We start from the raw sequence: 72,089 nt of genomic DNA, 5'->3' as shown, positions 1-72,089 counted from the left end.
GAACAGCCAAATAAAAAAAATTAGATTTGGTAAGAAAATCAGATTTAGGCCACTTTTACCTGCTGTGTGAACATAGCCTTAGCCTCCATGTGGCAGAGTGGACGTTGCAGAATCACGTGACAACACAAGCAGTGGCAAGTTTTAAGGGGACAGTACATGAACACAGAGTGGGGAAAGTATTAACAGAATTTAAAAAAATAATCAAAATAACCGACATTTACAAGATTAAGTTGGTTAGAGGTTCTGAATGTCGGAAGTGTCCTATACCAAGTGTGTTGAGCTGTCCATTCCCATTGCGTTAAGGCCACCGTTCACTGGACGTGTTGTGTTCTTACCTCAACACATTCTATCCGCTACATGGTGCAACACGTCCAGTAACCAGTGGCCTTATGCAATGAGAAAGGGCAGCTCAACACACATAGCTGATGTAACAGAATTAGTGTAGTACATAAACAGACGCCCACATTGGCTGGCATCATGCTGAGTGATGGAGGAAAAAGAGGGACCACCAGGAGCAATGACAGTTATGCTCTCTTCGACTTGCAGAGGACTGTAAGCGTAAGGCCAACACTTAGGCCAGAACAGCTCACATAAGTACATGAATGCAGACACACTATGTCCCAGTTAACCATCATTCAATCTTACGGTACTTACCATATGTTTTCAATGTGTGGTTTTATGGTAAATATTGAAGAAAGATCCATAAGGCTGTGCTCCCACTCTGCACCACTCACATACTCTGCCATCCATATGTTTAGTTGTTGTAGGCATTAGAATGACAGTAGATCCCACTCTGATACGTCCTCCTTCACGTACAGTATCTTCTTGGCCCTTAATGTAGGTAGATTGTGATTTCTGACACTCTGACACTACAAAAGCATGACATAGCTAAAAAAACCGTAGTTTGCACTGTGCTAGGTGGTAGGCTACAAACTTCTATTACTTGTTAGTCTCGTAGCTCCAGTGCAAAACTAAAGAACTAAACTTCAGATACTAAACATGCCTTGGCTGATCAACTACACGTGGGGTCAGGGAGCTATTCCTTTCAAATAAATAAAAGAAAACACTTAGAGAAAAATCTTTAAGGGGCATCAAAAGAGGAAAGAATGTCTCGGCCAATCTTTCATACACTTTATGTAGTGTTAACTGCTGCTCTCTGTATAACATCAGCGCTCTCCATCACTCACTACGTCTCCTCCCCAACACAGTACCACTTAATCACACAACACTCCTCAGTTGGTACACAGATGTGCTTTTTTGCTCGACATGTGGACTTTGGGTAAACAGCGTCATAAATGCTGGTTTTAAATTGGCTTTTCGAGCCGGAGTGGGCTGAGAGGTAGCCAAAGCCTTTCAGGCAGCATGTCAGGAATGCCCCGGAGGTTCAGGTGGTTTCTGCGAAGAACTGAGCGCCACAGTGCTCTGCGGTCGTTTCCCACATTAGTCTCTCAGTGCCTGTGGCCTGGGGGACACACACTGCTCCGTGGTTGCTGCAGGCTGGGGTTGGAGCGCGGGAGGAGCTGGGGGGATGCTCATAAATCAAACCCTCCTCAAGGCTTGTCTGGGGGCTTGCTGATAGTATGCATGGTAAATCAGCGCTGTTCTGCAGAGCTTCACCCAAAACTCTCAATCTTTCCTGCTCTGAGCCATTAGAACTTCGCCACACACTGTCCTTCCATTGTTATTCCAAGGAGATGCCTGTTAAAATGTGTGCTGAAACATTTTTTGTGACCAACTGTCTCATATTTTTATACTAATTATATGCTGGAGAACTTGGAGAGCAATAAAATATATATATATATATATATATATATATATATATATATATATATATATATATATATATATATGGCACAAAACAGATTAAGCAAACGTTATAAATGAAAGAAAAGAAAAAAAAGTAAATAAGGTAGCCAATCAAATAAGTTATTTTGCTTAAGCAGAAAAAGAGGAGAGTAAAAGGAGGTCGAAAACAGCAAAAGAAAGAGAGAAAGGGAAAAAAGAGCAAAGCAGGCAAGCAAACAAAACAAAAACTAGTGAAGTAAATGTGAAGAGTAATGGAAATAGAAGCAAGCAAAAGTAAGGAAAAGCAAAACACCAAAGAGAGTTAAAGAACCAAAGATGAAAAAGTGAAAGGAAAAGAAGAGCAAAAGAAAAAGGAAAAAGAAAAAAAATGGTACAAAAGAGTGAAAGGAATAATGGAAGAAAATGCAAGAGCGAAAGAAAGAGTGAAAAGACCAATCAAAAGAGCAAATGAAAGTGAAAAAAGGCAGAAGAAAGAGAGAACAGAAGAAAGAACCCATAAAAAAAGCAAAAGAGCAAAAGAAAGACAGAAAAAAGAGAAAGAAAAAAAGGGCAGAAGAAAGAAAATGAAAAAAAAGCAAAAGGAACAAAAGAAAGTGAAAGAAACAGAGGAAAGAGCTGAAAAGTAAAGGATCTGGGTGCTTATGGGTGCCGGGCTGTTCTGCTGGCGTCTCCTGTCTCACCCTCAGTGCGCTCTCAGTGAATGGCGGAGTAAAGAGGCTCATTTAGACTGCATTAAAAATCATGATCTGGTACCTTTAGGGAAAAGTGCCAGTTATGATTTACAATAAGCAAACAGAGCCGAGAAGGCAAAACAAAGGTGACTTGTGAGGACTTGGGGCAATGACTAATCCTCTATGGACACTTTGGCTGGAATGTTTACTCTGGGCTTCTACAGGGAGTTCTGAATGGGCCGGACACTCAGAGGACTCTTGCAGGTTAAGATAAGCCTCGCATTTAACACTCCACATCACATGGCTTCACAGGATGTATAGAACTCTATATCTCTGCTAAGAAAACACGGCGGACTGCTGTATTTACAATACCGCTGATAAGTCTCGCTTTCAGAACGTGGACGCAGATGCTCCTTTTCAGTGATCACCTCATTACAGATACAGCAGCTACAGCTATTAGCTTAACATTTATGTATTTAGCAGATCCTCCTATCAAAAGTGACTCATATGTATGGCTCGAATGTAGCATTAGAAGTGCTGCTCAAAGACTGCCGGCTAGTTCTTACAGCTAAAGTAGTCACAATAAGGAATTATTTATATAACATGAAATATAATCCTGTCGATATTATGAATTAAAAAATAAAATAAAATCTGAAGTTAGCCAAATTAAAGGCACAGTCACTTTCACAAAATGGAATATTAAACAAATTCATTTGCTGTAAACATGCTTATTTAGCTCCTTCTGTGGCACTGCTGTAGTCTCCAGATTGAGATTTTCAAGGCTAAGACGAGTGAAACCCCCTTCTGATGATGCATCTTGAAGGTGGGAGGTACTTTTGAGAGGAAAAAAAAAAAAAAAAAAAGCAACTTCATTGGGGTGGATTTCTAAGGGTGAGTTGTTCTGAATTCCTTTTGCTGATAAATGCAGAAGGAAGACAGCTATCAAACATTCCTGCTAGGAAGCGGAATATCTTACTGCAGCCATTTAACTGTAGTAACTGCCCTGGAATAATCATTACAATGAAGAGGATGCATCGGAAATGACTCTACCCTAATTTAAAGCTGAGGTTAGCAAAGTAGCTACCACACGGTCTACATATCTTACCTGGTTTTGGCTTTTTTCTCTGACTGAAAGGGTAACAAAAGTGGTCTCTGGTGTCCAGTTTGTGCGGAATAAAAGGACAGAATCGCTGAGTGTGTTTACAGGCAGCCATTAAATATCTGATCATTCAACTGGTCATGTAAACTCAGCTTACTCAGATTTTTAGACTGGAATAAGAAATCTGATACAGAGTGCTGCATTTTATCTTAGTAATCCAATTTCTCAGTGCGTGTAAACTCTTACTCCGATTTCCCAGTCTGCACATGTGCAAAAACAGACCACAGTACCGGAAATATGCGTTGCTGCGAGACGCCAGGAAAACACTTTTGGAGCAACACTATATTGTCAAAACTAAGCATTTATATGTTCGTCATCTTCTACATGATGCATGTTCATATTTTTGCAGCATGAAGTTTGAGTTTTACGTTATGTTTACGTCACATCTTCTGTGAGTTTATTGGCCGGATGCAAACAGAAATTGATTACTGCCTCACTCACGGAGACCCAGAGTTCCCACATTATCTGATTACTCAAGTGCATATAAACGTGTTAATCGGATTACTGACAATCTGATTTTCTGCAGCTATTGGATTATTAAGTGCATGTGAACGCACTCACAGAGATTCATCGTGACTATATGATGTATTTGCCAAATGCATGTTTGGAATTGTAGTGAGAGAACATGACAAATTACCCAATAAACCTCAGTTTCAGGTTGGTCTATTACCTAGCTAAGGCTTTAAGTTCATTCTAAATTTTTACGTTACAAAATAAAATCAATACCACTTTTCTGATCATTATTTTGGGAGGACAACTAGGCAAAGCACAAAGTAACAAAGACAAGTCACAAAGGTGGTTACCATTCATGTGTGTTAATTGCACACCTTTAGAACTTTTTGTTGTGTGGGGGCACTACAACTCCACCCACACTCCCCCACTTTCCCACTTCCCACTCCCACTTTCCCACCAACACAACACCAGAAGATGTATTATGTTTGCATAACAGACACCCAATTTCACTCTTACCTCTGGAGACTCTTGCTCCCCAGGCATCCGTGTTGTGTTTGCTGCTAATGGACAGTGGTGCTATCTGTCAGAGCATCCGCGCTCACTCCCCAGAGAGAACAATGGGATTTGTTGTCAGTTACCTTACAGCACTACTGATTGAGGAGCGTGTACAAAGCTGCCTCCTGCCACTGGTTAGCAAGAGCTTCATGTTACAAATGGCTGTCTGGGGGTGAACCTGAACAATCACACAGATAACAATCTAAATAAGGGGTCTTTAAGTAATAGATCAACAAAAAAAATGTAGTCAAACAAAACGTTTGATGTCTGAACTGCTGTGAGGCCAAGCTTATACCTCACCAGTGAGCACTGTTTAAACCATGTCTAAATCTCACATTTGTTGAGCAGCACTGGGGATAATGTGGTACAAAGTAACGTTACATTAATGTAATGATTTTTCCTGTACTGAAGAAGCCAATATGAAACCGATAAAGATCTCCATACTGTAAAAGAGAGACTCAACTTCACCAACCAACACCGACACTATTTTCATTCAGCAACAGCTCTGCAAGCTCCACATTCTATTCTTAAAAGATTTTATTTCAAGGCAGCTGTTTATAGAACCATTTCTATGGGCCAGGTTCTCAGTTTTCAAACCAGTTTAACTGTGTCAAAGACAGCAATAGTGAAAAACAAGTATCTGATGTTTGCTGTGATGAGCTATTTCTAAGTAAATTGAAGTAACTATTTAAATTTAGCTTGTACTTTCCAGTTGCCACAGATCTTCTGTGTGTTTTAGAGAGTAACATAGAAGCAATGAGATTACTTCTTTAGAGTGTAATCAGTAAAGTGATCCCATTACAGTGTGAAAGAACAATAAGTATTTTAAGTATTTGTGATTGTTTTTTTTAGTAACTATCCTAACACTAAGGCAGCTCCTTTGGGCTGATATCTATGAATGGTTTCTGACGCTCTGGCCTATGGTCATCTATAAAAATGGACAAAAGTACTGTCAAAAAAGCTACTTTAGGCTCATAGCTCAAGTGCAAAAGTGAAGACTTAGGAACTAAGGAAACTAAACATGTCTTTGTTGAATGGGAAAACTTTATAAAGTGTATTATCCATTTTTGGCCAAACTGTCAATTTCTTTTTGGCTGACCACATAAATCTGTGAAATATTTAATGTTTATAAGTCTGGACAACTCTTACTTTCAGGGAGTATGCAGCAGATGTGCAGTGGAGCACCTCTTCAGCACATCGACATATCGCTGTTGTCAGAACAAAACTTCATATCTCCATTTTTGATGCTTTTTAGTTTTTGACATGTTTTAAAAACACCTGTTGCCCTTAACATTGTGTGTAATTTTCATGATGAATGCACCAACAGAAATGGCCCAAAATGACTTAGAAAAAAATCTGGTTCCATTGACTTATATCAAAAGCAAAGTATGCTTTTCCTTCTCCTGTAAAGGAACCATTTTGGAGATACGAGGTTTTGTTCCGACAACAGCGATATCCATCTTTGGTTTTACGCCATTTACTGGAAAAAAAAAAAATCAAAGTTTAAGACTCCAAGCATCAGAAGGTGAACTTTATCAGATGAGGAAATCCTGACCATAACTTACTACGCAGTGTCTGATAGACTTGAGAGTCAAGGCAGTGGCACCGTAATGAGTAAAGCCATTTATAAAAGGGAACAGAGACCCTGGTTCCCCCTTCACTAAATTGACCGTAGCACATCCTTCAATGGTTTCTGTTTATGGAGCAACAAAAGAAGGTATTTTGCTTCCATGGTCCTGGAATGCCAGAGGCCTTTCTTTACAGTATGCAGCCTATTCTTTATTGACCCTGATTTATTAGTCGAAATTATCGCAATAAATCGTGTTGTAATAGCTCCTCTTTTGTTGCCCATGTGTTGTTAGAGTATATTGTCTGTGGTGAAGAGCTTTAGAAACTGTTTTGCCCTGAGGTTGCAACCTGGAATATTACAAATTACCCTGTCAGCACTACTAGCCCATAAAAACCATTGCTGTCCCAACTTTGCATTTAGCAAACATCAGCGCTTTCCCAACTACTCTGTTGATGTTTCTATGATATTCAAATGCTTGACAAGGTTTTAAAGCCCAAGACAATCTGTGGCAACACGGTGATGTTTTTTCGTGCTGGGAAAAGTTGAACACGTTACAGGCTCTCCATTTCAGTGGAGTCCGTAAAAAAGCTGAGGTTCAGTCCTGAAAATTGCAGTTTACCCGTGGCATCAAAGCACTACACTTCATATTCCGCTCTGATCTGTCAACCAGAAAAATAACCAGAGGCAACATCAAAGGACAATTTTCTGTGCAGGGGCCAGTCTGGTAATGTCACTCACTTTATGCCTCAGGACTCATGGCAAAAGGCTCTTTCATACCTGTATGAAAATTGGTCTTATTAAGAGACTACTGAAATCGTTTGATGCAGAGAAAAATAGGCTGACAGGCACCAGTGTCCTCACCTCCTTGTATATGTGGTGGTTAAAAAGGTCTTCCATTATAAAGTGGTTCACAACATTTGCCCTAAAAGTCTTCCACTGTGAAGCCTTTGACCGGTCTATCAGAATGTGCATGAAAGGTCAGCATTTTGAAACAATCTGGAAACACCATCTGGATTTGGAAAGTAATGTTAGCAGATCCAGTGTTAATTAGAACAGGATGCAAGAACCACGCATGTGAGGCAATTAACTAACTCTGTCAAAAGGCAAAAGAGCATGGTGAACTTGATCATGACTTGAGCTAAGCAAAGAACCTCAAAGTTAATGGGATATTCCAGCTCACAACACGCATTTAATAGGCTTTGTAAAATTCTGAGGGGCAGCATTGTATCCCTCATCTGTTTGAAACAATTTAAGATTTTGTATGTATTTTTCATTTGTCCTCTCACAACAATACCCAGAAGGCCCAATGCAAATACATCATACAACCAATAGGAATCCCCCCACACTGATCAATGAAAATTCACAATGCACCGATTGAATACACTACAAAGACAAGATATTTAATGTTTGTTTTTTGCAAATATTCACTCATTTTGAATTTGATGCCTGCAACACGTTCCAAAGAAGTTGGGACAGGGGCATGCCATGGGCACTAACACACCCCCATACCATCAGATATGCTGGCTTTTGAACTTTGCACTGATAACAATCTGGACAGTCCTTTTCCTCTTTGGCCCGGAGGACACAACATCCACGATTTCCAAAAACAATTTGAAATGTGGACTCGTCAGACCACAGGACACTTTTCCACTTTGCGTCAGTCCATCTCAGATGAGCTCGGGCCCAGAGAAGCTGGCAGTGTTTCTGGGTGTTGTTGATATATGGCTTTCACTTTGCATGGCAGAGTTTTAACTTGCACTTGTAGATGAAGCCACGAACTGTGTTCACTGACAGTGGTTTTCTGAAGTGTTCCTGAGCCCATGTGGTAATATCCGTTACAGAAGGATGTCGGTTTTTAATGCAGTGCCGCCTGAGGGATCGAAGGTCACGGGCATTCAAATGTTGGTTTTCTGCTTTGCTGCTTACTTGCAGAGATTTCTCCAGATTCTTTGAATCTTTTGATGATATTATGGACTGTAGATGATGAAATCCCTAAATTCCTTGCAATTGCACGTTGAGAAACGTTACTCATAAACTGTTCATAAACTATTTGCTCAGTTGTTCACAAAGTGGTGAATCTCGCTCCATCCTCGCTTGTGATCGACTGAGCCTTTCAGGGATGCTCCCTTTATACCCAATCATGACACTCACCTGTTTCCAATTAACCTGTTCACCTGTGGAATGTTCCAAACAGGTGTTTTTTGAGCATTCCTCAACTTTCCCAGTCCTTTGTTGCCTCTGTCCCAACTTCTTAGGAACATATTACAGGCATCAAATTCAAAATGAGTGAATATTTGCAAAAAACAATAAAGTGTATCTGTTTGAACATTAAATATCTCATCTTTGAAGTGTATTCAATTGAATATAATATTCTAATAATACATATTGACATGATATTTTCCTATCAGTTACGTTAGCTATCTGTAGTCACCAGCCTGCCCTCAAGTATACACTCCACAGCACTTTTAGTTTGCCCAAAGTTCCTCACACCTTCAAGAAACATCAAAAGGGGGTTTTCCTTCTTTCTTTAAATGGGAAATTCATGGTCTAGAACCTGTGTGTCCAAACACAAGGCCCATGACACAGTCCTATTCAGCCTACAAAAGGATCTAGTTTTCTATTCTTATTAATCTTTTTTACCCTGAGATGCACTAGAGTCCCCAGCATGCACTGCAACAGTGCGTATTCTGACCCCCGTCCCCCAACAACAATCATTAGGCCAGCAGTTACACAAATAGAAAAGATGCCTGTTGTGTAGTTGAAGTAAATAGGCAGTTTTAACCTCTTCAATTCCTTGAGACCACCGGTGGTTCTAAAACGCAAGTCATCATATTCTACATAACTTACACATTTCTTAAGCTACATTCAAAAAGTGGGTGTTGTATGAGGCTGTAAGATTAAGATTAAGTTTAAGATTAAGTGATACTTTTTTGATCCCACAACCGGGGAAATTCCACCTCCGCATTTAACCCATCCGTGAAGTGAAACACCACATACACACTAGTGAACACACACTAGGGGGCAGTGAGCACACACTTGCCCGGAGCGGTGGGCAGCCCTATCCACGGCGCCCGGGGAGCAGTTGGGGGTTAGGTGTCTTGCTCAAGGACACCTCAGTCATGGACTGTCGGCCCTGGGGATCGAACCGGCAACCTTCTGGTCACAGGGCCAGATCCCTAACCTCCAGCCCACGATTGCCCCCAAACTGTCTTCTTTCCAGTCAAATAAATGGGTAATGCAATGTTAAACCCTTATAATAAAAGAAGCTTCTACTGAAAGTCGACCCATTTTTCCACAAACCTGGGTTATAAACTATAAACAGACGGTGTCTCCTCAGTGATCTGCTCTGTAAATGATTTTTATAAAATAATACAAAGTGCGTCGAAGATTTTTGCAGCAGTAAATTGTAAGCATATAGCAATATGGGGAGCTTTTACATAAAAAAAATAAAAATGTACCTTTATTTCATGCCGTTACTGAATAATTTTGTTGGAAAAACCAAAACATACCCTGTATAAGAGGTTAAACAAACTCCCTAAAACTATTATTATTTTTAATTATTTTTGAAGAAGTATTTAGTGCCTATTTTTGGCATATTTTAAATAAACAATGGCCTGTTCAGGTCACGGTGAAATGTTGTAAAAGTTAAATTGAAATAAAAACACAGCTGGCTCACGGATTTGATGAGATTTTTTTAATATAAACCTTTCAGTGGTTGAGTTGGACACCCCTGCTCTAGAATTTACTAGAGCACCTTTAAAGGAGGCCAGCAGGTGCTTACAACAGATGCAGCGACGAATAGAGTTTTCATTTTGTCCAGTGTGCCCCTTTAGTGCATTTTTCAATTCTGATAGATTTTTGTGATTTGGTGTGTTAAAATTGTCTTCTACAGAGCTCTTGTTGTTCCATATGAGGTCAGTCTTGAACCGCGGTCACAGTGAACACGAGTAAAATTTGCTTGGCAAAAAAACCAAAAATCATTTGAATGGGAAAAGACAGCTTAATACGAAAAAGGAATCTTCTTCAGAACCCCTGCCAATTCGAAAACCTTGAAGGCATGAGCCAATAGAAAAGGGCAAGTGTGGTATCTTGTGGTGTAGTTTTAGAGGGCACATAAAGTTTAAAGGAGAGCTAACTTTAACTAGTTAACTAGATTTTTTTTGCTGTGCAACCTCAAATGATGAGCGAAAGGACGTTCCTCCTTTCCATTATCTCAGGAGGAAGATACCACATTAGGCCAACCCACACCCACCTGGTTGTTGCTCCATCCAATGCTCCGTCCAGCATCACTGAAGCTTTACGTCGGCCTTATACCTAACGACTTCTCAAGCAGCCTTCCTAGAGTAGCATCTCACTCGCGTCATCTTGCTCATTCAGCGTGAGGGGGTCAGGATGGCGATGAATGAATGAATGAATGAATGTAAGGAAATATGCAGAGGACTTTAAGAATGGGATTACCGAAGAAGCCCACCCCCTTTTTTTATTGTTTGTTTTTTATGCTTTAGCCAATAACACCTAATCAACAACGTTGAATTACTGCATGTTTTGTTTCTGTATATATTTTTTACACTAAATAAAGGAACTGCACATTTTACAGGTTAATAAAAAAATTACTGGGTGATGATCTGCCTGGGAATACAGTCCTACAGTGACCTGGGCTGAGCACCAGATCATTAGATGCCCAGCCAAGGTATCGTTCCCATTTGTACCACTACAGAGTGAAGAAGGAAAAGGGTTTCTCTGCTTGTAAATTTTCAGCAGGTGCATGATGGGAAATAATCTCAAAGGTCTAGCTGCAGTCTTGTAAATAGTGATGCTGCAAATCTTTGCAAAATCATTCAGTCTGTGATGAAAAACTGTGAGAGGGTGTCAGACTTTAGTCTTTCAAGTCGTTTCAAAGTCTTCTAGTGTATGGCTAGCATTAGACTTTATTTGTAGTTCAGAGACCAGTCCTCAAATTAAACTTTTAAAGTCAGCCATTTATCAAAATAAGTCCCAATTCATAAGAGATCTCAGAAAAACAAAAAACACCACCGCTCATTTGAATAATACTAAATTAACTACATAAAAACAAACAAGCAAATAGGAGATGATCAGGAGGAGGATGAGAAGACCACAGTTTTACATTTCAGCTGTGCAACACACACATAAGATTACAGTCCCTTTCGTTTCAGGTCAGGCCAATTCCAAAAGCTTTGAACGTGGAATGTTAAATGTTGAATTCTGGGTCAGCATTTCACACAATTCACACTCTTTTGGTTAGACTGCAAAAGGCTTCCAGCTGAAACCAGTTCCAATAACACATTAATCGACAGGGCTTGCAGACTACAGGAACCTTCACAGATGTGGATGCGAGAAAGGACGCCTCTGTGGGAGCAGCTTTCACCCCTGGCTGAAACACGCCAAAGACGAATGATCACAAGGCCAAAAGGTGAAGGTGGATTCATATCTGAAAGGCGATCAGACTACAGACCTTCCGTAAACCAAAAACCGTTCCCACAGAGTTGTGACCAGCAACAGAACTTTCTCAAAACTCAGCAAAACAGCACCAGGCCAACATGCAGAGGGACGTCCTGTCAGTACTTTAGGAACAGCAACCAGCTGCCTGTACTGTTAAAAAGAGAGCAAATAGTCCTGTTGAAATGAGCTCAGTGCAGCTTTGCATAAAGTGACTTTACATTGAAGAAACGTAGATGTTCTTGATAGTATCTTCCAAATGTGGCACTACTGGTCTGGCACAACTAATAAAACCTCAGAAAAGTGAAACGATACACATGTAACATGAAAATATCAAGCTTTGTAACATTACATTTCTGCCATATCATCCTTGCCTACCTTCCAGAATTTCGAAAAATATGACACTCATATATACATATAGCATTGTGTTGGTGTATGTCCAAAACACACACATTTAATATGTGCGTCGTTCTAGCACTAATTATTAAATATAGTTAATACGGTCATCAAGCTGCATAAATTCCACAGCACTAATACTACATTTAGTAATTTATTTCACTGTACTAGCATTACACACATATGCTGAGACCAAAATGCATTGTACAACATCTATCACAGTACTACCACTACTCTACAGTTATGTACTTACTTTAGACGCCCTTGAGCTCCTGCTGCGTGACCACCAATGCTCTAGCTTTTCTGGAGTAAAATAACAAAAAGCCTGACAGTACAAGCATTTTGCTGGACAAATTGGTGTGTGTATTCTTCCCAGAATTCTCGTATTACCTGCTTGACCTAAGCCTATCCTAAGAAAGTCCTGCAGATGAACAGGCCATCTGGGCCCAGCAACCTGAGTCCTCTGCTCATAGTGGAGCACTTTAAGCCATTCTCTTGAGGTCATATAGCCATATGTAAACATCTGAACGCTTCTGGTCAAATTACTTGTTTTGTTGGTTTTCTAAGTGAAAATAAATTACATATCCTCTACAAGCAACACAAACATGATATCCAGAATTTTATTTTTAAAATAGACAATAATTATTTACTAACTAAATAATTATTGTCTATTGTCTAAGACCACCTTTGACTGAAATCGCAGCCTTCAAATGTTTCTTGTTTTACTATTCTTGATTAAAAATATTTCTTTTAAAAAATCCTTAGATTATTCATTTTTTCTGCTAATATTATACACTATATTGCCAAAAGGTATTCACTCACTTGCCATCACACGCACATGAAATTGAGAGAGATGCCATTCTTAATTCATTGGGTTTAATATGATGTCGGCCCACCCGTTGCAGCTATAACAGCTTCAACTCTTCTGGGAAGGCTTTCCACAAGGGTTAGGAGAGTGTTTATGGGAATTCTGACCATTTTTCCAGAAGCGATTTGTGAGGTCAGACACTGATTTTGGACAAGAAGGCCTGGCTCACAGTCTCCACTTTAATTCATCCCAAAGGTGTTTTATCGAGTTGAGGTCAGGACTATGTGCAGGCCAGTCAAGCTCTTCCATGTCTTTATGGACCTTGCTTTGTGCACTAGTCATGTTGGCACAGGGAGGAGCCATCCCCAAACTGTTCCCACAAAGTTGGGAGCATGAAATTGTCCAAAATCTCTTGGTGCTGAAGCATTAAGAGTTTTTTCATTCACTGGAACTAAAGGGCCGAGCCAAACTCCTGAAAAACAACCCAACACCATAATCCGTCCTCCACCAAACTACACCTGGCACAATACAGTCAGACAAGCACTGTTCTCCTGGCAACCTCCAAACCAAGACTCAGATGGAGAAGCGTAATTAATCACTCCAGAGAACACGTCTCCACTGCTCTAGAGTCCAGTGGCAGCACTTTATGCCACTGCATTCGACGCTCTGCATTGCGCTTGGTGATGTAAGGCTTGGATGCTGATCGGCCATGGAAACCCATTCTATGAAGCTCTCTACACTGTTCTTGAGCTAATCTGAAGGCCACATGAAGTTTGGAGGTCTGTAGCGATTGACTCTGCAGAAAGTTGGTGACCTCTGCGCGCTATGCACCTCAGCATCTGCTGACCCTGCTTTGTCATTTTACGTGGCCTACCACTTCGTGGTTGAGTTGCTGTCATTCCCAATCGCTTCCACTTTGTTATAATACCACTGACAGTTGACTGGAATATTTAGTAGTGAGGAAACTTCATGACTGGACTTGTTGCACAGGTGGCATCCTATCACGGTACCACGCTGGAACTCACTGAGCTCCTGAGAGTGAATAGTTTTGGCAATATAGTGTGTGTGTGTGTGATTCTATATATATATATATATATATATATGAGAGAGAGAGAGAGAGAGAGAGAGAGAGAGAGAGAGACACCGACCTTTGGCTCTTCTCCATTACGCAAGTTCTATACCAATTAAAGATTTTTCCTAGAACCGTACATCCAGGCTATTGTACATACACACCCATCACTGAAGACCATCTTTCTTCCAAGAAGAGGAACAGTTTGGACTCAGCCTGGGGAGGTTGCATAAGGTTGCTCTCATTAGAAACCTCATATCAGCAAAACGCTCATTTTAAATTCCAAGTAATTTTAAGCAGTTAGGAGATTTTCATTTGACAACAACCATAAACTATGGAGCATGACCCCTTTTACACCTCTGGCTTAAAGCCAGAGCGCACAGATGTACAAGGATTCTATACTGAAAGTTTTGTTTTCCCCTAAAAGGTTCCTGACCTTAACTTCATTACTTCACAATCACAGGCAAATCAACTTCAGATTGCCCATCTTCAGATACCGAGATATGGGGGCACCATGGTATGTACGAGTGAAGCGGACCACAGCTGGAACTCATGAACTAATGATCATACTCAGACTGGACAGATCCCCTGACCCTTACAGATAAGGTTCAAGCATCTGTTATGCAAGCAAAAAGCCCTGTAGCATCCATATAGTGCTGCAGTATGTTCTGCACATTGCCTTCCAGCCATGTACATGGAGTAAGTAAGATAAGCAGCCGCCCTGTCCAGAATAAGAATCCTATGGAATTCCATATAATACATGCAATACAAGAACTGCTGCTAACCACACAGAAAGCAGGTTTTTGACTAGAAATGGCATAATACCACTTGGCTTTTCTTATACTGAAGCCTTCAGTGTCAGCTGACATATTATTACCAATTCATTATTTCTTACCAGCTGAAGTCTCAATAAAAGCATTTCAACCAAATTAAAGCAACTGAAGCACTGTTCAAACTGAGCACCCTTTATTTTATTTAAAATCAAGCTTTTAATTTTTACACATCACATAAAAAAGCACTTGCATGGGAGACCCGCTTTCAGTTTTTCAAAGAAAAAGCATATTTTTCCACACTTCTAAAGCACAGTCTTTCAAGCGGGTTGTATTTTCTGCTAGCTAGCTGGAATGCTGGAACAAGAAAGGGTCCTAAACTTTTGCCACAAAGTTGGAAGCATATTATTTTCTACAATGTCTTTGTATGCTGTAGCATTAATGTTACCCTACAGCAGAACTAAGGGGCCCAAAACCTGAAATACAGCCCCAGCTCATTATCCCCCCTCCACCAAACTTCACTGATGGCACTGTGCATCCCGGTAGGTACTGTTTCCCTTGGCACCGAACAAACGCTGATTTGTGCTTTAAACTGCCAGAAGTGTGATTCATCACTGCAGAGTCCAGTGGTGGTCTGCTTTACACCACTCCAGCCGACACTTGGCATTGTGCATTAAGATCTGAGCCTTATGCACAGCAGTTTGACCAAGGAAACCCATTTTGTGAAGCTTCTGACACACAGTTCTTGTGATAGTGTTGCTGTTCCAGAGGCAGCTTGGAACTCTGTAGTGAGTGATGCAACATGGGCGATTTTTACGTGCCACATACTTTAGCATTCATCACCCCTTCTCTTTAAAGTTGTGTGGTCTACTGTTTCATAGCTGAACTGTTGGTGTTTCTATATACCTTTATTTCATAATAACAGTACTAACAGTTGTCTGGGGCAGATCTAGCAGGTCAGAAATTTCACAGACTTGTAGCAAAGGTGACATCCTACGACAGTGTCACTGAGCTCTCCAGTATGACACATTCTACCGTCAATGTTTTTCTAGGCTGTGTGATTCATCACTTAGCAGAGAGCATGGCTGTAACACCTAAACCCCAAACTTAGGAGGAGTGTCCACATACTTTTGTGCATATAGCATAGGTAGATAGATACAGATAACTAAATATATAATAAATATAAAATAAATCGACTACTTATAATACAGGAATAGTACAAGGTAACAGAACGAGTACAATACCCAAGTAGGTACGTATGTTAATATTATGGTACAACATGTCAATGATATTCATTTGCTTTATGTTTTGCTGTACTAGAAACAACTGTTATATATTATGCTAGACTTGTTCAGATACTCCTTTGTTCCTTTAGATAATCGTTTTCAGCTTTCATTGATACCAAGACTGAATCGGATTGGTGCCATCTCTATTTCTGCCCACTGCAGAGGAAGAAATAGGACACACAGAGCAGTAAATTTGACAAAATGTATGAATGCTCTGTTGTCTACACCTGCATTTTATGCCAATTCAGAGCTTAAGTTACAAAAAAAGTGATCAAAAGCAAATTGCTGGAAGTCACAGAAGAGAAAGGAAGTTACTGATTACTGCAGATACATAGGAAGTGACCCTGCTAATAAACAGAGAAAAGGAAACAAAGTTATCTATGACGACGAGCAAAATAAGACTGACAATCCCAGATGTAGACCAGGAGAAGCTCTTTTGTGCCATGGTAAGTTCTACAGCCTTTCATCATCTAAATTGACTGCATCTGCACGAGGCCGCTGCCAAGTGCCATTCAGCCAAGATGAACAAAAAAGAAAAGCACAGTGGATTCTGTATATACACAATGATGAATGTTTGGACAGTTGATGATCCCTATTTACTGAACAGTTAAAATTACTGTCAAAATACTTCAGACTATCTAATTTACTAAGCATTACTGTGTCAGAAGGTTGAGGATTAAAGTTACATCTGTTTCTCAGAAACTGAATGTTTTAAGTCTTTTTAGTGGAGACTGTGCTTTTTCAGCAGTTACCTATGGCAGTCTTGGGGGAGCAGGTCCTTAGTGGACAGATCATACAGGACTAACCATCTTTGACAACTGACACTGCACACAACTCCGCCTCGGTTACATACTACGGCCCAACCAGTGTTTCAGCAGGTAGTTAAAGTACTGACTTTTGACTTATTTCATAGTATAAATAGACATTTCTGAAGAATTCATTAGACAATAAAACCAAAAACATATGACGACAACTAGTAAATATGTGAAAACTACACTGGTAGAAATAAACAGCATAAATATGCAGGTACGTTTTTCATTCATCAAGGTACAAACAATGTAAATGTTCCCTCAAAAGGTACAACAGTGGTTTTAAGGTCCAACAGTGTACCTTACATTAGTTTTTCATAGTGGAAAAGTAGATATTTGTATCTTTTCATAACCAAATGTTTTAGATCAGAACAATAAAATAAAAAGCCTGGAGGCGAGATGGGGTGTCTGGAGTCAGTACAACTTAGAAAATATAATTTCAATGGATTATGGTACAATTATGTTCCCTGACTAAAGGTACTGAGATGTACCCCCAAGCGTACCACCACAGTGACAAGAGGGCTACTGCCCCAGTGACAGTGTTGAACCTTTTCTTTCGGAGTGTAAGAGCCACCCAAAACTAACAAAACTGAAAAGTTCTGATAAACTGCCTCACAAGGCTAAAATAATTATTAGTAATGCAGGATAATTTTTTTAGATTTTTTTAAAACTCTTTTGGAGCCTTTCTGTTGGTACGTTCATCATGAAATTGTGGCACATTGTAAATGCTGGCATTTTCACATTCTGTATAAAAGTACAGGACCACAAACATGGAGAGGTTTTGTTCTGACAGCAGTGATTTACTGAATGACAGAAGAGCAGAACACTTAGGTTAACATCAAATGGGACTCCCAAAAAGTGTGCAAGACCTGGTAGACCACCAAATCTGTCACCACCAGATAAACAGAACTTACACCTTTGAGAGAGGGGAGAAAATCAAATTCCACTCTGGTCATCCCAGAGTCCAGACCTTTACATCACTGATTGTGTTTGGGATTATTTGAAGCGTGAGAAGCAGAAAAAAAAGACAACTTCTAAAAATAATGGATAAATAACCCTGTGAATTTCCATGAAAATCAAGTCTCCTGAAAAGAATGGAAGCTGTAATAAAAGGCAAAGAGTGGACACACTAAATACTGAAAAATGTGAAATTATACTTTGTTGTGGAGGCTTCTGTGCAATTTTCTGTTCTATACATTCTAAGCCTTTTCACTGATACTGAAAAATGAATAACTTGTACTAAATGGCTGTTTTGACTAGAGAATAAATAAATGAATGGTGGTCTCATAGTAAGTCTGTAGGTCACTGAGCTTTGCCACTTCTATTAAGTATTTTGAAACGCTTCCTGTATGAAAAGTATTCCATACATAAAGTAGTTATTTTATAATTATGCTGTACTTTTGAGACTTAAAATACAGTAATAATTTGATTAAGAATCAAAGAACAATTCTTATAATGCTTTAGATGAAATATTTCTATGCAAATCCAGCTCCGACCAAAGCACGATATATAATGTTTTTGACTTACAGAAGACATTAAACCAAGCCACACTGGATGTAACCACACCAAAGGCATTACCCGCATCATGTTTGGCCAGATTTTTCAAATAAGCGATAGCAGACAATCTGTCAAAACGATGAAGTTGAAGTTCTGGGGGGTAGACTTATGCCTTAGAAGATCTCCCTGGAGATTATTACTCCTTATTCTCTTTACTTTCTTTGTGGCATGTATCGAGACAGGGGGTCATTATCAAAGAAACTTGCCCATCCATTACAGGCCTCCAGAAGGCAAGTCCTTAAAGCAGCCTGGGATGTATACCACATTTGTCTGGAGGCAGTGGATTCCGATTACACAAAAGGCATTCGGGGACTGTAAGGACAGTTTGGAGCTTGAGCTGTCCTGGAACAGAGCCTGAGCTTTCGGCTCAGTAATACAGACACAGCTCAACATACCAGATGCCATTTATAGGCTGCCCAGATCATTAATCAAACACTTTCAGCAAGAGAGATACTCCAACGTATCGTCTGAGCCACAACACTGCAGCCACAAAGAAGCACACTGTTCTACACATGACATCATCATGTGATAGTAATTATCCCCGATGTGTGATGCGGTCAGGACAAATTTGCTGCATAATGGCAATATGCGCCTGATCTGCAGATAACAGCTGTCTCAAACACGGCAAAGCTTCAGAGCTTAGAGGACAAATAATGGGTGTTTGCTGGTTGCTTCAGGAATGCATCATCCAAGAAGACGTGTTCTCTGATACGTCGTTGAATCAGATCAGAGAACACAATAACGTTTTTCAGAGGAGACTGTGACCTTTTCACCACTAAATACTTTTTTCTCGGTGCAGTTTGAGACCAGAAAGATCTCAGTTTAGCTGGTGTCAAAATCTAGTGAATACACTGTCAATGTACTTCTTTTCAAAGTAGTGCTCAGTTTTCACGGTTATTTTTCAAATAAGAGAAAAAAAATACCCATGAAAGTTTTGTAAGCTTAAAAAAATGCAATTTATTAAAACTGACTACATATAGCTCGTTGTTGAACGGCGACTCTTGCAGCTAGGCCTTCAAATTAAGCTATAAATTTATAAAAAAAAAAATTAAAAAAAAAAAGCCAAAAAACAAACGCCAGTCCCATCCAAATAATACTTTAGCTTTAGCTAGCTAACCCCTAAGCCACACCAATCACAGGCCAGGCCTACTACACTATATGGCCAAAAAAGTGTGGACACCCCTCCTAATTATTGAGTTCAGGTGTTTTAACCACACTCATTGTTAACAGGTGTAGAAAATCAATCTCTATAGACAAACACTGGCCAAAAACATACTTAAGAGCTCTGACTCTGAATCTGGCACTGTCGCATGTCACCTTTGCTACAAGTCAGTTTGTGAAATTTCTGTTCTGCTAGATCTGCACTAGTCAACTGTAAGTGCAATTATTGTGAAACAGAAAGATCCAGGAGGATCAACAGCTCAGCCATGAAGCAATGAGCAACTCCAAGTGGGGCATGGCATGTAAAAACACACCTGTCCTCTGTTGCATCACTCACTAAACAGTTCCAAAGTGTCTCTGGAAGCAACAGCTGCTTCATTATCAGGCAGTCTCACAGAGAAACCTGGATTTGGCTGATGCCAGGAGAACACTACATCCTGGAATGCATAGTGCCAACAGTAAAGTTTGGTGGAGGAGGGATAATTGGCTGGGTCTGATGCTCAGGGTTTGGTCTCTTAGTTCCAGTGAATGGTAAAATTTTAATGCTACAGCAAAGACATTTTAAACAATTATATTTCAGACTTTGTGGCAACAGTTTGGGAAAAGGTCTTTCCTGTTCCAGCATGACTGTGTCCCTGTGCACAAAGTGAGGTCCATAAAAATACGGTTTGACAAGTTTGGTGTGGCCTGAACACGATGACATGAAACCTATTGAACAATGACGAACTGAACCAGGTCTTCTCATGCAACGATCGACCAATGACCTAAAATCACAGTGAATGTCACTAAGAGTTTACTCAGGTGGACTTTGTGACCTTGACTCATGGGGCTTCTATGATATGATATTTATGAACATTTTAGATCACAGGAATAATACAACCTGAGATCATTTCTGTGGTTCATTTTATACTTTAGTCAATTTCTGTAGCATAAAGTCAGCTTTAGCCGAGCAAACAGTATAACCTGATAGTAGTTGGTAACTAGTGGACTAGCAGTTTCCTATGTATCAGCGCAAGGACACACCAAAATATGCAGGACAGGCCTTCTCCAGAAACATGACTGGCAACCACAACCACTGGCATATGTGTTCCTGCTTATAAATACGCACTTGATGAATTGCAGATTATGACACCCATGCAGCCGAGCATAAAATCATGAAACTGCAGAGCGGAACTGTAAATCTACTTGTTTTTGTACAACAAAAATGTTAAAAAACAGGGACATGAAAAGATCAGTCTTGAAGAATTAATCTTTGTGACTGCTGCGATCAAGTAAACGAATAAGGACAGAAAATTGTATCCGTGTTATTGAGCTTGAGCGGAAACAGCTTGGCCCACTAGTGCAAATCCCACCAGGGTAATGCGGGACATATTACTACACGCAGCATCCTACCACTGAGCTTATTAGACGGTCAATTGCTCCATTCTGCCTTTGCAAGCTCGTCCTCCAGAACAAATAATGCTCACTCTCGCGGAACATGCCACAAGAGAGGCGATGGGTTGGGCTCTTACACAAGCAGGCCACTCTGCTGCCAGAACGATGACGATCGCCTCACACTCCGGCACATCTGCTCACCTTTTCTGACCTCAACACAGAAAGTTAAGAACAGCACAATTCTCAAAACAAAAACAAACAAAACTCAATCAGGCTGAAGAGCTGAGGGCTGGGAATCTAATCACCACTGCAAAATACTGTCCTTGTCGCCAAGTGGATTAAAACACTGATGAAGTAGGTGAGTTTTATGTGGTGGGTTTGGAAGAATTCAACACCTTTTTTCCTAAAAGAATGTATCTAGATGATCTAAAATAGCAGATCTAGATTAAAGTCTGTAAAATATATTATACAGCATGAGGGTGAAAGGCTGTGGTTGTTTTTGCATATGGGCACAATTTGCTAGTTTGCTTTCAAGCTAAACCTCATCTCACATTCTGACGATTCATAAAAGCGCTACATATGGTCTGTTATGAAACAGAGAGAGTGAGCAAACTCAAACTCACTTTGCTACCAACACGAAGAGCAGAATCACAAGGCTCAACACAAACATCTTGGAAACACATTTAATGCTCGCCATTGTCCAATAATCTGTGCATTCAAACTGAACACAGAAAAAAATTCAAAAACTGTTAGATCTCCAATTTTCACTTTCGCCTCTCAATGGCAATATAAAACTATAAATGTGAAATAAATGAAACATCTAATCATTTAAACTAGGACTGCAACAACTCCAACATTATCAATAACCTCAATCAAAAAAAAAAAAAAAAAAAAAAAGAGGGAAAATCAATTCTTAGATGCATTGCGATGCGGACGTGGACGATTCTGAATCGATTCACAAATGCGAAAATTCAATTTTCTAAATATTGAATTTATAACGTAATGTTGACGGCACACAAAAGGCCGAACTTGGAAGTGCTGAAGTGCAGCTCCCGAACAGTCTGTGATGAGCACATAAACACAACTTCATGAATGGGAAATCTGACCAGCTCCCTCTGCATTAAAAGCTAGTTTAGGTCTGGAGTCGACAACCCAAACGTTAAGAAAAGCCATTTTGTCCTTTCAACAAAAATCAAACCACCATGGGAGCCACATTTTATGTCCAATAAGTAAAACGCAATAAAACACAGTTAATGTCTCAGTATGTCATGTTCAGTGTCGTGGTATAGGTTAAAAAAAACAAAGAAAAACGCAGACTTGCTTTGCTCTGCTTTAAGCTTTAGCTTTCCTTCTGTCTCTGTCGGAAAACATTTCCTCAAAAGTAGATCAGTTTCAGAAGTCACTTCTTATTCAACAGCTACTTGCTTGAATTCTCCCGGTCCATCTTAAATTCTGGCTGGGGCATCAAATGTAAATGCAGCACAATTTAAGATGGAACGGGACAATTCGAACAAGAAGCATTTCATCTTCGCATCTTTTCAGTGTTTGACAGTCTCATTGCAGATTTAACGTTCCAGCAAACCAACTGTGATGCTTATAAAGGCGTATAAGTCCACTCGCCTCCAAATATTCGTCTTTAAATCACTCTCTCTGCCTTTTCATTCCTACTAGCTTGGTGAGGCTGCGTTGCTATGTGACCTGCAGTCTTTGAGAACCAGGGCTTTTGCGCTATGTGGCACACATCCCATCCCAAAGATATTTCACTGACATAGCAATCTGCCCCCTCCTGCCTCTCTACAATGAGACCAAAGCTAAAGTTACAAAATCAAAAAATAAGCAAAGAAAACTGGTAGAACAGCTGTAACGTGCTGTGTGGACATCGTTACTGGATCTTATTTCACCATAACTGCGCATTTTATCGCAGATGACTGGCAGCCAGTGTATTATGTATTCAAAATAAGAGCAGTTAATGAGAACCTTCCAGTTCACCTGCCATACCATGTCTGTCTGATCTTCTTTCGGCTGCTCCCTTTAGGGGTCGCCACAGCGGATCATCTGCCTCCATCTTGCCCTATCCATTGCCTCCTCTACTTTCACACCAACCATCTCCATGTCCACCTTCACTACATCCATAAACCTTCTCTGAGGTCTACCTCTTCTCCTTCTACCCGGCAGCTCCATCTCATTACATTACATTACATTACATTTAGCAGACGCTTTATCCAAAGCGACTTACAAATAATGAAGTACATAGAACAAACATAGTCAGGCCTTAAAGGAGGACAAAGGGTAATAGCGGGGTAGAGAAGGGAAGGAGGGCAAGAAGAAGATGAGGTCCAACATTCTTTGCCCAATATATCCACTATTCCTCCTCAACACATGTCCAAACCATCTCAACCTGGCCTCTCTGGCTTTATCTCCAAACAGCTCCACCTTCACTGTCCCTCTGATCTGCTCATTTCTAATCTTGTCCATCCTTGTCACTCCCAACGAAAATCTCAGCATCTTCATCTCCGCCACCTCCAGCTCAGCCTCCTGTCTTTTAGACAGAGCCACAGTCTCCAAACCAGACATCATAGCAGGACGCACTACTGTCTTGTAAACCTTCCCTTTCACTCTTGCTGCTATCCTTCTGTCACACATCAGCCCTGACAGCCGTCTCCACCCACTCCATCCTGCCTGCACCCTCTTCTTCACCTCTTTTCTACACTGTCCATTGCTCTGGATGGTTGACCCAAGATATTAATAATAAAAGATATTTGAAGTAAATTCATTATGGATCATTACAAATATTTATATTTAAAAGTATTAAGTCCTCACACAGTGAGAAAATAGAAATCCTGTATAGAAAAAAAAAGATGCATCAATAATCGTTTTATAATCGCATCGCAGCCTCTGAATCTTAATCAAATTGAATAGTGAGGTGCCTAGAGAATCCAACCCCTAGTGGAGGCTACAACCTCAGTCACAAATATGGGAACGCTTATCCCCTAAAAAGACTATTTCTTTCAAGACGCGTAAAATTGAGCTCACTTTTAAAAGCAACTGGACCGTCAAGCATGAGGCCCTAAAACACATTCTTGTGAGGAAAAGGACAAAAATCAAAAACAGTAGTCAAAAGTAAAAAATAGCATGTCTGCTTTTCAGAGATCTATTTTGGCAAAATAAACACTGCGGGCTGAAAGAATGGGCTGCATTTTTGTTTAACTACATATCTAAACTGTACTTATTTGCTGATACACTAATGCACACAAACCTCTTTGCCCTCCAAATAGAGACGCTTTGAAAAATTTTGGTCTCCCTCACAAAAACTCCAGCACAAAAAAGCTGAAGTAAACAATCATTGTGGTCACTCTGCTTTCATGTGGCTAGATGTTTTTGACAATGCTCACCTCACACACGTGTTTACTGCTGTTTGACAAATGGTGAAAATGCTTTACGGCCACGTATGTCTGGCATGTCTGACGGTCGACCTGCTTCTCCTTTACGCACCATGTTGCCTCGGTGGCTCGGTCCTGCCGCTTTGCGCTGTACAACATCAGACAAATACGGCCGTTTCTAACACAACAAGCCACCCAACTCTTGGTACAAGCAGTGGTCATCTCACGCCTCGGCTACTGCAATGCCATACTGACGGGCCACCCGGCCTGTGTTGTAAAACCACTGAAGATGGTTCAGAACGCTGCAGCGCGTCTGGTCTTTAACCAACGAAAACGGGCGCATGTCACCCCACTGCTCATTGAGCTCCACTGGTTACCGGTTGCTGCTCGTATCAAATTTAAAACTCATACAATTGCCTACAAGGTGTTAACAGAGCAGGCTCCTTCCTACCTGCACTCGCTCCTAAAGGCTTACAGCACCGCCCGGCCGCTGCGATCCTCCAATGAACGTCGCTTAGCTTTGCCAAACATTCACACAAAGCAATCGAGACTGTTCTCATACTTGATTCCCCAATGGTGGAACAAGCTACCTTCCGCTGTCAGAGCAGGGGCGTCCCTCGCTATGTTTAAGAAACTCCTGAAGACAGAGCTCTTCAGGGAGCACTTACTCTAATCGCCTCTTGCAAATCTAACCACTACCAACCTCATCTCCTTCTTGCCCTCCTTCCCTTCTCTACCCCGCTATTACCCCTTGGCCTCCTTTAAGGCCTGACTATGTTTGTTCTATGTACCACATTATTTGTAAGTCGCTTTGGATAAAAGCGTCTGCTAAATTGTAATGTAATGTAATGTAATGCTTCTGTTTGCTCAGTAATATCACGTTGGATCACATGATGTTACTATGGTTGTTGTTTTATCATTAGAGGAGAAATTATTTGAATAGCATTATGAAGATCTTGTAAAACCAGCATCCTCTACAATAACACTTCAACTGCCATGTGAGATTTGCTCATGCACTGCTCCTTTATTGTTTCTGCAGGTTTCACACTGAGCATTTTTCACAAGTAGCATTTTGAGGGCAATGCAGAAGGGACCTTGTGGCATTGTTGGTCTTGATACAAGTGATTTAGAAGAGAGTAGGTGTTATGTTGGAAAGAGCACAGGGTAAAAGAAGGAATAATCCTTGTGATTTTAATTTGCTGCAAGAAACATCGTGCATGATGTGAAATATTTATGAATTGATGATGGAAATCATCGTTAGTTGCATACCTCATTTAAATGCAGCCTCACTCATCAAAAAAGCATAATAAGAGCTCGAGTAAAAGGTCCAAAAGGTCCATTAAATGTAGATGTATGTGGTCATCTTTACCATCTGCAAAACTGAAAAAAAGATAATCTAGTAAAAAAGACAGAAATTGTGAACGTCACAAAAATTCACCATCTGAGGCTGTTCAGTCTGAGGCCACTGAGCTAACGCCTTTTTGTCAGTTCATTCCTGATCTCCACTGGTACAACAGCTGAGACTGGACATCCTGAGACCTGGAGCCATTTTGTCCGATGTCTGAAACCTGATACTGCTAACAGGAACGTTGAGTTGGTCATTTTTACATTCAGAGAGGAGAAAATGTTTAAACTCAGTAGTTTACATTTACATTTACGGCATTTGGCTGACGCCCTTATCCAGAGTGACTTACAATTTGATCATTTTACACAAGTAGGCTAAGGCGGTGTTAGGAGTCTTGCCCAAGGACTCTTATTGGTATAGTGTAGGGTGCTGACCCAGGTGGGGGATTGAACCCCAGTCTACAGCGTAGAAGGCAGAGGTGTTAACCACTACACTAACCAACAACTACACTAAGTTTGCTAACCGTTTGCGACGCAGCAGGTTTACAAAGCAGAATAAACAGCCATTCAAACAGCTTTCATGTTAATATTAAATGTCTAGCTAACCATGTCATTAAGCCAACTGGTTACAAGCAAATAAGCAACATTATTCAAGGTGACCATTCTAGTTCATTTTCCTGTTTATAATAAGTCAACTGAAATAAAATAGTTGGCCTGATATCATCTGATTTGATCATGGGTGTGGGAGTTCTGATTGGCTGTTTTGTCAAACTTGTTGTTTGAGTTCAGACAGATGTGACCGAGTTCCAAATGACTTTCTAATGAGCTGCTGGAGACTTTACATTATGCAATGCAAGTGAAATTTATTTTTATCTAAGTATCAACTAAAGTTGCATCAAAGTTTTACCAGGTTGAACCAGCCTAAAACTCAAGTGATATCTCACTGTGGCTTAATGGCAAACCCAGATTTCTCAACACTGCAAGAAAAGCCATCAGTCTCCAGCTGGAAGTGTAACAGAGTGAATGATGAGGGGTGAAAGCGCTTTCTTTAAACGCTAGCACTTAAAGCAATTCCAATAACACTACTGCTGATTCGTCATCAAAGCACCCATAAATTAAATGTATTCTCAGCCGAAACATTGTCACTACATGAGAGCTCCATGTTTCAGCATTCTCTGATAAAGTACTCAGAAAAGCGCACACTGTTATCCTCTGAATGCTCAGATGAGAAGCCAGCCCAGAAAAATAAATGTCTTAAACACTCCAGTCAGGAGGGGGATGGCGTTGTTGCCCAATAAGCAGCTGATGCCAGGGCTGGAGTCGGGCAGTGTTTGGGTATACGACCCCATGCTGCTTTATATTGGCCAGCATGCTGCTAGGCTGTTCTTTTGACTTTGTGCTGCCTTCCAAAATGTCTGTAGACACTTTTACAACGCCTTTTCTGGCTGAGCCTTTAAACTCAGGAGGGCTTGCTATTAATTCCATTCAGACGAAAGGTGCAGAACACAAGGTCCACACACTGTCAGTGCGGAGAGAATGGCATACAAGGCTTAGAGGAGACATTTACTGGGTATAAGTAAGTCTCAGGGTTTAGAAAGGGCTCCTATCACTCTCCAGACTTTCTGCTTTCCTTACTTCTGTAAAGGCCTATATACTTTTTCCTTCTTCCATCATTCTTGCACCTGATCCATTACACTGTGAGGATCCATTCAGAAGTTGTTCTGCTGCTACCATTAAAACAAGACATGGACACTAAAAAAAAAAACCACCAGTTTGTAAAAGCATCTCTGTGGGACTCACACAGGAAAAAGCTGAACATTTGTTTTTTTACGACTCGCAGTAAAATACCCGTCCTGTCTCAGCCAGGCCGCTGTCCAACATCATACAGTCCAACATAGGAACAAACATCAGAGAGAGAGAGAGAGAGAGAGAGAGAGAGAGAGAGAGAGAGAGAGAGAGAGAGAAACAAACAAACAAACAAAACAAACAAGAGGAGAGGGAGCGAGAACAAAAGAAAGCAAAAAAGAGAGCAAGAGAGAAATAAAAAAAAGACAGAGGATGAGAGCGAGAGAGAGAGAGCAAAAGAAAGCAAAAAAAAAAAAGACATGGTAAGAGAGAAAGGAAAAACAGAGAGAGAATGAGAGAGAAAGCAGGATAGAAAAAGGAAATTCGATAGTAAAGACAGAAAGACAGAGAGAGAGAGAGAGAGAGAGAGAGAGAGAGAGAGAGAGAGAGAGAGAGAGAGAGAGAGAGAGAGAGAGAGAGAGAGAGAGAGAGCGCAAAAGTAAAAGAATACAGGAAAAGAAAGTAAAGTAAAAAGAAAGAAAAAGAGATGAGACAGAAAGCAGATGAAAAAAGATGAAAAAACTATGAATGACAAAAAAAAGGAAAAAGCAAGAGAGATTAGATGGAAAGAAAGAGTGGGGCAAAAAAGAGGCAATGAGAACACAGAAGGCGAAAGAAAGAGGACAAAAAAGAAATAAAGTAGAACAAGAGAGAAAGAAGGGGGGCAGAAAAAAGAAAAACGCAGGATTGAACAAAAGAAACGGGAGAGCAAGCGAGAGAGAGCACACGAGCGAGAGAGAGCAAGCGAGAGAGCACACGAGCGAGAGAGAGCAAGCGAGAGAGCACACGAGCGAGAGAGAGCAAGCGAGAGAGCACACGAGCGAGAGAGAGCAAGCGAGAGAGCGAGACACAAACACCCAGAGTTAACTGGTCCACCTGTTATTGTGATCATTAAACTAGCTGCGATTTTAAAGGCCAGTGTAAATACTGACCATCTGAAAAGAGCGTCTACTGTCCTCTCCCAGTGTCTCTGACTGTACTGTTTATGAGTCTCTTACTGAGTCAGTTTTGACGTGTGTGTTTATCAGCCGGTTTGGTAACGTGAATATCAGGAACAAGAAACTTAACAGCACTGAACAAGGCAGCAGCCAGCTGGCAGGACACCAGCACACTTTAAAGGGGCTGTCATGAGGATGTGTGTGCAGGACTAATCACTTATGTTTGAGATGTATATCTATTAAAACGGCTCACAGATGTTTATAAGTTTGCTTTTGTTTCACTTCAATACAAAAGCTCTAAATTCACTGGTATTTTGATTTCTAATAGAAGGGAGCCCAGCTGCTCTGCTTTGTAATAAATTAACTATAACTATAAATTAACTATATATAAATAATTTAGTTTTCTTTTAAAATCACCGTAAAAGGAGATTCCCAATACTTCTCTGACAAGTCTGCATAAAAATAACTAAAGACTAAATAACTGTATGGCTGCTTTGACTGGAAATAACAAAAAAAATGCTGGACTCTTGCACAGTACTGTATATCATGTTTGGGAGGCCTAAAGGGGTCAATCATTTCCAGCATGGATTGGAGGAACAGTGCTGTAATGTGGAACTTTACTGTGCTGGAGAACTATCTGAAGGTAGATTTATTTATATGCTGTAACCTCCTGCACTCTGTAAGCCAGAAGCACTTATGTTACCTGAGAAAACACTTCACATTAAGTAACAGCTGGGCACTATCCCCAATTCCAGATGTAGGTCAGAAACATCATCCAAATGTAGCAAATTCTATTTAACCTCTTCAGAAACCTACACAAACCTCCAGGGATTTGTGGTTTAGAACAAGAGAAGCCAGAGGGGGCTGAGAGAACTGGTGTGACCAAGCTTTGATCAAAATATGACCAAAAGAGAGTACATTTCACCTCCCCTTTAGCCTGAACAGCTATTAGTTATACCTTTAGCTAAAAACATGCTACTGTATCTGGAATAGACTGATGAAATTGAGGATTCCTGAATAGCTCTTGCTTTTGGATGCATGATCTCAGCAAAAGCCCATATTTGATATAACCTTAACATTATGGGGAAGTTTTTAAACTTTACAAAGAACAAAAAAAAAAAACAAACTAATTGAAAAGTTCTTTAGGGTACCGACATGGTTCTTCTAGAGCATCTAGAATTTGTATTCTTAATTTAAAGGGGCCCATATCCTTGCATTATACTTTTTTGCATGACATTCACATATGACATTTATGTGGGTTTATGCACCAAAACATAATTCATTTTTAAATGATGGTTTTCCAACCTCGGGATTAACCAGGCTGATCCACTCACCGAGCACCTCATTTGGAACACCTGTACACCTACATCTAAATCAGCCAATTGTGTGGCAGCGCAGAGCATAAAATCATGCAGATACAGGCCAGCAGCTTCAGGTAACATCAACCATCAGAATGGAGAAAAATGATCTCAGTGATTTTGACCGTGGCATGATTGCCGGTGATGGACTGGCGATCTGTCCAGGGTGTATCCTGCCTTCCGCCCGAAGACTGCTGGGATAGGCTCCAGCACACACATAGGCCACAGCCTATTTGAGTGGTTCAAACTGGTTTCACGAACATGGCAAATGATTTCAATATTCTTCAGTGGCCTTCTCAGGTCACAGAATCTGAATTTAGTAGAACCCCTTTGGGATGTAGTGGAACGGATGATTCGCAGGATGAATTCCGGTTCTAGCGCGCCGTAGAATGGCCGCACTGGTGAGAGCTCCAGTTCACTCTACAGTTTTTTGTGTTTAATTGTGCTATTTCTTTGCATTTTTGCACAAACCACTTTTGGGATCATTCAGTATGATCAACAAACTCTTCTGAACATCCGGTCATCGCTCAAGACGGACTTTTGCCCCTCCACGAGTCCCCTGCCTCTTTGTTTACCAACAACAGCAGGAGGAAGCGCAAAAGAGGCAGATGCGCCAGGATACTGTGCAGGACAAGGAGAAGGTGCTTCAACCCTCTGCTTTAGAGTATTCTGCTCGCAAATGTTCAGTCACTGGAGAACAAAATAGATGAGCTGAATGCTTCAGGTTTCAGTGCAACATCGAGAGCTGCTGCGTTTTAGCTCACAGAGACATGGCTCTCCGCAGCAACACCAAACAATGGAATCACACCGGCCGGCTTCACCATCTACCACCAGGACAGGACTCTGGACTCTGGTAAGGGCCGAGGCGGTGGGGTATGTGTTATGGTGAACTCTCGATCACAAGCTACATCAGTAAATGCACTAAAGACGTTCCAAAAATCAATGTCAGATCATATCCCAACCAGAAATCCTGGATTAACGCTGAGGTTTGAGCCAAACTAAGAGCTAGGGTCGAAGCCTGCAACTCTGGTGACTTAGCTAGCTACAAGAAGGCCAGATATACATCTTGGCTCTGATCTCAGACCTATGTGGAGTGGCATGCGCACCATCACTGACTACAAAGTAAGTGTGATGTGTGATAGGGGCTCTTCCTCCTCACTTGCAGATGAACTCAATGCTCATTATGGTCGTTTTGAGGCAACTAACACCTCACCTGCTGAGAGACTCCCAGTTGATGAGGAGAGCTGCGCTCTAGCCATTCCCCTGTCTGAGGTGTTAAGATCCTTCAGGGCAGTTAACCCACGCAAGGCATCCAGCCCGACGGCATCCACAGCCGGGTACTTAAAGCATGTGCCAACCAGCTAGCTGAGGTTTTCACTGATGTCTTTAACATCTCCTTAAGATTGTCAATGATTCCCAAGTGCTTTAAGGAAACCACAATTGTTCCAGATCCCAAGAAATTGTCTGTCACCAGCCTGAATGACTATCGCCCTGTTGCACTGGCATCTACAGTTATGAAGTACTTTGAGCGGCTGGTGAAAGCTCACATCTGCTCAACACTTCCAGCCAGCATGGACCCTCGCCAATTTGCATATTGTCCCAACAGATCCACAGACGACGTCATTGCACTAACAATACACACTGCCCTTACACACCTGGACAGAAAGAACACACATGTAAGAATGCTGTTCATAGATTACTACTCGGCATTCAACACAATCATCCCTGCCAAACTCATTCCTATGCTTACAGACTTGGGTTTGAACTCTCCTCTGTGCAACTGGATACTGGACTTCCTGACGAGCAGACCCCAGGTAGTGAAAGTTGGGAAGAGCTTCTCTTCCACACTGACTCTGAGCACAGGGGCTCCTCAGGGATGTGTGCTCAGCCCCCTCCTGTACTCCCTGTATACACGACTGTGTAGCCAAACACACATCTAACATCATCTTTGAGTTTGCTGATGACACCACCATCCTAGGCCTCATCACTGCTGGAGATGAAACAGCCTGCAGAGACGAGGTCAGCACTCTGTCATATTGGAGCCATGAAGACAATCGCTGTCTCAACATCAGCAAAACAAAGGAGATGATCGTGGACTACAGGAAGCTACAAAAGGGTGGTCACTCTCCCCTATCCATCAGTGGAGCTGAAGTGGAGAGAGTCAGCAGTGTGAAGTTCCTCGCCTCGTGAACACCTCACTGATGACCTCACCTGGACCCACCACACCAACATTATTGTGAGATCTGCCTGTCAGCATCTCGTCTTCCTGAGTAGGCTCAGGAAGTTTGGTCTGCATCCCCAGATTCTTACCAACATCTACAGACACACCACATCCTCATGGACTGAATTCACTGTCTGGTACAGCAGCTGCACTGCCTGTGAGCGCAAGGCTCTTAAAGGAGTGGTGAGGATGGCAGAATCCATCATAGGCAACAAACTACCAGCCTTACAGGACATCCATCAGTCCCACTGCCTGAGGAAAATCAAAAAGATCCAGTCAGACAGAAGCCACCCATCACACGGCCTGTTCTCTATTCTGCCATCAGGCAGGAGATTCCGCAGCATCCAGGCTAGAACAACCCAGTTAATGAACAGTTTCTACCCACAGGCTGTCAGGTCTCTGAGTAAGCTGTGGGTCCTTCCCCAACTACCATTTCACTCAGACACTGTGTCTGCATTATTATTATTATTATTATTATTATTATTATTATTATTATTATTATTATTATTATATCATCTCTGGTATGGACAATGACACCTTAACACTAAGTTGCTTTAAGGAACAATAACACTGACTCACTTAAGTGACTTTAAATGTGTATTGTCTCTATGTCTTTTGTATATTGTGTCTACATTTTGTGTATTATTTTATAATTTCTCTAGATTTTGTGTGTGTGTGTGTGTGTGTGTGTGTGTGTGTGTGTGTGTGTGTGTGTGTGTGTGTATATATATATATATATATATATATATATATATATATATATATACACACATACACACACACACACACACACACACACACACACACACACTTTTAATGTATATATTCTACTTTACTTATTTACTTTCTGTATAGTGATTGCCTGAGCCTCACCACAAATGCACAATGCATAAATTTCCTGACATGTTTTGCAAATGACAAATAAACAAATAAATTGAACGTGAAAGCATACTTGAAAAATCTGCAGAAACTACATAATGCTATCATGTCAACATGGAACATAAATGAATGTTTCCTAGGTCTTGTGGAATTCACGCCACAACGAATTGACACTGTATTGAGAGCCAAAGAAGGCAGTCCCCAGTGTTATATACCCAGTGTATAGTGTTTCTGAAAAAATAAAGGCTTGGTGAGTGTATATGTAAAGAGCTCAGTGCTGACTGGCTGCCCTGTATTGTGCTTCTTTAAAAAAGCAGTTCAGGCCAAAAAAGTCCTTATAACTTCAGCACAGTGGTGGACAAAGTACACAAATCATGTACTTGAGTTAAAGTAGAGATACCCAAGGTAAAATATTACTCCAGTAAAAGTAGAAGTCCTTACTCTAGACCTCCACTTGAGTAAAAGTACAAAAGTATTTGCCTTCAAATGTACTTAAGTATCAAAAGTAAAAGTACTAAAAGATTAATTATGGCTCTGATGTTCTGCTTTCATTTTTATAACAAGACTCGCTTCATGAACTCATTTCAGGTGAAAGTCCTCCAGGGTCTCTCTTGGTAAACCAGACTTTTAATAGAACGTCATTAATTAGTGACGCTGACATCTATTAAAATGATCATAAGCACAAAACACTGAAGGCAAACAGTTTCCATCAGGGAGAACTGAGTGGCTCTGAAATCACTTTTACACACAAGCAAAGTTTCAGTTTAAGATTACTTTGTAACTTAGTTACATAGTTCAATAAAAACCTGCTTTAAACTCAGGATCACAAATAAGTTTTCCTTTACTGTGTTGATCTGTAGGCCTCTGTTCATAAACATAAACTAACCCAAACTAATTTACTATAAAATGAAAGTGTTTGTATGAATACAGAAAAAAAAGAAACGTTCCAGTCACGACTGCATGTGTGTACATATTTCTATATTGTGGTCTATTAACAGGTTAGGTTAGTTCCATCATTGGTGTTCTGGCTTTGCACTTCTTTTGTTTTGACGTTACGTTTTTATACACACAAAAACCAAAAGGAACGACAGATTTCTCAAAATGTAGTGGAGGAAAAAGTCACCCAAAATGGAAATACTTAAGTAAAGTACAGACACAGAAAAAAGCTACTTAAGTACAGTAACTAATTACATTTACTTAGTTACTGTCCACCACTGCTTCAGCGTACTACTGCTGTAGGCTGAATAGGTGGACATATATGTAAAAGTATTGGTTTTGCCTGACATTACAAAAACAATTCAATAGGGGCTGTTTTTGGAGTTTAGTTCCCATACATATTCTGTGTAGACTGGAGAGTGAATGGCACATTTAGAAACTTTGTTTACATACCAACACAACCTTATTTATTCACAAAAAAAAAAAAAAAAAAAGTTTACCTATTATTTCAAACTTCCATTTTTTTTTTTTTTTTTTTTTTTTTAACAGCACTGATCTGAAAAAATAACAGCAAACGAATCACAACCTCCATGAAAATCCATGTGTGCTTGAAGGAAAACAAACAAACAAAACACGATAAGCAGCAAATAAAACAAATAAACAATCTGTCAGAATACATGATTCTATTCGTAGATCTAATTAAAACAAACCCAGTAAACAGTTTCTAATAGTTCTCCTGAACTCTGGATCCAGCACTTCTAGAACATTTAAGAGGCTTTTATTCATACTTTGACCTTATTAAACTGAAGGAGTCCTAAGAATCTGTCAAAACAAATAAAAGTTTACAAAAATCTAACATCTGTTTTCTCCTCAGCTCTTAATTACACTTAAGACTCAAATATCCCGGTACTTAATTGGTATGAAGTAGGGAACAGCCGCTAACGTTAGCACTTTGAAGTGTTTATTTCTGTGGCCTTGGGACAAACAGCGGAGGCCAGTAAAAGGCAGGATGGGTAGAGGAAGCTGAACGCAGCGTGAGGAAGGAAAGTCCGGCATTGTCGTTGTGTCCCCATCATCGCCTTGGTTATTAGCGCTGCTCCAGCTCAGCTGACGGCTCTAATTAAGCTAAGAGTGAAGAGGCCTGGCTGAGACGGCCTAATTTAGGTGCTAACGTTAACATGTTTGAGGGGGGAAAAAGCAATTATTGAATCAGATGGCAACCATAACACTCCCTGCCCACAAACGCCGCCTTCTGTATCAACTGTTGCCAGGTTGGACAACACTTAAGGCCATCTGGGTGCAATGCTCTATAATAGACAATATAGCCATTTAGTCTACATCATTTAGCACATATATGGTTTGCATTAGCTAACTGAATCTTCACAGTCTCACTGCTTTAACACTGAAAGAGATGAAAAAAAGACTAGGCTAGTATCTTCAGCAGGGTTATGCATTCCAGCTAATTTTGATATTCAAGTATCCGAAAAAGTTAAAAATCAATGGACGTCCAGTTAACTGCAGCAAAGGAGATCATTTTCTCCCCTGTGGTTGATGCACCATGTTTGGTCAGAAATCTCCACTGCTTCTCCACTGTTTCTCGACAACCTCAGCTAGATGGTCTGGTGAGTCTCGCTAATAAAGCCTCGCTACATCTGCCTTCTCAATCACATCCCTACCAGACTGAAGCAATTGTGTTTGTGTGGCACAGTGTAAAGTGCATACTCACAAAACAAGCACAACCACAACACATTAGAGTCTGGTTAAAACTAATTTTAAGCTAAATGTCAATGGAAATGTCAACTGCGGTGCTGCACGACACGCGTGGTGGCCTGATTATCCAACACAGGCTATAAAATCAGCTTAGACTGATGATTATGATGCTAAAAGCGATGACAGAACTCTGTATGGCACAGGAACTGACACAGCATGAAGGCTGCACCCTGAGCGGGCAGACTGACTAAATTACCCATAACTAACTTGGCTATTATTCTATTTTCAACTGACAGTTAAAGGCACCTTTGTGGATTAATTAATGAAAGGTGGTAAAAGAGACATCAAAAAAAAAAAAAAAAAAAAAAAAACTACTATTACTACCACTCCTACCACTATTGCCAAAACTGCACTATCACCACTACCATGACTACTACTACCACCACTACCATGACTACTACTACCACTACCACCACCACCACAACCATGACTACTACTACCACCACTACCACCACCACCACAACCATGACTACTACTACCACCACCACCACCATGACTACTACTACCACCACCACTACTACCACCACCACTACACTATCACCACTACCATGACTACTACTACCACCACCACTACCATGACTACTACTACCACCACTACCATGACTACTACCACTACCACCACTATTACCACCACCATTATTACTACCACAACTACTACTACCTACCACTACCACCACTATCAATACTACCACCACCACTAAAACTACCAGTACTACTATTCACCACTATCACCACCACCACCATCACCACTATCATCACCATCAATACTACAAAAAGCTGTGCAGTAGATGGCTTTAAAACAATAAGTGAGATTTGTTTTTTTACAGCATAGTGTTTTTATTTTAGAAAAAAACCTTACCACAGTGTAGTGGGGAAAAAACCTTTGAATTTCATATTGGCCAAAAAAGGGAGCACATGCATATTGATATAACATAATTACTGCAGGGATAAACTACTTTGAAAAACTGCCACATTGGGACAAAACATTTTTTTTTCTTAGCAGAATGGGCTGTTCTTGTTGTTATTACTTAATGGACAGATTTTTCTTCATTCTTGTCTTCTTCACATGTGTGTGATAAGTGAAGCCCAGACTGGAGTTCCAGATCACAGATTGGATGCTCACGCATACAAATTGGAAAAATAAATAAATAAATAGTACTTTTTTTTGGATGGCTGTTAAATCAATAATGTTGTCTCATCCCTAAGAACAGTACTACTTGAAAGGCTGTGAACCATTTATCATGTTGTGAATTTCTAAATGTATGTGACCTAAAATCTAAACCGATCTGCATTTAACTTGAGATAAGATATCCCAATTGAACAAATAACATGAACAACTATAGAGTTTTTAATTTATTTATTAAAAAAAAGTTATCTAACACAGTGTCTGTTGGCAAAAGTATGTGAACATCTGCTTTCAGGAACTGGTGTGACCCCCTTAAGCAGCACCGACTTCAACCAAATGGTTCCTGTAACTGCTGAACAGCACTGTTCATTGACTTGGAGGAATCTTGGTCTGTTCCTCTTTACAGAACAGCTTCATCTCTGATATGTTGGTGGGCTTTCTCACATGAAAGCAACATGATGGGTTCTGTGTCAACATTTCTATTACATCAAGTTCTGGACTTTGACTTGGACTTTCTTATTACAATCCAGAATTCATAGCTTAATCAAATGATGGCAAGCTGTCCTGGTGCAACAGCAGCAAAACAGCCCCAAACCATGATGATGCCACCACCATGTTTCAAATAATTTCTCATTCTCACTCATAAAGATCTATTTTTGCCTGATCCATCCATGACCAGCGGTAAAAACAATTGAGGTCCTCTTTATCTATTATGACAAATCTGATCATTTTTTTAACAGAAATTCACAAGTCAAGTTCAGAAACTTTCAAGCATCTCTAATTAATTATGACATTCCATAATTGATGCTGAATCACCAACTTCAGACGGCTGCACCACAATGCATATTCATACCCCTATACAAAACCACTAACTACAATTCATTCTTCTATTTCGGATGGTGAAAAAAAAAGCTTTCAACTGCCTGAGCTTTACAGAAAGCAGGATCAACTCTAGAAACATGATCTGCTGCCAGATGGAAACTTCCACACTAATCTGAAACTGTGTAACACTTGTTCACCATTTCAGCACCAGGTGTTGAAATAACAGCCCATAACTTCCATGTATACCGACACAACATTCGCACGCCAATCAGGTGGGGGGCCAGCAACAGCGCCACAGCAAAAACGTACTGTAATCAAACAGAAATTCTCAATAAAACCCGACCCCTCACATTCAAACAACTCCACACGCATGTACGTTCAAACACAGCTTTGTATACTTGGCCAAGATTTATTTTTGTCGTCTCGTAGTAAAGTCAGAGCAGTTGAGAGAGATGAAATGATAGTTGACGTTCTTTCAGTCACATTTGGTCACACAGCCCCTTCTCAAAAAAACCCTCTGAGTTAGCTGAAATTTACACCTGTGTATACAGAGTTTTATTTTGGTGGACCTTGTTAAATTCAAGAGCACCTCCAAGTTTTCCACTAATCATAAATTCATCACGGCACCCCAGAACACACGCACGGCACGCACACACACACACACACACACACACACACACACACACACACAAGCAGGTACAACGATGGGTAAAATTCTACCTCAGCATTTTCACTTTGCTCACACACGCTTCTGTTTGTATCTGGTCAGCAGGATGTGGGGTCATACGTGTGAGACGTGTATTTTTATTATATGCCATAGAAAAATAGATACTTACTGCAATAAGTGTTAAGTCTAATCTTAAACCTGACCCTCTTCTTCTCTCTTTCAGTTTGACATGAAACCAAAAAACAGTTTACAGAAGATCGTTTTGCTGGACCTGACACTGAGTTATGTTTTCCTGTATTTTTCATATTTTCTTACATAAATCGATACAATTCTTTTCACAAATGTTCAAAGAAACACCTTTCAGGATTTCTATTCATATGAATAAGCCTTATGTTTTATATATGCATTATACACCAATTAGTCAAACTAATTAGGACCTGTTGCCTAATATGCTGTTAGTCCTCCGCATGCCACCAAAGCAGCTCTGACCCACCAAGGCATGGACTCTACAAGACCTCTAAAGGTGCCGTGTGGTATCTGGCACCAAGATGTTAGCAGCAGATCTTTAAGTCCTGTAAGTCGCGAGATGGAGCCTCAATTGATTGGACTTGATCCAGCACATCTCACAGGAGAATTTGGAGGCCAGGGCAACACCTTGAACGCATTGTCATGTTCCTCAAACCATTCCTGAACAGTGTGTGCAGTGTGGCAGAGACAACCATCCCGCTGGAAGAGATCACAGCTACCAGTTAATACAATCACCATGAACTGGTGTACCTGGTCCACGAACATGTTCATATAGATGACGCGTTTCAAATCGACATCCACACAAACGTTTCCCAGCAGAACATCACTCAGGGCATCACACTCCCTCCACCGGCTTGCCTTCTTCCTACAATGCATCCTGGTGCCATCATTTCCCCAGATAAATAAATAATGCGCACATACCCGATCATCCATATTATGGGAGAAAAAAAAAAAAAGACAGCCATCTTTCAAGATCCATTTCTGATGCTCTTTTGTCCACTGTAAGTGTTTTTGACAGTGGACAGGAGTCTACATAGCCCCATACGCAGCAGGGTGTGATGCACTGTGCATCACATTACATTTTGCCACAGTAGCCTCTCTCTTGGTTCTCAAAACCCAGTCATCAGTTTGTAGTTGGTCCCTTCGCGGACCATTGTTGGTAGGCACTAGCTACTGCTGACCGGGAGCACCACATGCCTCCCAATCTCAGAGATGCTCTGACTCCATTGTCTGGCCAAAACGACCTGACTCTGATCAGATTCACTCAGGTCTTTATGCCTGCCCATTTCTCCACATCCAGCATCTGAGATATTTACTGTTATTCACTTCATCTGTGAATGATCATATTGGTTAGGCTCGTCTCTACAAAAATCAGAGATTATTCTTAATTTTATTTAATTTACAATCAAAAACAGCCATTCAGTACAATTTATTCATTTTTCAGCATAACAAAAAAGTGGTAAATATATATTTACAGAAATTTATACAAAGCCTCAAAAACTAGAGCTTCTTTTCAGGAGATTTGGTTATAGTTTTTAAACAAAATCTGAAGGGATATTTTTCTCACTTCGGAAGATGCTGAGGTCTGGACTCTGGGGTTGTCAGTCCATTGTTCTGAGAACTCAAGGAGCTTCTTTGTTTGATAGACAAAAAAGAACATTTGCATATTTCCTTTTCTCAGTTAGGGCTTCTTGACAGCTACACCTTCTTTCAGACCCATAGTGGGGTCATCTCACAGAGGAAGGACGGTCGTGGATTATTCCAGATCTGAACCAAGAGTAGAGCTTGATGGCCTCCTCTTTCTCAAAGATGAAAGCTTTAAGAACCGTTTGTCTGATGGGGACAGTTTTGGTGTCTACCATGCTGGTGGAAGTCACATTTTCTTTAAATATTTCAAATCATTTTTTTTCCAGAAATATTTCTGAGGAGTTTTCAAAGGAGTTGAAAAAATAAAAATATTTTGAGAAAATCAATTTACATAGTTAATAGCTGTTTTGACTGGAAACAAAATAAATAAAAAGGGTCTCTGTCTTTTGCACAGCAGAATCCATGAATCTAATAAGAATCTATGCCTATTCCTAAACATAACCTTAATCCCAGGAACCAAAACGTTTCTCTCTTTCTCTCTCCATCTTTCTCACAGACACATACAGGTATTTCACATGTGAAAATAAACCTTGGCTCCATGACCTCACTCTCTGCACCAGCGCGCTCTGGACGAAGCTATGGCCAATCGTCCAGCCACACTCTGCGTCACCATCCAGATGTGAGCTTCTGTCACAAGGCCTCCATTAATCTGACCCTGCCTGTCAGCCCTCAGCCCCCATCAGTTTTTACTTTGACGCCCAAGCACAGCATTTTACAGGCCCGCTCTGCTGATACGAGCACTTAGCCTGCAACACTATATTTTGTTTAGGAAATGAGTCATAAATTAGGGGAGCTCCCAGCTGAGGGGGAACAGCACAGACAGAGAGAGCTCTGTGGATGTTCTTCACAGTGGAGAGAGAAGGGAGCAGGGGGAACACTCAAGAAAGTCTGGGGGAAAACCATCACACCATTCCTGAATAGGCCACCTTGCTGGCCGCAGGAATCTCAGAATACAAAAGACGCTAGCACTACAAAAAAACCACATAAGCAGGTCTAACTGAAATTACTTCAAGAGCCCATCCCTAATGAACTTTCATCTGCGATTAGTAACCTTGATCAAAGATGTGCACTGAACCCTTCTCCGGAACTGCTTAAGCAGCGTTTTGATTTGCAAGCAGAATTTGATCTCACTTCAACTAAAGAGGCAGGGCGCTTATTACTACGCAGTCGTGGCTCATATTACGAACATGGTGACAAGGCAAGTCGTTTACTGGCACATCAGTTACGATGGCAGGCCACTTCCCGTTTGATACCTAGTAGTAAAAACATTCATGATATTCTTACTACAGATCCTTTGGAAATTAATGCTCCTTTCAAACCGTTTTACTCTTCATTATATAAATCTGAATTCCCTGCAGATGACACCAAAATGAACGAATTTCTTCTGAACCTTTCGAACAATGTCATTGATACTGACACTGCTAGGCAACTAGACTCCCCACTCTCCCTTGAAGAAGTTTCAACTGCAATTAAAGCTATACAATCTAATAAAGCCCCAGGCCCTGATGGGTTTCCGATTGAATTTTTCAAAACATTTATTGGTAAATTGGCTCTACTACTTTTATCCGTATTCAATGAATCCTTAGAAAGTGGTTCACTGTCACCGACCCTGACACAAGCCACTATTGCTCTCCTTCTCAAGAAGATCCAACCTCCTGTGGGTCCTACAGACCATTATCTTTGCTCAATGCTGATGTAAAGGTAGGGTAGCTAAGGTAATTGCATCCGTTTAGAAAATGTGCTTCCTCATTTTATATCTGAAGAGCAAAATGGGTTTATAAAAGGGACGTCAACTGTAACACCCGCACACTTTTTAATATAATTTACTCAAAAAAAAATCGGCTGAACTTCCTGAACTTGTAATTTCCTTAGATGCTGAAAAGGCATTCGATAGAGTAGAGTGGGAATACTTGTTTGCGGTTTTGAGAAAAGGCAGATTTGGTGATAAATTTGTTTCTTGGATTCGCCTCCTTTATTCATCCCCTAAAGCCAGTGTCCACACTAATGATGTTTATTCTGATTATTTTGCCCTTGGACGTGGAAGTCGCCAAGGTCGCCCTCTGTCACCTTTGCTTTTTGCCATTGCTATGGAGCCTCTGTCTATTACATTAAGATCTTCCTCCTTAGTCAAAGGAATCACCCGTAATGGACTTGAATATAAATTATCGTTGTATGCGGATGATTTGTTATTACATATAACAGATCCCACACTTTCAATCCCTGCTGTTTTAAGTATTTTGGAGATCTTCAGCACCTTTTCAGGTTACAAATTAAATTTGGGGAAAAGTGAGTGTTTTCGCGTTAATATTGCAGCTTGTCATCTTCAACAGTCAGATTTACCTTTTCAGTATAGACCATCGGGGTTTAAATACCTAGGTATCAATGTGACTCGTTCTTTATCTAGCCTTGCATCTGCTAATTTCACTCCCCTCATCTTAAAAATTACTTCCGATACTCAAAGATGGGGTAATGTCCCCCTTTCATTAACTGGCAAGATCAATGTTGTTAAAATGAATATTTTACCAAAATTTCTATTTTTATTTCAGACAATACCTCTTTTTCTGCCAAAACATTTTTTGACTCACTGGATAAGATAATTTGTTCTTTTGTTTGGGGTGGGAAATCACCTAGGGTTCGTAAAACTTTACTGCAGAGATGCAGACTTTGCATCTTTGCATTTGCAGAGATGGAGGACTTGCATTACCTAACTTTCTAACTTACTATTGGGCCGCTCACATCCATAAACTTTGTTACTGGTTAAAATCTCCTGGATCCTCTTGGTGTAAATTGGAGCTATCATGCTGTAAGGGATCTTCTATATTTGCTCTACTTTATTCTTCTTTACCTACGGTACCCTCTCTGTACACTGATAATCAAGTGGTTCTTAATACCCTCAAGATCTGGTATCAGTTTAGACGGCACTTTAAATTTGTAGCTGCTTCTTCTTGTTTTTGATAGTTTCGCCAATTTGTCATCTCGATACGGCCTCCCTGTTACTCATTTGTTTCGCTATTTTCAAATTCGCAATTTTGTGGCTAAGTGTTTTCTTAATTTCCCCTCTTTACCTCTAGAACAGCAGTGGGAAACCATGCTTTCATTTGTTCCCCATCACAGAGGAATTATTTCAAAGCTGTATGACTATCTTGGCTTTTAGTAGCCACTCAACTGGTAAATTTAAAGGCATATGGGAGAGTGAATTGGGAATACAAATTCATGTGGAATCCTGGGAACAGGCCATAGAAAGGATTCGATCTACCACCTCTTGTGCCCGTCTCGGACTTATTCAATTTAAGGTCTTATACAGGGTGCATTTCTCTAAGGCTAGACTATCTGAACTGTATCTGGAAATGGAAGACAAATGTGATAAATGCCATGGTTCTCCTTGTCATCTTAGCCACATGTTTTTTCTTTGTCCGGATCTGAACGGCTTCTGGGAGGGTTATTTTACGACTATGTCCACTGTTCTTGGGATGAATCTCCAACCTTGCCCTCTGATCTCTATATTTGGAATTCCTGACCCCTCATTAGCACTTAACTCTACACAGAAGGATATTATAGCTTTCACATCCTTACTAGCAAGACGCACCTTATTGTTGCATTGGAAGTCTGTTAAATATCCAGTTGGCTCAAGGACATTTTTTTTTTTTTTTTTAAACTTGAGAAAATTAAATATATACGTTGAGAGGATGTATGGTTAAATTTTTCCATAAATGGCAACCCTTTATTTCCTATTTCACTAATATGGAGAATTTTTTTTTTTTTTTTTTTTTTTTTTTTTTTTAAAGAGCCCCTCCCATCACAATTTGTATGCTTTTCTTTAGTTTGATGTACTATATATGTTTTTTCAAAGCATCCTGTTCACTTCCCTGCCCATATTTTGAAAACTAAGCTGCTGGTTTGAAATTATGGTTGTGATGTCACAACTATGAACACATTTATATTTAAATCACAGGCCTACTGCCATTTAGCTCCACCTATTCCTGTTAAAGTGATGTGGAGTGTTGTTGCTGCAGAAAGTCTACAGAGTTAATGGAGTAGAAGTTAAAATAATTAAAGGTCGTGCTGTTTGTATATATGTGCAGCACTAAAGGGTTCATTACAAGCTTCCTTTAGTAATCAGCTATACTAACATTAGCACAAAATATAAGAAGCAAACTTCAGACACCAGACAAGTCTTGGCTGAGCGACTATATTTGTGTAAGGAGAAATGTACATTTGACTGCCAGACTAGAACTTGAAAAAGGCATTCCAGCCTACAACTAGAATTTATAATGGTACGACATTACTGTAGTATTCTGTAGCACAGTGTTGTAACCCACAGCCCTATAGGGTTAACAGAATTCATGACTAAGTGATACTTTTTTTTTTTTAAATCCCACAACCGGGGAAATTCCACCTCCGCACTTAACCCATCCGTGAAGTGAAACGCCACATACACACTAATGAATATACACACACTAGAGGTCAGTGAGCACACTTGCCTGGACTGGTGGGCAGCCCTATCCACAGCGGCCGGGGAGCAATTGCGGGTTAGGTGTCTTACTGAAGGACACCTCATTCATGGACTGTCGGTGCTGGGGATCAAACCGGCAACCTTCTGGTTGCAGGGCCAGTTCCCTAACCTCCAGCCCATGACTGCCCCCCTAATATGCCCACTATATCAGTGTTTTCTCACTATTGTTACCGAGCATGCAATATGCAAATACATCATAGATTACATTGGGAATGCCTGTGGAAACCAATTCTGACTGTTAGCCTAACCACAGATCCTTAGGCTAATAAGTACCACCAAGATAACATTAGTGAAGCCACACACAATGCATCAATGGTAACACTTTTCCATTGAGGCCAGAATGTACCTTTCATCCCTTTATTCCCTTTAAAGCTCAAAGGTGCAGAGTCTAACACTGCAAAACTGGTGGAACCGACGTTTCAAGAAAAAGGCAAAAAAAAAAAAAAGTTTCCGCTGATTAGTAAAAAGGGTGAAAACTGACAGACTAGAAGACAGACACAAATAAAGTATAATTTATGTCAGGCCAAGCACACCATGGGGTGCAGTTAGACAGAGGGACAAACCTTAAAGTAAGATCCAACTTCCACACATCCACTCCTCCAGCAGTTCCTGAGGAACTCTCAGCCAGGGGCTTTGTTTGAGAGCTTTGGAAGACAGTTGGAAAGACAGTTAAGAGGGAATGTGGAATGTCCAATGACGGGCTTTCCTCAGCACAGGTCTGTGAGGAAGCTCCCACAGAGTAATAACAGCCTCCAACACGAGCTTGCACTACACATACACAGAGTCTATTTAGAGCTAGAGCTTTAACAAGAAACCAGTCCACATAACATGCAAGACAGAAGGAGTTTTATACATCCCCAACGTTTATAGAGGAAACAACTCCAGCGTGGTTCTATGGGTGTGTTTTTAAAGAGCATCTGGTGGGGATGCTCGGATATGAAAATACTGGGCCATTCATTTCTGGGTGGATCATTCTTAGCACTGTAGTAACACTGACGTGGTGACGATGCGTTAATCTGTGTCATGCTGGTACGAGTGGATCAGATACAGCAATGGTGCTGGAGTTTTTAAAACACTGTCCACTCTATTAGTCACACCTTGTTGGTTCACCTTGTAGATGTAAAGCTAGAGATGATAGTTCATCTGCTGCTGCACAGTTTGTGTTGGTCTTTCTCTAGTCCCTTATCAGTGGTCACAGGATGCTGTCCACAGGGCACTGTTGGTTGGAGGACTATTCTCAGTCCTGCAGTGACTAACCACCACCACCACATCAGTATGATCCACCACCCAAAACACCTCTGTGGTGGTCCTGACCACTGAAGAACAGGGCAAAAGGGATCTAACAAAGTAGGCAGAGAAACAGATGGACTACAGTCTGTAACTGTAGAACTACAAAGTGCACCTATATAGTAAGTGGAGGTGATAAAATGGACAATGAGCGCAGAAACAAGGAGGTAGTTTTAATGTTATAGCTGATTGGTGTATATTGAACAGCAGTGGCAATCCTACCGGGACGGAGAAACAAAACTTGCAATCTTCTTCCAGTGAATAAAACATTGGCTGCTAGTACACTACACACTCATAGCCATCTGCTATTAAACCCCACCACCCCCCACCATCATGCACTCCACCCTCAGCACAAACAGTTCCCATGGAAGATTTGCAGGTAAAGCCTGCTGGCAGAAGTGGGTAGCTGGATCAGATCAGCACACGGCTACATTTACTGCATTCCTTTGTCTCCTGCGCGCTATAAACATGAGGGTTTATTTTGAAAATGTGCATGGGTGCGTGATCAAAAGCATCCTCTGGGACAGTATATGAAGGTGATGGGAAGATGCATGTGTATTTATCAGATTTACAACAGTAATTCAGCTGTTAAAACGCCATGTAATGTTTGTTGCAACTGGCATGAGTTCAGCTTTCCTCTGCACTGAATTTTATTACATTTCACTTTCAGAGCACCTAAAACAAAGAGCACATAAAACAAAGCTTACACAGATCTTTACTGGAAGATGAAAACAGATACCACGAAAATACAGGCAAGGACAAATTATGGCAAAGATAAAACATGCTAAAATAAACTGACCAAGAGCAATATAAACGATAAGAAAACCCTGAAATATTCAAACACTAAGTGCTAGAGAGATCAATCACATTTTTTTAAAGTTAAAATTATGTAAACTGTCTGCGCAATTCAATGGATGGGGGGTAAACAAAGTCAGAGTGGTTTGGTGTGAAATTGTTAACTGTAGAGAAACTTACAGACTCCGATGATTTTCTTTACAGTGGTGGTGATGGGAAGCAGGGGTCAATTTTGTCCACAGCATAAATATAGCTACTTTATTTGCTATCCAAATATGCTATCCACATTTTTATATATAATGTTGATTGTAAAATCACGGTAAATCTGACAAAAACAGGTTTCCTGTAGGGACTTTTTTTTTGCCTTAACACCCCCTGCATATACTTGTTCCCCATAAATGGATTTTAAGGACACATTTTACCCCAAAACCTTTTTAAAACTATCATAAAACATCAGATGGCAAATTCATAGCCATTTCATGTAAAACCTCTGTAAAGGAGCTTTAAGAGTCATTTAACCCCTTAGACGTCTGGCTCTTATCACCACCACTGTGAACAATTCTGACCCCCCCCACACACCCCCGAGAAGACCACCATATCCATTTTTCCATGCTTAAGGCTTTAACACTGAATGTAGTGTGTCAGACCACCAGTTCAAAAGCTCTGCATTATTAAGTCCCTATTTAAAACGTTGCTGAAAATGCCATATACTATAGGTTATAATTACAATTGCAGCTCTTATGATTTGAAAATTGAACTCTTAATTTGTGGTTTTAACTGTTTAGTCCTAAGAGAAATTTGGATGCCCTGTTTTTAAATATTAATTTGTCCAACTGCCCAATACTGTACTACATTGTTTCATCTAGGAATCTTTATTTTTAAGACTGCAGACACTTCATCAGAAGTGGTGGTAATGTAGTGCTTTCTTTCTGGTCGGGGCATTCTCCGTCTCTGCGTGACATGACGCTTGAATGGGTGTTGAAATAGTCCGAACCGAAGCCCCAGGAATGGCTCCAGGCTGTAATGCTGCCTGCTCTTTCCAGCACTCTGAGAATGCCAGCGCTTTGATGGCTCCCAGCAGCTCTTTGCCCCTGGCTAAAACACACCGTTAGCAACCCGCTATTGTTTGGTGTTTGTTATGGCACGGCCATTCCACAAGCGCTGCGCTTTGTAGGCTCCTCCAAATGGATCCTCGCAATCCGTCCACTCTCTGGATGAGATGGTGGAAGAGTTGCTAACTACAGAGACAGATGGTTCCATCAAAACACAGAGGGGGAGGGGCCAGCCCGTATACACGCAGTGCTGAAAGCAAGTTACAACATTCAAGCGAACGACCAGTTTATGACACCTATTAAGCAAATAATTTAAGCATGCAGTTTTCACAATGCTAACTGGTGGACAAGAAGCTTCCATTACTTGTTAGCTATGTTAGCCCCACAGCTCCAATGCAAATCAAAAATTTCAGATACCAAACATGTCTTGGTTGATGTTACATTTTGGGTAAGAGGACATCTGTAATAGAAGGGGAAGACAAATTTAAGGGGCCATATCAGGGAAAATGACATTTTTCTAACTTATTTCAGATAAAAGCTGTATCGTAAACATTGCTAAAAGTTTCAAAATGTCATTTTCTAGCTCATTCAGCCCACATGTGGAAACTAAGCTCCAAAAACAGCCATGTGTAAAGTCCACTCTCCACAACACAAGCAGAAAAATAAATAAAAGAAAATTTATGAAAGTGTTATTTAATGCATTCTGCAACAAAATCATTCATATATCTGCCTATTCAGTCTACAGCAGTTCAGCCCACCCATACACACTGAAACTAAGCTTCATAAACCGTCCATTTTAAATTTATGATTTTTGGGAGCTCACCAAAAAAGATATTAAAATATGCCTCGTAGCACATGTTATAAACCTCAAAAGGAAAAAAATACATAAACACATAACAGAAAAACACTGTAGACAAGCTCCAAAGAATTTCTGGCCCAAACAATTCAAAAACTTGTAAATTGTGTATTTGTTTGTTGTGCTGGTATCTGATAGCAATGTGTTCTCTGAGCTTAGTACCAGGTCCAGCAGGACAGGCTCCTTCAGTTGAGCAGGATACCTGCCGAGCCGTTTCTGCTAGAGTGGTCCTCCTTGGGCTCAGTCAAGGCTGTAGCTCTGTAGCTTGGCTATGCCTTAGCACAACTTGCCTGCATTTGCCCTCACTGCTGCTTTCCACAATAAAAAATAAATTATATAAAGGGGGGGTGGTCCAGGGGTTTACAATTGGTGCGTTAGATAAATAAAATAACTATATAAAAGCAATTAACTAAAACTGAGCTTTTGGCAAAATGATCATTCTAATGTTTTACACTCTTAGCATCAAAGCAGCATTTGAACAAGAGGGCTACAATCATGAATTCTATAGCAACATACAGGCAAGCAGCTCAGCTTCAGCCTATTAATGCTGCCTACTGGATACAATTTGAACTGCAGTAACTAACATGCTTAAAATTGTGGCTAATGATTAAACAGAAATATTATGTTTAAGGGTGACTATTCAAGCACTTGTTTGAAAATACCAATGAGTATACAAAGCCTGTAAAATCAGGTCAGCTCTAACAAATTTTCAAATGATTAGTTAGAGTGTGACATCTGTCCAGGCTTAAAGACACAGACCTGTGCTGGCTCTACCTAACAAGCAACATAAGACATAAGTAGCTGCTTTGGGCCAGACAGCCATCAAGGGAGCCCTAACAACTTCTGGGTTATTACTGTAACACTGTTGTCTACGATGTTTGAGTGAGGGGGTAAAATATGTTACATCTGGAGTCAAAAAACTGAAGACGAAGAGAAAAATCTTAGACAGATGGTATGTTTTGGGTTTTTTGTGGTGTTAACATTACACCATTTGTAATAGCTTGCGGTTGAACAGCAAGAAGTAAGGGGTATAGGGGGTCAACGTAGCAGGTTCAACTTAGGTTTTTTGGAGCTGAAACTCGGTCAGAAATCTGACACAGAGACGGTTAACTTATTTTACAACCGCCGTTAACAACTTTGTTAAACCAGATTTAGATATTCGTAAAACATGAGGGGTCATGATCCAAGAAAGAAACAGAGACCGTACTACCAAAATATGCAACGGGTAAGACAATTAAAACAGTAAAAAAGTGATGGTGTCACCACTGCCACCAGGGTTAAATCCAATCAAGCTTAGTGTTAGCATACTGCATTGTGAAACAGATCCCTGGATCTAGAATGCTGAGAGATTTCTGTATTGTAACCTGCAATTTATTAGAACCCCAAACAAAGCAACCAATCGCAATACACGAATGAGCCATTAGTACATCAGCTAGCAAGATCCTGCATAGGGACCTCAAGAGGCTGGAGCTGGCCCTAATACAGACACAAAACAGATTTTGTTAGAAATGTCAGGACAAGTACACCACAGGGTGTGCATTGTCTGTTCAACACTTTCACACCAAGCAAATTTCAATACATCTGGAAACTTTGTCTTAATGACCATTTCCCAGCAATCCAATGGCTAAGGCCACGTTTAACACATTTTAAAAGACTTTTCCAACTGAAAGCAATTCAAGTCCACCTGTCCCACTAGAACCATTATGGGAAGTAGCAACTGCTCCAACGAGTGCTAAATGGCCAATAAACGTTATGTTAGCATGTGTTCAAATGGAGACATTTAAAAGAGGAAATGAGCGCTGATTAGGAATGGCTCTCATAACAGTTGGCATCCCTTACCCTCGTCAGTAGGATGGCACTGCCATTGACAGCTCTGCTGGCACCAAGACGACAGGCTTTTATAGACTTGAGAGAAACGCTATAGTAAGAAGTAGTCTCTCACTCAGGCCAGGAATGGCCTGCATACCCAAACTGTCCAATAAACATTAACAAAAAGTGTTAAACAGCAAAACTGGCCTCAGATCAATCTAAAAAGGGAACGTTCTACCAACACCTAGAGAGATGTCTGGGCCTGGCACCACAAAACTGAGCCAAACACTCTCCAACTCTTGGCTTTCCTCCACTGGACCAAAGGCAAGACCCACTGCAGCTCACTTCATACACTGACGAAGTAACCCCCAACACAATACTTTCTCTTTAGTCTCCAAATGCTTTTTTAATTCCTCCACAAGTTTTACAGCGCTTTCTAACATAGTCCTGAAGAGTAATATGAACACTGTTCATAGATGCTAAAACAGCACTTCTTGAAAAGGCAAAGATATTTCCACTTGTAATATTTGTTTGGTTGTATGTACCAAAAACAGTTATTATTCACTGAACAAGATCATTTTCCAACCTCTCTTTATCCTTAAAATGAAAAAGGCTGTTCTTGTTATTGTGCCTTTAAGACCGATATATGTAAACGACTTCTGTTCTGATTGGCTGCCCTGTATTGCATTTTATTCAAAAAACATTTCAGGCTGAAACAGTCCTTATAAGTTTGGTGTGAATTGGCTGAGCTAAACTGCTTTAGGGTGAAGGTGGACGCGATGTAAATGCGATGAATTCAGGCTGTTTCTTCAGCTGAGTTTCCCTAGATGAACTATGTAAAGACTGGGGGGGGTGAACAAGTGAAGAATGTTCAGTTTTCCATTAAATGGGCCCTTTAAAACACGTCAACTCTCAGAACTACATAACTGGCGTAATTCTGTAGTACGTACTTGAAAATATTAGTTAATAAATGAGCCATCCGTTTAACCTCTTAGTGTCCAGATCTGATGTTTCATTTGCCTTGGTCCATATGTTCTCTTGCCTAAGCACAAATCTGTAGCAATGAATTACACAAATCATAGCTTAAAGATTCTCTCACTTGTATATTTATCCTTTTGGTTACATGGCACTACTGACTGCTCTGACCTAGAGAAACTTAAAAAGTCAGAACCATTGACAGTGATGGTGACAGGAACAAGATGTCAGGAGAATCAAATGCCTTGAAATATTGACCACATGAAATGGTTAAGAATAAGCTGCATGATATCCATGCAGACATAGCTTTATGATATTTTGAGAAAGTTTTGGCCTAAAAAGTACTTTCTAAAACACAATAATGGTGGAGAGGTTAATGTAAGGCATTGCAAGGCAACATGTTAAATATTTATCACTCTTTTACCTCCAACATGTTCACTTGTGGATTTGGGTAGTAAATAAAACGGCTCTATTTGTGTTGTATGCATGGCAACCGTTAGAAATCTGACCATTTCACATCAAACCACTTTGAATGACTTCGTTTACATCTCAATGATTCAATTACACAGAAATTCTGAAATGAGTGAAATTCCCCTTTAACAAAACAGATCAATAATTAAATCTGAATTTAAACCAATTACAAAAAGTTCGGCTGATTGACACGAATGGGTTAACAGGTTAAAGCATTTCTGTTTCTGATTAATCACCACTAAAATACATCCTGCTATTAAAAAAAAGGAGTTTATGTACATATTAGCTGCTCCAGCTCCACACTGCTCAGGCAGACATTAGGAATTATGAGGGACACGTGGCTAAATGTTTAGATTATAACTAAACACAGTGGCATAAATCTTCACCACATGCTTGGTTTGACGCACTGTAATTAAAAATAAAACCCCTCAGACTTAACCCAAACAAACCGGTCTGTTACTTTTTTCGAAAACATCAATTTTCCTTCATGATCTCAAAGGTAGGGTGAAACGGCAACGTGTGGCACAAGGAAATTTCAGTTCAGACTCTTCATTCACATTTAGACAGGCCCTCCCAAAGGGCCTATATCTAGTAGCAACATTTTATTTTTGGCAATCCTCAAGAGACCAACTTCCACCAGCTGCTTGTGGCGACTGGAGTTTATGGCCTTTTAAATTCATTTCATCAAAAAGCCACACAGTAGATTTAGCGAAGGTGAATAAGGAGGTCAGTCATATTGATGGGGTGTCAAAGGCCTTCATTTGTCAGCGCTGGTCTAGGAGCACAAATTCACCATCCAGACTTCAGATCACACATTGTTGTCTGCGAGAGGCAGACAAACACATGGCCTGAAAATCCCAATGGTGTCGCACTGCAGTACAACGTTGCTTTACAGTGAACAGAATGAGGTAGTTAAGGATTTACAAGGACGGGTTATATTTAGTCAAATAGGAAACTGTGGCGTGAGCACATTAACAAAGACTAGGATTGGGTGGGGTGTTAAACCTAGCTTCCTGTGGTGGAGCACTTATACTGATAATTACGTCACTGAGCCAAACAGGAGGCGGCTTAAAAACAGCTGTCCTCCATGTAAATCTGAACCGGCCTTCTCCTCTTTCATGTGCATTCAACACAGCGCTCATAATTAGTCAGCATTAGCATTTTACAGCCACTGATTTGAAGAGGAGGGCACGGTGATTGTAAGCAGGTAGGAAAGAGAGGAAGTGAGAGGAAATTAACTGTATTAACAGACTTAATCTTTGGTTGTATATGGGTTACAGTAGAGAACCGAAAAAAAAGTAAATAACACAAATAAACAAACCCATAAACTATCAAGCTAACTATCTACCTAACTACCCAGCTAGCTAACAAACCTGTACAAGCACTAATCATTTCTTCATGTACAAGTCATTTCTATTAGTTTAACCGGTGAACTTCCCCTTTCTGTGAAGAATAAGACCTATCCACCAGTATCTGCCAATTTAATGGTGGGATGAAAATGTAGCATTCAGTCTTAGCTTAGCAGTACACTACTGTAGTTAGGCCTTCAGTTAGTTGTCTGCTGCATTTATATGATATATAAAACAGTAGTGGTAAAAGACAATGAAATGTAAAAAAACCCACAATTACAGTAATTACATAAATATAATTTTGCATAATGGTTGTAAATGGAGTAAAAACAAAGACTTGGTTAATGAACTAGCTAACTAATAACATGGCAACAGGGGTTTTTAATCATTCAGTCTTAGTTTAGCACTAAAAAAAATGACAGCCAACAACATAATGTGGAGATCATTTATCATTTTATCGTGGGGAACCTGCGGGAATCTTGACTGCATAATTTCTGGTGGTGGGGGACTGCGTTCGTACTCTTGGGGCAGTCGTGGGCTGTTGGCCCTGTGACCGGAAGGTTGCTGGTTCGATCCCCAGTGCATGACTGAGGCGTCCTTGAGCAAGACACCTAACCCCCAATTGCTCCCCGGGCGCCGTGGATAGGGCTGCCGGCCGCTCTGCGCAAGTGTGCTCACTGCCTCCTAGTGTGTGTGTGTGTGTTCACTAGTGTGTATGTGGTGTTTCACTTCACGGTTGGGTTAAATACGGAGGTGGAATTTCCCCGGTTGTGGGATTAAAAAAGTATTACTTACTTAAAAAAAACAATTGCTGTAATATGACCGGCAATAACACATGACCAGTAATAAAGTCATTAAGCTGTAAATGGTACTACATCTGTGCTGTAAAATGATCTGAATGCAGTGCTGCCAAGTTAAAGTCTCAGTGTGTTTAGTGTGCTACCAAAGTGGAAACAAGCAAAGTATAAAATATAATGGAGGTGTTTGCCAAGCGCCATTCAAAAACACAGTAGGAAAGAAACTGCTGTACAAGACCCTGGCCAGCTCCATCAAAACACATAAAACTTAATAAATAAAATTAATAAATAAAAAATGTAAACTTATTTTTTTTAGGCTGCACACAGGAGCAGTAATTACCAAGATTAATATGCCAGGCATTTCTAACATTTATGCTTACTGTGTTGAGCCGGTTGATTGTCCCACATTCAGATTTAGACACCAGTCACTGTATTTCTCTAATGCTCTGTATAACTCTACAGACTAATTTTTTGCAGCAGCTGGTAACAATTAGGATGAAATGACTCTTAGCAAACACCTTTAACTGGTATTTTGATTAGTTAATATAAAAAAATATATATATTTCACAGGTAATATTTTGCAAGTGCATTTCTATTAGTGTTTCTTTCAATCTTTAAGATTTGAATATTGTGGATTAAAGTGAATCTGAGCAGTCACACTGGGTGGGCCAGTGACGAAACTGGGTGGGCCTAGGCCTACTGGACACAAACATAATGCATTATATTTCCCCCACAATGGCCATTTGCTTTTTATTTATTTATTTATTTATTTATTTATTGATTGATTGATTGATTGATTGATTGATTGTTTGTCTTAAACCTGCAGGAAGGGTAGGGACTCTCTCTTTAAAGGAAAAGCTTCAGTTGAAAAGCCATCAATTGACTAAATACACATAATTCAATTCTACTTCAAGTTCAACTACTGCAGAATTTATTTATAAAGGAAAAATGCTTTTACATGTGTCATTAAGCCATGATATGTAATAAAGCCGAATAACGTGCGTCAGCGCAGAGCCTGTAAAACCATAATTCCATAACTTCCCAAATATTTGGACATTTGACGGCTTGCCATTTCACCCACCCATGGATGATGTCACACCGTGGAGGTGTCCTTCCTGTTTCTTGGCCTGTCTGATTTTAAACCAACAGGAGCAGTGACTTTTCCAGGCGTGATGAACGAGCAGTCATCCTGGAACAATCCATCATGTGCTAATCTTGCGGAGTAATTACCGAAAATTGAGACGCCACAGTCTAAACAGTGGAGATCAGGGCAGATGAGTCAGTGCTTGAGTGAGGAAAGTGTTGTGGAACTATTTAACTGGCTGTTGCCATATAGGGAGACGTTTCAGCTGTGACTTCCTCTGCTAAACTTTCTTGGTCTGGATTTTAAAAATAGTCTTCATGTTGATCCTCTTCTCTCCCTCTCTGGAGGAGGTTTCAGACAAATAAGACACATTCCAGCCATTTGGAGCGAAGAGTACTATCTGCTAACCCAAAAGTCGCAGACAGCAGCCAGACCCACAGGCAGCTAACCTGGCCAGCTGAATTCGTTCCACACCCCCGTCTGCATCCTCTTCACATGCACTCTTCGCTCTCGCTTGCTTCACAATCTCAAATGATCTGCGTTCTGCCCCTGCAAGACACTTCACTTACCCACCACCACAACCTGGCAAAAAACGCTGAAATTCTACAGGACTAACTAATGAGCGATGGCTTCTAAAGCCTGGCCGATGAGAATTCATGTCACTGAACAAATTTAAATGAAAATTCCACAAATTTACAAAATTTCCATTTTAAGTCATTACAATGTATACAGAGTCATTCAGTGCGTTATGATGTAAAATGCTCCGTTACAGAGAAACTTACTGAGTCAGAATTGTTCCAAGTGATGGTGTAAGGAACCAGACACCTGAAGAATTTAGTACCTCTAAAAGCTATAATCACAAGACGTTACTGGATGAAAAGATTGAAAAAACTTGTAAACATTTTGACCAAATATGGCATTTTTAAAACCCACTCATGGCAGAGAGGTACATGCAGGGCTGTAAGGCAAAATAGTTTCCTTATTGTTTCTGATTTATCACCACTTTACCATTATCAGCATTACACATACAGCTATGACATTTTTAGGCTGACTGTTCATTTAGCACAAGCATAAATTTGCATATTGGTTAAGGCTGTAATGATTGTCTTAATCTGCAGTTCAGTTTAGTTCTATTTTTTTGTCATCATTACATTTTTTTTTTCTTTGGGGTGTGAATAAGAAAAAAAATAAATAAAGACAACAACAGTGTGGAACACTAAGGAACAATGAAGAACATGGTATAAAGCTTGCCCTCAATTTAAACAGAATAAGACTTTGTGGTCTCAATTGTGAAACTAAAAATTAAATAAGTTTTGACCCATTAGTAATATAAGGAGAGCTCAACAGGCCGCACCAGCAGCGGTGGAGGTCGGTTGAGGGGATGCCGGGGTGGCAGATTGAGGTTCCATCTCAGTTTCAGAATCACTATACTCATAATTATGGTTATATTAGACACTGCAATTCCCATGCATCACCGTGTCTGATCCACTCAGACCAGCGCAACACAACTAACACACCACCACCACCACATCAGTGTCACTGCAGTGCTGAGAATGATCCACCACCCAAATAGCAGCAGCTCTGTGAGGGTCCATGGGGATGCTGACCACTGAAGAACAGGGTAAAAGGGAGCTAACAAAGTATCAGAGAAACAGATGGACTACAGTCTGTAACTGTAGAACTACAAAGTGCGCCTATACAGTAAGTGGAGCTGATAAAAATGGACAATGAACATAGTAATAAGGATATATTCTTTGTATATTCTTATTATATGCTTTTCACGCTATTACTTTCATAAACTACTACAGCTAAAAAACAACATTGTGATGATTAATAAACAATATACCATGCAGCTCTACTTTCTGTGCTTCTTTCCTTTTTACAGCCTCTCTCTCTCTCAGTCTGATACAAGAAAACAAAGGCGTTTTTCCATCTGCATGAAGTCTTCCTCCAGAGAGAGAAGCATTGCGGTTAACCTTCACTTGTTTTACCGGGCTGCTGAAGCTCATATGCTGTTACACAGTGATGAAGCCCTACTTGCCTGACCGCGTGATGGACCAAATGAGGAGTCATGAGTCATAATATTTTGTAAAGCCAGAAGAAAAAGTTCTTAAAGGGAAATTCCATAATTTAAGAAATTCTGCTTAATTAAGCAGATAAAATGTAAGCACAGTGGTTTGATTTGAAATGCTCCACTTTGGCGTAACCAAGCCAGAACTGTTCACAGTGGTGCTGACAGGAACCAGACTTCTGAAGAGTTTAATGCATCTAAAAGCTACTTTAGGAAAAAGAGTTTTATATGAAATGGTTATGAATACACTGCCTGATGCCTGAGACGATATTTTTTAAAAGTTTTGAGAAGTTTTTGGCCTAAAATACATTTTTAAAATTAAGGCAGATGGGTACATGCAGGGACAAAAGAAAAGAAAGCTTATTTCCAGATTAAAGCTTTTAACCATCCTTACATATAAAAGAAATATATAAGAAATGTGTAGGTCACTAGTCGTTTGGAAGAACTGTCCAATAGGAATGTCTCTGGCTAAACAGATATTTTGCATTGTGAAATACCCCCTTGGTTCCTGTCATCACCGCTGTAAATCCGAGTCAGTAAGTTTCTCTACAGTGAACCATCTCACACCAATCCACTCTGAAAGACTTCACATCTGAATCATTTAGTTTTTTGATAAACTGGTGGAATTTCCCTTTCAGTTCGCAGAATCCTCCCAAAAACAAAACAGATGAACGACCAAATAGTAATGGTTGGTATTCAATGTCCATGTTCAATTGAAACAAATAATTTGACAAATTTTCTTTTTCAAAGCACTGTTTAAAGCCCATATTGAAACTCTTTTAGCCCAAAGGTGTGTTAAACACTTGAAAGGTGCGAGTGCTGACATCACAACAAGGGGATAAAATGGGTGGCTTTTGTGCTACCTTGGTAATAACGCCAATCACTAACATCACTGGGTCAAGTTTCCCTAAACATACAGCTGGTTAGTCTATAATATATCAACTTAACAGACAAAGTACATATGCTCATTTGCAGTTAAAACATTTTGAAAAGGACACAACCCAGCTTTTAATGAGCAAATCTCACCTTCGACATGCTTGCAGCACTTCTGGGTTCTGTTTATTGAGAGCTGAACTCTGGCTGTTCTGAGTGACGGCATGTCAGTGTTAATGAGCTCAGTCAGTGCCGACCGACAGTTAGCCCTGCCCACTTTTACTCACTCCCTGCAGGCTGGACACAAGGCTTTACATATGAAACACAGCCTGTCACTCAGAGCCGGCCTCTTTACCCCCCTCCGTTAGTTTAACCCCATGTTAATGCAGCCCCTCAGTGCCCCTAAAAAAGCCCCTGCTGCAAAGCACTTTTAACAACCCGCCTTGTCTAAGCGTTACCTTTGCTCCAACTGCAACTGCAGGAGAAGTTTTCACAAATCGACTTTTAGGGGTGCACTTTTGTCCTTAAAGGGCCACTCAAGTTTAAATCTACAGTGTTGTGTTATTGTCACTGCAATACCCAGTGTGCATTACGCAATCAAATACAGCCATTGCGAATGTCTGTGGTGTCAACCAATCCTGACTGCTAGTCTAGCCACTGAGCTACAGGCTGCTTGACACAAAACTAGCATTAGTATAACTTCTACTTATGCCTTCAAAACAACCCCAACAAAACTGCCAAACAAAATCATTGCCATCATCCAATTCTAACTGCTGGCTCACCCACTGAGGTACAGGCTAATAAATATCTTTATTCAGCACAAAATGGATCCTAAAGACGTTTTTTACCTTTTTAGCTAGATAAAAGAAGCCAGACTGAGGTGAGGTATCTCAATAGCCTGCCACCATGCTAACTTTTGCTTTTAGGTTATTTGCTTTTTAGGACGAGTTATTTCTGCAGCTTAAGCTATTCATTCTCTCTATTGTAGTGATAACTTGGTGAGAGTAACTACACACATTAGCTATATTTGGCTTCCTAGTAGTAATATTCACTATCTGGTTTCCTTCTGCATTCACCAGCCAATTCACTTTAGAGACGACGGCATCGCTGATAAGAGTAAACAATATTTACCTTCCCGTTCACAAAGACATAAACTGACCAGCTTTGTTCAGTAATATTAATCCTACATATGGCTTACCAAAACTAAAAGTAGGCCAACATGAAGAAAAGCATACATTGAGGCTCTAAAAGCATCAGTTCTGGTCCTGGAGGGCTGCGGTCAAGCTGACGACTGTCCAGCTTTAACACACCTAGTGGTCACACTTTATTCGGATTGTCCTCTATAGATGATCTATAGATACTTAAACCATTAACAAAATTTCTGATGAAACCAAGTTGATCCTCAACAACATTATGGTTAGAGTTAGGTTTAGGAGTAGGTGTAGGTTTTGCCTTGAGGTTAAGGTTAGGTTTAGTGTTACGGAGAGATTTGATTGATCTTCCACACTCAGCTTCAATTTCAGTTGCATTGAATAGGTCAGGGGTCACCAACCTTGTTGAAACGGAGAGCTACTTCTTGGGTATGGATTAATGCGAAGGGCTTCCAGTTTGATACACAATTCTGAAATAACAAATTTGCTCAATTTACCTTTAATTATATGTTATTATTAATAATTAATGATATTCATCTATGTGAAGACACTGATCATGTTAATGATTTCTCACAATAATTATCAATAATGATTTAACAAGGTAGGAAACAGAAATATCAATAGACAACTTTATTTCTATAAATCTCTGCAAGTATTTATATTTTCAAATGATCACTTTTAGCATGCTAGCTTGTGCGACACGGCCTAAAACGTCTCTCCACATTGTGCCGCTTTGCCGTCGCCACAGTTGCCCCGCTATAGTGAGCTACTTTCAAAACAGGCCCGCGGACGACTCGTGATCCTTGCGGGCGACCTGGTCCCCACGGGCACCATGTTGGTGAGCCCTGGAATAGATATTTAGCTGAATGCTACTTAGTTGTACTGAGTATCTACAAAAAAAAAAATCAACAGTGGACCACCCAAATTGTGTGTTACCCACCCACTAAACCTGTTAATTATCTGCTTGAATTCTTAGTTAAATCAGGAGTGTTAGAGCAGAAACATGGACTCTTTAAATCTGGATGCCCCACTATAAGGCAGATGCTGGAGAAATCTAGGAAACTAGTTGTCCAGCGTGAGAATACTGCATGCCTGAACTCCTGACCGGTCACAGCCTTCTGACCAAGTGGTCTCCATGCACCTGTCTGAAGAGTCCAACTGCTACCTCCGAGCCACGACCTCTTGCTCTCACTGACCACAAGTGTGTCCAGTGTTCTATGTATAAAAAATAAAAGACAATTCTTTCTGCACGAACCGGGGCAAGTCCTGAATAAGCCACCTAACTTGAAACCCAAAGAGAAGACTGTCCAGTAGGGGGAAAGAGAACAGATGTTTTTACTGGACAATCACTTTGTGCTTAATTTAGTTATTTTGTGAAATACCACCTAGGTTTCATAGGTAGTCAGTCACCAGTTTTGGGGTAGTTGATGAAGAAAAATAATTACTAATGACTTCTTATAAACTGTAATAAGGCTACTCTACTAATTATGTTCTGTATTCAAAAATTAAATTCCACTTGCTTCTAAGTTACTCTCTAAAATTCACACAAATATGAATGACTGGAAAGTACAAGGGAAAACTTGAAGAACAGCCATTTATAGCTGATGCTGTTAAAAAGCCAAGAAACTAGCCACTAGAAATGGCTCAAAAAGGGCTGCCTTTACGAATAAACTGTAACGCTGACAGAGCTGCTTCTGAATCAAAATCAAGTCCGGTCTGTTCGGGTGAAGTTAGAGCTCATTCTCTTTCAGTACTGGGATCTTTATCCATCAGTTTCATATTAGTATAATTAGAATCAAACTGACGCATGTAAACGACGGCAGGCATAGATAATCTATATAAAGGAAATGTAGGTTTTAAATGCATCGTGCATTATTTATATTATTCTCTTAGAGCAGTGGTTTTCAACCTGTGGGCCAGGGCCCTCAAGTGGGCAATGGTGGAACTGCTTGATGGCTGCAAAACCTTTTTTGATGTTTTTGTTTTTTTAATACAAATATTTCTTACACTGCAGACATTTAACCAAAAGCCATTTGTAATATGACACATATTGTTGTGACAGTTGTTTGCAAAAATAAAATACATCTAGGATGAGCATTTCACTTTTCAAGCACATGGTACTCATCAATAACAGACAAAATGGTTATAATCAGGGTCTTTCAAAAGGAAAGCAAGGCTTGACCTTCTACCAGAGAAACTGCATCTTTGACTGTGAAAACTGAGAAAGCCAAGCATAAAACAAAACAATTAAATACAGCAGTAAGTAACTTGCACCAAGCTTCACATGCAAGGGAAAATGGAACAAACAACTACCACTCTGTCTTATACACCCAGAGGTTTTTTTCCCCAAATAAAGCCAAACAACGTACACCTTCACCTGAAGATATCAAATAAGCATCTGAACCTAATGAACTGAGCCAGAGCTCGGTTTGAAGCCTCAGCCTGATATCCAGCACCCAGTAGCTGCCAAAAAATATCAGTCATTTAACTATGTGAGTCAGGCAAAACTCAGATCAGTTAAATCTTTGTGGGCTTTGGAACCTTTTGTGGTCATTTATGTGGGCCACAAGTTGTAGAATATTGGGAAACCCTGTATTAGAGTTTTACGTCAGCAACTGCTCCCCTGACACTGGCAGACAATATGACTAATTAGATACGTACATTTTGTGGCCAATACAAAACTGATTTTAAGGGGCTAAAATGTCTGCTAATATTGGCTGATATAACACACACACACTTTCTAAGCCGCTTCTCCCTCTGGGTCACGGGGGCTGATATAACATCACATGTACATTTTAGTTTATTATAATCCAAAAGTTTCTTAAACACAAATCAATAGCACAAACCCACCAACTTAGACAAGAGAAAAATGTAATTTTACATGTTTTTTGCTATTTTAGCCAGCTCTGGTGTACCAGGTCAGCGTGTATTATTGTGATACAGGGGTTAGGTTTTGGTTCCCCCAAAGGTTTTGCCCTGCAGCCTCATACCCTGGCAATGTGACGACAAACTAGTCACTAATTATTAGTAAAGATAAAACTGTGGGTACTGGCCCATACTGATGACCATCAACCAACCGATTTCAGTTGGGCCCTAAAAGTTAAACACAAGTGCAGAAATCCTGAGATATATTCACAAATGTCATGAGCAGGTCCTTTTAAAACAAATTCAGTGTTAGCTTAATCATTTTCACACAGCACCATCAGTGGCATTTGTTAGATTTGGGCTAGACATGTTTGCTGCTTCCAACTGTGAATGATTCCGCACCTCTGCCACATGCGTTTCACATCCATCCCGTATGATGCAGAAGAGACGGACTATAGAAGCTGACTTACATTTGAATGAACACACACAGAGGCCCATCCTCAAGTTACCTTTAAACACCAACTCAGCAGTTTTTACAGGCCTTTTCTCTTTGGCTGCTCTTCACTTCCTCCCTGCACTGTCTGTTAATCTCTCGTGTTCCCTTAGTGAAAGGCACTGAGCATCGACAAAAAACTGCCCAGCTAATTTAACTCACTGCTTTGAAGTTTTACAGTCCTCCAGATCCAAAGAGGCTTACTGCAAGAGGGATGTGGACTCTGTCCGTCTTCATGGCACATCTGTTGGGTTACTTCCAGTCACTAAAACACTAACACGACACTCGCACTACTACTTCCCAAACTGTGTTTAAAGCGACAGTTTGTGGAAAAGTCAAATGTATACAATTTTTCATGTCAACTGGTTAATATTAGAAAAAAAAAAGTCAAGCACCAAGGAGATTCCTGTCATTTTTTTAGCCATGTCATGTACATTTTGTCCCTTTTTAGGTTAGCTCCAGTGCAAAACTTAAGACAACACTTGGGGCAATCAGCTACATTTGTGCCAAGGAGAAAAACTGTTTAAACCTAATATTTTGCCAAACTAATCCTTTAAGGCTACAAGTGCTGGTTCCCTTTCTAAAAACACTATAAGGCAGGTCGGTAGGGAAGGAAGGGAGTTTACTTTGGCCTCTGCCCAGGTGAGGTCACCAGCGAACAGAACCAGTGGAGCTGTGAGGGACGTTTCGCACCAGACAGCTGACCTCATTCTCATCAATAGACCTCCATCTGTTTCATTTAGGCTGTGTTCGGAGAATCAGCCCTTCAAATACAATTCTATTTAAATATCTCCCGGGGGCTCAATGTCTCTTCAAACATTCAGAGAATAAGGAAAGGAAAAGTCAGGCCAATACATCTGCCCACTGCTGCCCTCATCCATCCTAAGCGGTGAAGCACAAGCAAACAATCCACACTCATAGCCTAGCAACTCTTTGGCCTTATTAGTGCACTAGCGCAAATGGGCTAAGCAAGACTGCTAATGAATTCAGAACGTCAACTCTGCCTTCAGTCCCTCCACAAACAGGTTGTAAATGACTAAGGAACAGATTGTGCTCCCTTTTAATTGGTAACCCTGCCTCAAAAGACACTGTCAAAATATTCTAGATCAGGCTGGGTGTGATGCTATGCTCAGAATCACAAGCACAAGCTGTTCTGAATAATCACAATTTTCATCTAATGACAAAAGGACAAAGGCTTGAGCTGTGCAGCATTATTGCTGTAGGCTTCGCTTTGGTGGAAATCAGTTTGTCCTTCACTTTGAGTTGACATTTGACCCTAGCTGGCCTAAACATCATTTTCTTATTTATTTATTTTTTTTAAAGAAAGAAAACATACACTTCAGGTCAACTAAAGCAGATTGCAGTAAATGGCCGTTTTCCAGAACAGCTCAAAAGCATCATTCATCTCCCCACACATCCCCCAGAAACGAGGGAACGGTGCAAAGCGATGGGAAAGTTCAACTTCCCCCAATTCAGGACCTCTGCTTGGATGGATTGGGCAAATATTGCTTTTGTTTGGCCATCCTGTGCCCTGACAGGCAGTGAATTGTGAGAAGGCTGGTCCCTGTAGAAGCAGTAGCACAGCTGTCCCGTGTTTACTTTGCCTTCCGCCTGGCCTGGGTATCAATTAGCCCGGCAGCAGGGAGAGTGCAATCAGCAGCGCCCTCCGCCCAAATTAATACCCTGTAAAGCCAAATGTGAGAATTAAAGACATAGGCTTTTAGGTCTCTTATAAAGGAAATGGCTCTCAGATGCATTTGTGCTTCTAACAAACAGCAGAAAAAAAAAGGTACACCAGCAATACAATGACCATTTAAAGCTGCACTAGGTCTGTTTTTTTTTTTAAATAATACTAAATAATAAATGGCTATGAATGATACTGTGATACCAACATGCATTAAAATAAGGGCTGCTACAGTTAATGCATAAATATGTTATTGCAAAATACACCACCAACTCCTCTTAATGGCATTTTTGATTTAAATGCATTTTCCTAACTTATCTCTTTGAACCATACACAGTAGTGCAGGCTGAAGACCAACTGCAGCACGCTGTATGTTGCTAAGGTAAATGCTATGATAAAAATCCATGAGTGTAGCCCTTTCAATCCAATGCAGCTTTAAATGGCCTTTAAAGCAATACATGCCCTTGCCGGACAGTGCTCACTCAGGACCTACGGATTAAATCAAACTAACGAAAGCAACCACCAAGCAAAGGTCCAGTTTCCCTCAAGAGCTTCTATAACAAGAATTTACAAGCTGGAAGAACAAGAGCGAGAACGAAAGGCTACAGTCACAGAGGTGTTGGAACCACTGGCTGTATATATTACATTATATAGACTCACTGACTGGAACATGCAGACAGACACTGTTGCTCTGACTGGATGTCAGTGGTGAAAACTGAAATGTATTCACTGCATGTGGAAATCAAGTGATTTTCATACTCAGGTACATGTGAACTCTTCGATCACACAATGAAAATCATTTTACTGAATCACAGGAAGCACTCAAGCTAGAACAAAATGAACTGCTTTTAAAATGGGCAAAAAACTTTGATGGCAAATTTGAGCAAATAAGAAAAGAAAAATGCAATTAATCACGATAAACTACACAAAATCATGCATTTGTGTTTAAATATTTAAACTGTTGGCAGCCCTACTCAAATTATGGCACACATATTGGTGAATCCTTGATATTCATTAGATTAGCCTGCAATACTCTGACCAAAACAATTACATTTGATGCGTCCCATGAGCATCCCGATTCATTCAGACAGACACTCAAAAACCCACTTGTCTGAGACATATAAATGGTTTATATGAGACAATATAAATGGTTCTGATTTGTTAGTGCTTATCTGCATATATAATAGTAAAAAACAACATTTTGCAAAAGTGCTGTAGCATTAATAAATACAATGAACTAGTGCTTCCAGAGCAATGCTAAAAGAACCTGATACAGAATGTCTGGGTTCAACCATTTTGTTCTGTCCTGCATCTCTTACAATGACACCAAAGGAAACCTTACACATGCATTGTATACAACCAGAAACTAGACTATACACGCAGAAGATTAGAGAAAGGAAGCTTACTGTTTGTTTAGTTTTACAGCATTCTGAACTTTAAAACAATCCAATGTACCCACCACATGACAGACACTTCAGTTAACAACCAAGTCCAGGCGTCACGTGTAATGTGCAGAAAGCAGAATTTAAGAAATGGGAAACTGTTTGGCTACAGCACACCATGACTTTGTCATCATCAGTATAACAATCTTATATATTAATACTATTAAAACTGAAAATAACACAGTGAAACACCAATAATGTTACCACACTTTCAGCCACTGAACATTCTGACCTAAAAAAAAATAAATGAACAAAATGAACAAAATAACAACAACAAAACTATTAAATAGACATTCAAGAAAGTATCCAAATCTAAGACTTCACAAATAATTCTAATAGTAATTTAAAAAGAGAAACTGATTAATAAAGCTGTTTATTCCATCTCTCTCCTGTGCTGGTCAGCAATGTTGCATTCAAACACCAGCAGCAGATCAACAGTGAAAAAGGCCAGCCACATGAAATGACTTCAATATTTCTATAAGAGACATTGGACAAGAGATTTATAATTATTGTTAATACCGAGAATCACCCAAGAACTTCTCCACTCCACTTGATAAAGAGGATCTCATAGGAATACAGCACAACAGAAGTAGAAAGATCCTGCGAGTACGTCCAACACGTCTGGAATTCCAGCTTCTGCGAGATGTTTTCAGTTCATCACTAATACCTATATAGACATACTAACAGGAGTTTAACAGGAGGAAAAATGCCATTTAATACCATTTTAAACCAAAACATGAGCTGGAAAGAAATGCAAAGGGTTGGGCACCCATGGTCACACCTGCTACAGAGATACACTTGGATACATTTTAATGCACAATTACTGTTTTTAATTAATTAATTAATATATTAAACTCAGTAAATTAAGGAAATTTGAAATTAAAAAAAAAATTTAATTAGCAGGAAAATGTCATATTTAAGTCTGCTGCCTATAGAGGATATGTTAATTTATCTCACTTAGAAAATGAATAAAATATACAATTTGAGAAGGGATATACACACACACACACACTTTTGAATATGACAGCACTTACATCAGTCAAATCCCATCTAAAAACGGAAATTCTGAACCAGAGATAAAAAGCGATGTAATATTACTGCTGTAGAAGGAATCAGCTTCACTACTTCAAGTGTGTGTGTGCACATATTACATTTGTGGGCAGAACTCCAAAAAAGCTCCAGCAGCTACTTCAAAGTCCTAAAGCTTGCCTGTAAATTATTATTTGGCCAGTATACCGACACAACGTAAGACAGGAAATATTTAGACACAAATAAAAATCACAGTAACGGTAACAGTAAAATCCTAATAATGATGTAAGAGAAAAATGTTAATCGCAAAGCCAAACCACTGCAACAGTGACAGAGAGACACAGTGATTAGACACAGCTTTCATGCTCAGGATCATCAGCCATAAACAGCTTTAGAGAATGCAGAGACTTTACTGGCACTGCGACTAATAATTAATGTCTTTTCCAGTAAGGCTTTTTGGACACACAGTCCAGCACAGTGGGAAAATTCCAACAAGTGTGTCATCACAAAACACACTGAGTCCATGAGGGGGTTAGCGGTTAGCCCTATCATCTGTGCCCTCTTGTGGAAGGCTGGCACAACTGAGTTCCACTGTAGATCACCCACATGAACACAGACACACAAACATACTGAAAATACTAAAGAAATCTCCAAAATGAATCAGATAAGGGTTCTTTGAGAGTATCTTAAAGCAAAGTAGTCAAATATTAAATATTTATATTATTTATATTACAGAAAAACAAGTCAATGTCCAATTACTTAAGTGATTGCACTGTATATACATTTCATACAAGTATATGTATATTCCTTTAGACTTAAACCTTAAAATCAGTTAATTTGGTGGACTTATCTTCTATATAGAAACACTTGTGCCAGCCCACTGGTCAAAATGATGTCACTAGATGGCCAAAAGTTTGTGGATACCTGACAATCACACCTATGCAAGTTTGTTGGATATCCCATTGCAAAACTAATTACATTAATACAGAGTTGCCCCCCCTCTTTGCAGCTGTAACAGCCTCCACTCTTCTGGGAAGGCTTACAAGATTTTAGAGTGTGTCGGTGAGGAATTTGCGCCCATCCCGTCAATAGAGCATTTGTGAGGTCAGGCACTGATGTTGGATAAGAGGGCGTGGCTCACAAGCAACGTTCCAAAGCATTCCAAAGGTGTTCAGTGGGGTTGATATCAGGGCTCTGTGCAGATCACTGGTGTTCCTCCACACCAAAATCCTCATGCCTTGCCTTCTTGTACTTCACTTTGTGTACAGGGGCACACAGATGGAAGGCATATATCTGAAATGCAGCCCAGACCATTATCCCTCCTCCACCAAACTTTACCTACTGGAATGTATAGTGCCAAAAGTAGTGTTCTACTGGCATCCACCAAACCTAGATATGTCCATCAGGCTGGTAGATAGTGAAGCCTGATTCATCACTCCAGACATCTGACACATTCCAAGGGTCAGTTACTTCAGTTAATTTAGGACAGGAATTAAGACCAATCCTGGACTACACAGCATTCTGAATGAAAAATATGGCATTTAAAAGAAAAATATAGCACAGGACTCCCCTTAATCCCTGACCAGGGAACTGGCCCAATATTTTTGGCTCTGTTTGCTTAATTGTTTGATTTTCTTTGCCTCAAGATGGCCTGTTTTCTGGAACTGATGTCTCTCATGCAGACCAAGAAGACAACAGCAGAAGACTGCAGATGTAAGTGCTACATCTCGAACCAACTCTAGAGCTTCGGTTAACTCTTGTGCATGAACTAATACTGCTTTGACTCACAGTTTGCCAAGAAACAACTGAGTTGCCAATTGTCCAGCAACTTACGATCCCCCCATGTTCAAATGAATACTAAATGTCTGCACTCACCCATAGTCATTTCAAATCTACAGCATACGGCTAAATGGATAATAAAGCCAAAGTGCTGTGGCAAAACAACAAAAACTGTCAGTCCAATTATTTATGGACCACACTGTGCAACTGTGAAGCAGAAAAAAAATAATGCCAATCACTTGAATTCAAAGGAAACTTTACAAGCCTTGATTTTCTACCATTACAACTGGAAGAGAGTCTACAGTGAAAGAACGAAATCTGAAACTGGATCATAATAAGGACCATTCGCTGCTGGAAGTGAAGCCAATGCACAGAAGTCATCAGCTTCAATCTTTCATAAAATACTTTATTGTTCACATATTGTGCTGAAAAACTTGGGAACAAGGTTTTATTCTGCTCTTTGAAGATGAATATGAGATAATGACAAAAGTAACATTCAGATCCAAAGATGACACTCAAGACCAGAAACAGAACTTGATTTCCAGACAACTTTTAACTTAGTCTTTGAAAAAAATAAAGGCATTATAATGATGGACCAAGCAGAAGGTTCACTCCTAATAAACCAGCTGCTTAAATCAGTTCATTATAACCTGCATGACACCTGGCTCAGGGCGGAGGGCTCAAAAAAAAAAAAAAAAACACATCACCATACACCAACACAAAGGGCCATGTTAGCAACAAACAAAACAGCTCTGTGTGTGAAGGGAGGCGGCCTGGCTGCCAAGAGAACACATGACGTCTTCTATATAAAGCTCAACGATGAGAATAAAGAGAATAAATGAGTTATCGCAGGAACAGCATGTTGATAACAGGACCGTGTCCCACCCACGCTCAAAACAAGGCAACAACACTCGCTCACTTGCTGCCAAACAATATGAGCCCCACATATGTATCAATTACTCTCTCGTGTTCTTGCTTGTCCTGAATGTGAGATCATGCAGACTCATTCTCTTGCATACCTCCGTAACACACTGATGGCTTTATGAACTCCTTTTCCACCTTTTGGCCTACCGTAGTCCACCAGCCAAGACAACTAAGCATGTGCTTGGGGACTCCGGTACATGAGTATGTGGTTAACTATTTAAGATGCCAGTAACTGAGTACTGGTTACATTTCATTACAGGAAGATGTGTCACATGGACAGGAGGTTCAAGCTCAGTGAAATAAAACATCCAAGCTGGTCTGTGTGCTTTACAGGTAGTGTACAGGCAGCACTAACAACTGTAGTTAAGCTCATCAAGAGATTACAAAACAATTCCAGACTATAAATCTGCTGGATATTACAATTATGATATAAGCAGCAATGAATTATTATTAAAATAGTTTACCTGAGACTGGATGTGAAATATTAAGATGGGCTGAGCAATTTGACACACACATACGTGTGTGTGTGTGTGTGTGTGTGTGTGTGTGTGTGTGTGTGTGTGTGTATATATAAATATATATCTCACACACACACACACACACACACACAGAGAGACTGGTAGAGAGGCATTCTAACCGTGCTGATATTCATCACACTGTATTACTCAGCTGAGATGCCCTTAGTGAGCAACAACTTTGACAGCTGTAGGAGACGCTTAAGCCATTTGGACATCTTTACTTCTTACTTTACCACAAACAGAAAATGGATATTTTAAGATCACAACTGACCGACAGTCAATTTGGTCAGACTCTGAAGATGAGACTACACTAAATTCCCAAACTGTCATCACCACTGAGCAGCTTTTCAGTCGGCAGCTGTGACAGAAGAACAGCTAAACAAAATGGGCTGTAAAATGCTTTACAGAAGGGCTGGAATAAAACACTATTAATATTAATCTGGCAAAAATGAACAAAACTGAGCTAAACTTGATATTGCGGCAGTTTTTTGGCTCAGTCCGATCTGTCAGACTCTGAAGATGCGAATGGTATTCGGCTCACTTCTGGCAAATTCCAGGTTGTTTAGGTGTTCTCTCACAGCTGCGACTGAAAAGCTGCTCAGTGGTGATGACAGTTTAGACAGAATTTAGTCTAAGGAGCTGTCGAACAAACTGCCAGCTGTGCAGCGAGTGAGCGGAGTTCGTTGCTCTGACGTAACAACAAGCTGCCTGAACTATAATTTGGTGGAAGGAACTGCGAACATTAAAATATATTAAATGCCACACTCACAATTTATTACTTTATTAATTTAACCATCGTATAAAGCTACAGAACACTCAAGGTCATGTATTATCACACATAACATCACAGCTGTGATGACCTACAGCGACCCAATCACAGACATGATGTTATTTTGCAATAACACACTCCCTCTTTTGCTATATTGCTTAAATGCAATATGCTTTTCTGAACATATCCTGGATATTACCAGTACTGGTAGAACACTGACCAACTGCATGCTTCATTATTAAGAATTAGTCCTGTTTAATTAGATTTAGAGCAACACAGTTTGTCAAACACTGAATAAACTCATGGCATTCAGTTTTTGACTTTTTTTTTTGTTTGTTTTTTTGTTTTTTTTATCTAGTACTACTGGTTCTTTTTTTTCCCCATTCCAACTGTTCAGATGACTGGGAAAAAACAAATAGCGATGCTTACATTAGAACTGTAAAGCATACTTGTTTAGGCTGAGAAACAATCCAGAATCACATCCTCAACATATAATCCATAGATATTTTAAGTTTTATATAGGCACAACTTCTTAAAAACCTCCTTATAGTCATGCGTGTTTGGTGTGACAGTAGCCTTTTTTTTAATATTTAGGCATCCATTCTCTACTTGGCTTTGTTTCATAGGGCTAATCAAAAGTTGAGGAGGCCACCTTGACAAGTGAACATTTGATCTATGTATATTTTCACCCTATATGACGTCTCAAGTCATTTCTTGTGAAGCTTCCCACTCTGGACTAGTCACTGAGGTTTTGGACAAACATCAGGTCCTCAAGACTCAAATAACTGAGAAGGTCAAACAGAAAACAAACACCACAGTCCTGGTAATCCACGTGTGAGTCAATCAAAGCTGAGAGCGAGGCTCTCCAGAAAGAGGAGTCCTTCAGGACAGCTGTTTTCGACATTCAGTCAGTCCGCATTTGAAAGGGAATAAAATAAAAGGCCGGAAAACCTCTGCACAGCCAACATTCAGCCACTTTTTATGACTCATTTTGACAATGTGTGTAAGCTCTATGGGAAAGCAGACAATAACACACCCAAGCAGGGCTACATTGTCACTCGCCAGAGAGAGAAAGATACAATAAAACACCAAACTCGTCTTGACATCATTTATGACAATCTGTCCATTAGCAGTCCCCTTCTGGTACGTCTCTCACACCAGGGTGTAGCAATATTACACCCTCAGTGAGGCTGGGTGATACTGAGAAATAACATTTGAACAATACATCTCATCACTCCCAAAAAAGGTTTTTCAAGGGTTCTTTAGTAAAGAGAATTCTCCTATTTAGAACCTTGACTTCTGTATATAGAACCACTTCATGCTTAAATGGTTCTTTGCACTTCAGATTGATGGAGAATGTGTTATATATGGTTCTTTGTGGAACCTTTTTTTAAATGGTTCTATATAGCATCAAAAAGGGTTCTTCTATTGTTACAAGCTTGACAGAATAACAAAAGAACCCTTTTTTGTTTACAGGCTCTAAAATGGGTTTCACACTGTACATGTTGTTTGCGGTTTTTTCTATTGTTTTCATAGGCAGGCTCACACTTTTCGCACTGTTTTTGCACGCTGGGTGCCCTGCGTTTTATGCTTCCTGTTCAGCTGTCTTGGTCGCTGAAAACTCCAGGCACTCCAAGTTGAA

This window comes from Pygocentrus nattereri, chromosome 24 (genome assembly GCF_015220715.1).
Source record: "Pygocentrus nattereri isolate fPygNat1 chromosome 24, fPygNat1.pri, whole genome shotgun sequence".
Classification (NCBI taxonomy): domain Eukaryota; kingdom Metazoa; phylum Chordata; class Actinopteri; order Characiformes; family Serrasalmidae; genus Pygocentrus; species Pygocentrus nattereri.
Note: the sequence above shows the minus strand (reverse complement) of the source record.